Here is a 72,089-nt window from a genome sequence, read left to right on the forward strand (position 1 = left end):
GGTGGAAGACAAATGGGAAGCAGGCACATCTTCACATGGCTAAAGCAGGAGGAAAAGAGAGATGAGATGGCAAACGTGCCTACACACTTTTAAACAACCAGATCTTGTGAGCACCTACTCACTATCACTAGAGCAGCACCAAGGGGGAAATCCAACCCCCATAATCCTATCACCTTCCACCAGGCCCCACTTCCAACACTGGGGATTACAACTGACATGAGATTTGGGTGGGAACACAGATCCAAAAACAAACCATATCACAAGATGTTTTTGATCCTGTTGGTAGGAAACAACCACAAAATATCAGTGCAGATTATTTCTTCACTTCAGAGAGAACACTTCATTTTAGGGTTCTGAAATTACACATGCCATTTTCATATAACAAATGCATAAGTAAAAATGTACCCTGAGCCATCAATGATTCAATCATTAATGATTCAATGATTCAATCATTAATGATTCAATCAATGATTCAATCATTAATGATTCAATCAATGATTCAATCATTTACTGATAATTATGAAAACAAGAGGTAGGATGTTTTAATATATGGAGCATAAGACTAAGTGGTAAAAAATAGGTTCTAGTCATAATTCTGACACTCATTAGGTATGACATTGGGAAAATCACCTAAACTCTTTGATTGCAGTTTCTTCATTCATTAAATTACAGCATTGGGCTGTATAATCCCTAAGTTCCTCTCAGAAATTTTTCTAATCTCAAATGAATAAATCTTTGATTGCAATCCATTATCCTAACTAGGCTCAACTGTTATTAATTGTAATATATTTGTACAGAGATCTGTAATTTATTAGAACTCCTACTGAAAATTAATTCCTAACTTCAAAAATGTTATATTGTGTTTCCCTGACAAATCCATGGGTAGGAGATCAGAGCTTGGAAACGATTTCTCTTTTGAATCAAAAGCTTTAGGTTTCTATAACTCAGATATTTTAGTTAGAAAATTGGTGAAGCTAGATCTCTACTCTGATTTCCTTGGCTTTGCCGAAAGGATAAAGAGATTCACTGGGCAAGTTGGTAGTGTCTTTCCCCCAGGACTGCTATAAACCATCATGGTCTTTGCTATGTAACTTCTCCTGAACCCTTCTTTAAAATACAGAGCCTACTGACTTTAAGGTCAACATTACTCACTGAAGCAACTCCAGATTTGAAGAGAGTTTCCAAAATGCAAAAGTTTATCTGGGAGAAGATAGATATTTTTCAACATAATTTAAACATTACCTCTATGTTGTTCAAGACTGTAATATATTGATTTCCTCATTGTACTTTTTTGTTTATGGGTAATAGAGTCATTGAGAGAAAGTATTCCTAAACAAAGAGAAAATAAATAGCAATGCAAAATAGCATAGGAAACTTACTGGTATTTTATAGTTGAAAGATATCTTTTTTTTCTCCAACGTTCTGGCTTAAATTTTTCTTAGTATTTGCTAATTTCTTCTGGTTTAGAAGTACTTTGAACTATACTTCACTATAGCTTCCTTCTACAAGACTCAGACAATGCATAAGATTAACAAAAATCTGCTTATTACATTTTCACATGTCCAAGGCCAAACCAATTGCAGGTAACGATAAAGAAACATTGGTATTGACTTAAAAGAGTCATGGTTTACTCTCTGAGTCTGGGGATATTCTCATTGTGTGTGAAGACCCTGGCTTTGCAAAAGAGGGAGGATAATGAATTAAATTAGAAGGGAATAAGGTGGGAATAGTTCTTAGGTAACTATCTGATAGATTTGTTTCTCAGTTGTGCAAACCAGAGAAAGAAAACCTGTGGGATAATTGGTATAAGCAAAGAGCATTATCATCATCCATCTCCCGTTCTGAAAACAAGATGTATTTTCAATTGAAAAAACTATCCTCTAGATCCGTGCTTCGTAAATTAGTTATGCAATTACAAAAGAAAGCATGATTCATTGAAGTTTAGATGAAATCTTCTGATTTCATAGGATATTGTGAGCCAATTATGCTATTGCTGTTTATATGTCTATAATAGCATAGGATTTGCTTTCAGGAACACAATGTATATTATATTTATGTAGTCAATATAATTAGAACCCAGAGAACAATTTAACCCATATTCAACAGGTCTTGATGCCTAGAATGTGGTTTATTTTACTCCTGCAGAATAAAACATAAAAAATGTAGAGCCTCAAATTTGTTTAACAAAGGGAGGATGTGGTTAATCTTAAAAAAAATATATGTCACATTATTTTCTGAATTTTATGAAGAGTATTAGGCAGTGATTAAATAAAAGATTGACTGACACTACTTTATACAAATCTAATGCAATTATTCAAACCATTCAATAATATTAGAAGTAGAATGTCCTGTTTAGACAGCTTTATAAACCAAGCTCAGGCCGGGTGCTTTAGCTAGCCACATTCAATTTTCAACCTCTGGTTGTGCACTTATACAATGCATAAGAATTAGTTGAAAGGATTAATATTTTAGATATTCAATATAGTTTTGTAAATTGATTTGGGTAAAGGACTGTATAACTTTACATTGAATTTACTTGTTTTGGTATTGTGAAAACACATAAACATCTCAACATATGTTGGTAAAAGAAAAGATAGAAACAATGGTTTTCTACCTGGCACTTAGAAGCCATCACATATCTGAATAAGATATCTGAACCCCATTTTTAATGAAATTTCAGCATGTGCTTTTGACACCTCGTGTATTATCCTCAGGCCTGCCTCTGATGTGAACTGCAGCTGCGTTAGAAAAATCCCATGTTTGCTGATGGCATCCCACATCACATGCTCAACACATATTTCTCTAATTTTCTGCCTCAGGTACTTCTCAGGATTCTGTTCAGCCCACATGGAAATGCATCCTGAAAGCTTGGAGGGACAATTTTCTGAAATATTCTATGGGGTCTCAGCTGAGAAGATGTAAAAAAGCTCAACCTTGTATTGACTCTTCTCCTGAATCTGTCTTACTAGCCCTGTTGCTTCACTTTTTCTCTTAGGTTGCTTCCATATAAACTACCTGCTTGTTTTAAGCTCCATTTTTTCATGAATGCAAAGGAATATGAAAACTTTTTGAAACTTATTATAAAATATTATTCTTTAAACGTTTATTGAACACCTATAATGTGCTAGACCCTGTGATAATTCCTGGAAATACAAGGAGAAAATGGTCATTTCCTGTGAAATCAGGTAGAATACAGCCCAATAGTAAAACATGACCGTAACTAAGTGAAATCATAGTTTAGGGCTATGATAGACCCTCCATGGTGGCACACATGATGAGAGTGCCTTTTTTATAAAGTAAGGGGGACAATTTAGGTATGGTGGAGACTACATAAAAGGAATTAAGACTTGAATTAATATAATTCTAGGGCATGGAGCAGGAGAAGGCTAGAAAAAGAAGTCAGAGAAAAGTTAGAATATAAAATAGTCTTACATGCTTGTCCCAAAAAATTTAAGAAATTTTCTAAGAGTATGGGAGAACCTAGAATGGTATTTGGAAAGAGATCATCAAATATCTTATTTCTGGGTTTGTTAGATAAATGAGAATAAATAAATTATTCTGTGATCCTAAGTTATTTTAACTAAAGACCGACATGTATGTTGAATGTATGCATCAAAACCTGTATACTAAGGTTTATTACCTAATGGAATAAAATGAAGAGCTCAAACACAACTTATTTTGCATTCTGGATGAGTTAGGTTAGCTGAATAAAGGACTTCAGAGCAGGCACTTCAACGACTTTGGTTTCTATGCACTAATATGTCATGTGGACATAGCTATTAATACAAAAAGAAGACAAACATAGCCTTTATAAAAATGTACAAATGCTCATCTACCTTTTTAGGCAAGAACAATTTCCAAGGCTTGATTGCCTTCTAGAGAAAGACATTTTTACCTTAATTTGACCATAATGCCTTGGAGAAAAGTTTCTTGAAGATGTATACCTACGTGATGGGCATTTTAGTATGTATGTGTATGTGTGTCTGTGTGTGTCCAGGAGAAGAATGTGAAAACTGCAGATCATGGGAAATATGAGGTAACATACCTTTACCACGCAATGGTGGAGGGACCTCGAAGGGGAATACTCTTGGCAGTCCCATCCTCACAAACCTCAATCACCATGTGTTCTCATTTCAGACTCCAATACTCAAAACTGTGGGAGTTGTACTACTGTGTGTTTCTGAGATAATTTTATTTTTCCGGATGAAAAAAGGGTTATCTGGCCTATGCTAACACCATCTCTGTTGGTAACGCATGGAGTATCCTAATGGATTTGGAAGTTTAAATCATGAAAAATTGAGGGAGGAAGATTAGAGCAGAGTTCAAGACCAGGAACGCTAAGGAAGGGTCTCAGCATTGTGGGAAAGGATGTGAGAATCCAGCAGAAGTGCTTACCTCTGTGGAAAGTAAGAAGTGACAGAGGCTGGGCATGGTGGTTCATGCCTATAATCCCAACATTTTGGGAGGCCAAGGCAGGAGGATACCTTGAGGCAACGAGTTGGAGACCAGCCTCAGCAACATACTGAGACTTTGTCTCTACAAAAAATTTAAAAATTGGCCAGATGTGGTGGCATGCATCTGTTGTCCTAGCTACTCAGGAGGCTTATATGGGAGGATTGCTGGACCCCAAGAGTTTGAGGCTGCAGTGAGCCATGATTGCACCATTGCATTCCAAACTGGGAGACAGAGCAAGATCCTGTCTCTAAAAAACAAAATTAAAACAATAAGAAAAAAAAAGTGACAGGCAGGTGCCAAGATAGGTGAAGCTCCTTTGGTTTCTGGTTAGAATTATTGCTGTCATGATTATATATCTTTATTATTTGCCATGCCAGCTCCTTATTGGTCAGTTGATAGCTCTAATAAGACAGAAAAGATTAGAGAATTCTTTACATAAGGCCTCACATATAGTTGCTGCTCATTATATGTTAGTGGCATCAATATCTAGCTTAGTTGTCGATTAAAATAAGTTTGTGATATCTACCTGCAACAGATAACCAAAATACTCTTATCCATTTAGCAGCTGGGCCTCTACATTCCTTGTGTCACTATGTGCCCCTGCAGCCACAGTGTCAAGGCCTATGGCTGCTCATGGAGTGCTGACAGACTCGCATCCAGCAAGTCTTTGTCCTTTCATACTTAACACATAGAAAGATGGTATTAAATGGATAAATCATATGATTTTAAAATAGCACAAGTCCAGTTTAACTGGGACTGTTTTCCTTGAGGAAGCTTTATTCTTGCAAAATTTCAGATAGAGACTATTCTTTATTGGAACTTACACATTTCTTTTTCTTGTAGTTATTTTGGGAACAGATAATTTTCTTTCATCTCTCGAAGTGACTAGGGAATGAAATATTATACCCTATTTAGCATAACTAAATTAAAAGTGGTGGAATTGTTAGAATGACAATAAATAATTTCTATATCTATTGTCCATATGTGATGTTCATTAAATTCTGCAAGCACCACTAAGGTACAGTTAAGTGAGAACACATTTTAATACTTGCTCAACTCCTTACTGTTCTGAAACTGTGACCTTATACCTTCTCTATTACATTCTAACGTTTTTAACACCTAACTCAGAAGGATGATTTGATAATATAAGGAAACCAGCTTGAAATAGTCATGGTTTAATAAATGATGCTGTCTTCTAACTTACATTTTTGTTTAATAATTTATTTAATAAGATATCTATTTTTATTATATATTTGTCAATTTTCTTTTACTATGGTAACTATAATTTGGATATCAAAATATATAAAATTCCTAACATATTTAATAAGATCTATTGTTTTATTAAAATCATTTTCAATTTATATATTTCTTAACTTATCCAACAGACAACACTACAGCATTGAAATTTATACATAGGTAAAGTAAAGCCAGAATAATAAAAGGAAGGTGAATATTATTAAATGAGCAATGTAGAATCCAAATTTATTCAATATGATTCCAGAGGACTTTCTTTTGGAACAAAAGATAGCAAATATGATTTGGTTCATGTTATGTCTTAGACTTGCTAATGTAGAAAATTTGAATATATGATTTGTCAAACATTGATCGTATTCATTGTTTTAGCATCTCTCACTGGAAATTTGATAAATTGAAATGGTAGTTGAAGATGACTTTGATAATTGATTGATAGTTTATATCAAGACCTTATTGACTCTAGCTAATAATTAAACACCTACATGCAAGATACTGCATTAAGCACTGTAGAAGATATTTTTAAAAACCAAACCTAAGACATTAAATAAAATTGAAATCACAAAAATCAAGGTTTAAGGGAAAGATACCAGATTTGCACAACTGTGGATAATTGTAATCATGTATGTATTTAGTATAAATTTTGCTTTCACTGATTTATTTTTTTTTAAATTTTACTTTAAGTTCTGGGATACATGTGCAGAATGTGCTGGTTTGTTACATAGGTAAATGTGTGCCATGGAGGTTTGGTGCACCTGTCAACCTGTCACCTAGGTATTGAGCCCCGCACGCATTAGCTATTTGTCCTGATGCTCTTCCTCCCCTCCCCTTCCCCTGACAGGTCCCAGTGTGTGTGTTGTTCCTGTCCCTGTGACCATTTGTTCTCATTGTTCAGTTCCCACTTATGAGTGAGAACATGTGGTGTTTGGTTTTCTGTTCTCGTGTTTGTTGAGGATGATGGCTTCCAGCTTTATCTATGTCCCTGCAAAGGATATGATCTCATTCCTTTTTATGGATGCATAGTATTCCATGGTATATATGTACCACATTTTCTTTTTCCAGTCTATCATCGATAGGCATTTGGGTTGGTTCCATGTCTTTGCTATTGTGAATAATGCTGCAATAAACATACATGTGCATGTATCTTTGTAATAGAATGATTTATAATCCTTTGGGTATATACCCAGTAAGGGGATTGCTGGGTCAAATGGCATTTCTGGTTCCTTGAGAAATCGCCACACTGTCTTCCACAATAGTTGAACTAATTTATGTTCCTATGGGTAGAATCTGTTAAAGCCAATATATAAACTCATTTCAAATAGGGAAATTCAAGCCTCCAGTTTTCTAAGCAGGAATGCCACACTTTTCAGATAAAAAATCACTTTTTCAGAAATCCCACAGGAGTTGGAGACAGTGATGCTATTTTGGAAGGTATAACAATTACTGTCACAGAGAATGGTTTTAATTCCCAATAGATGTGGCATTAACACCTTCCATGAAACATAGCAACTGTTTACACCAGTGCACAGCAACAAAACACAACAAAAAGCAAGGACTTGCTTCAAGGTCCAGATCTTTTAAACTTCTATTTTAAGCAAGTTGGATTCATGGAAGTCATTTGCTTGGAACAGTTCTGTAAATGGCAAATAAAACACTCAGTACACATTTGAATTGCTTAATCTCAGTGTTTGTAGTCTGAACTATGGATTTTAAAAAGTAGTTTGGTATTCCCCATCCTACCCAGATTCATTATATATTTACAGCCAGATATAAACTATTTTTTTATTTTTGAAGTCATAATTTTTAACTAGTTTCTAAATTTATATTTGAAAAGAAAATAAACATAAAAACTTCAGGAAAAAACATGACTAACTCTCCCCTTTGTTACCAAGTCCCATATCTCATGGTCTGATGGAATTAATGGCTGTTCATGCTACACACTCCAACCCATTTACAGCTTATAGGAGGCCCTATGGCTAAAGGTGTCCTGAGACCTGCTTGACAAGGAAAACACAAGGTATCTAGGCTGAGGCAGAAAGTTGCATGACCTTTGATTGTTTATTCTTGGGCCATCTCTCTCCTTTCCTCTGTGTTCTATGTCTTGAACACACCCAAAATTAGGTCTTCAAATTGGCCCTGTGAAGACATTATTGCCACCATAAGTGGACACAAATCCCGCAGTTTTCACTGTGAACCCACTGTCCTTAGATGGACTGTGGGCATTGCTTCCAGAACCACTTGACAATTATGTCAAAACTAGGACATGACTGTGACTGCTGCCACTGGCTTACCAGACTGAAGTCTGTAAACCATTGGTTTCCTTGCCTCACTTGTTTCTATTTTAAAATCTGTGAAGGGTGAATATCTGGCTGCTGATTTGATGCATTCTTGCCTTCCCTGCATAGAAAGTTACAAAATATCTTGCATTTTCAATTTCAGTTGTGGGAGGTGTTCTTGGTCTCTTAAGGTTGGGGATTTCCTAGGCACAGAAAAATGTAGCCCAGGATAATACCTCTTTTATGATAGAATGGAAAAGAATACTGGACTGGAAGTCAAAAGACAGACTTTACCCCTAGCTTTGGTCACTTCATTAGTGGTTTAACTATGACTAGTTAGTGTTATTATTTGAGATCTTGTTTTTATTATTATAAAATGAGATTGAAGCACATAACTTTCTAGCTCCTGTGTGATATGCTTCTATTAGCAATTCTACCTTACATTAGTCTGATGTGCTTGTGTACTCCTCCTATTGGTTTCTGTGATCTTTAAGAACGACCGTACATTGAGAATTTATCACTAGTGACTTGGTAAGTGAAAGAGTGAAATTAATACTAAAATTAATATACTTACCTCATTTCCATCCATTTTTACTATGGAAATAAATTTTCAGAGTACTCAAGTTGAGAAATATAATAGACTGTTTTTTATTTTACATATTTACCTAAAGTGTTTTGATTCATAGATATGAACAATACCCAAGAAAAACACACCATTGTCTGGAATGAGCCATCAGAATTTAGAAAGAAACAGAATGAATTGTTTTGTACACAAATTTCCATATTTTTTCTGTAATTTATCTATGTAACATGTGTTTGTCAGTGTGGGGGAAGATTGGGGCTTACACTTATATGTCTATCAGTGTGATGGGGAAGATTGGGCTGAATCTAAAAAAAAAAAAATGACCTTACCTCTTCTCTCTATAATCTTGCTAGGGCTCAAGGATGGAAAATGCATAGAATTTAAGGCAATAATAGTACAGATCAGTTTGTGCTGCTCACATGTAGGTTTCAAAACTAATAATTATGACATGATTTTCCTGGACTATCAACTCTGTTTTTCACACATGAATCATTAGGAGATGTGGAGAACCTCCAGGATTTTTATCCTGCCCATCCATCTCTACCTTTGGTTTCCTTTGACAAGATTTGTGAAAGGGACTTCAGAATCTTAAGCCAATATCTTACTTATGCAAAGGTAAAACCCTTGCGTTGGAAATAGATTAAAACCAAAATGTCCAATTAATGAGAATCTAAATTTGGTAGTGATAGGAGATTTTTTTCTTAGGATCAAGATGACTTCCCATTAAAAGAGGCGTATGTTTTTAGGTTTTAGATTTTACATTGGCAGTGAGTGTCAGACAGATCTGAGTGTTACAGGACTGGCTGCCCAGATTCTATTTCTTTTCCCTTTCCTTTCCTTCCTTTCCTCTAATCTTCCTTCCTTTCTTTTTCTCTTCTTCATTTCTATCTTCACCAACTTACAGGAGCAAAAAAGGCAGCTTAGGCAGGATAAACATTAAGAAGGGCTTAATGTGGTACCACCATGAGAACCATTCTATAAATTACCCCAAATAAACTCTTGTGTGTGTTTGTTTTTCAGGAGGTGGGGCTGGGGTGAAGGGCAGTGAAGGGAGGATGGGAAAGGGGATAAATGAAAAAGAATGAAAACTCTAACCATAGTAATCTGTTTGCCTTGTCTCCAGAGCATCCAGAGATGCTCTTCTGTGGTAGTGTGTCCTGGCTAAAGACTCCCAAATAATATTAGGTAAGTCTGAGTTCAGATTTTAGCCACAGGGCATGAATTAACCCACAGGAAGTGGAGTAGAGTTAGTTAACGAACAAAGATAAATGGAAACTCATGCCTGTATCACATAAAGGATTTTCTACCTTAATAATATCAGGTAGAGGAAAAACTCAACCAAGTTAATACAAACCCCAAAACTCATCCTTCATGGAACCACCCAAATTGGAGTCAAGTTTAATAAGAGACAGAGGGAAAACTACCAGAAATAAACATGGCAACTTTGTAAGTGAAACAAAAACTATGGTTGAGATTTTTGGAAAGTGGAAAAAAAAAACTTAGTGAGGCACCGGATCATTTTTTTACACAAAGTCAAACATTTGATATTGCACTCAAATAACAATCCATCTGGAAGGGAAAAAGAGGGAAGATCAATGGCAACATGTTTGTCCTTTAAATAAATGAGAAAGAGGACCAATTTTAAAAGCATGTTGAAGTTTACAAATACTATCAAGATATCCATTTAAAGAGGTTAGCAGTAAAGCTTTCCTAATACAAGGATACTATTTGCACAGAAGAATATTTGCCCTTAAAGTTATAGCAGTTAACTTACTACCCAAAATATTCAAATTAGAGGAAATGAAAGGTTTATAGGAAGAAGCACAGTTAAAGTTTATATCGATCCACAGAACAACTTGGGCAACAAATACAGGTAATACTCGAATTTGGACAGGACAAATTTCTACTTCAAGTATCTGTTGTAGAGGGTTTACCAGCTGAGCAGATGTGCAAAAAGGTGTTTAGTTCAAAGAGAAAAGTTAAAAAACAAAAGGCACCATGGAGATTCCAAGTTATGATATTCTTGCTTGTCAGAACAAAATCACTGGTACCGAGCATTGGTATTTACTGTATTGTTCTGAAATTTACCTTAGAAGCTCAAGTGTTGGTTTTAATGATTCAAGGTTAAATCTCTTACATAACTCGTTTGCCCTATCTTGCTGGTTACCTTCCGTCACGTGCCAAAGAAAGTAACTGAAGATGAATGAAGCACCAGAGGAAATTGAAAGGGTCTCAAAAGCTCAAAGAAGAGCTGATGTAATTCTCCTCCTTTCCAATTGTCATAATGCCAAGTTCAGGTTAAGGGTGAAAAGAAGGGCAGAATAACACAAAAACTTGGTTTTAATTTACCTTGTCAGAAATACAAATAACTATTAATAAGGTAATAGTGGGGCAGAGGTGAGGAGAGAACCATGCCATTTAGGTGTTGGTAAGAAGAAATAAGAAAATACAGTATTTCCTAATAATTCATTATACAGGGGTAAAATTTTAATTAAGCAGAATTATTAGAAACTTTTACTGGATTTACATTTTTATTAACTGTGGCTTAGGTAATGTGTATGAATATTTTGCATATATTGGCATAGGATTTTTTGGTAGAATTTCAATGTTAGTGTATGGGGATTTTCATTAGGTAAAGGCTTTTAGCATTTCAATTTATAGTTGAAAACACAGGTAATATTTAAAGGAATTATTGACTTTTAAAACTGATACTTTGATAAAATGGAATTCTATACTCTAGAAAAATTGTGTGAAATAAAGACAAGGTGAACATATCTAAGACTGAGAGATTTAAACAAGTGAAGTGGAATCTAATGACTTTTGGCATAATGTTGAGAAAATTTGTGATATTACTTTCAAAAGCTCCACCTTATTTCATTCGCATTTTTTTTTAACTTTTACATTCACGGATACAAATCAGGTTTGTTTCATAGATAAACTGATATTATGGGGGTTTGTTGTACATTATTTGACCATCCAGGTATTAAGCCTAGTAAGCATTAGTTATTTTTTCTGATCTTCTCCCTCCCCTCACTCTCCACCGTCTGAAAGGCCCCAGTATGTGCTGTTCCCCTCTACATGTCTATTTGTTCTCATCATTTAGCTCCCACTTGTAAGTGAGAACATGTGGCATTTTATTTTCTGTTCCTGTGTTGGTTTGCTAAAGATAATGGTCTCCAGCTACATCCATGTCCCTGAAAAGACATGGCCTCATTCTTTTTCATGGCAGCATACTATTCTGTGGTGCATATATACTACATTTTGTTTATTCAGTCTATCATTGATAGGCAATTAGGTTGATTCCATGTATTTGCTATTGTGAATAGTGCTTCAATGAACATACACATGCATGTGTTTTTATAATAGAATGATTTATATTACTTTGGGTATATACTCAGCAATAGAATTGCTGGGTTGTATGGTATTTCTGTCTTTAGGTCTTTGAGGAATTGCCACACTGACTTCCACAATGGCTGAACTAATTTACACTCCCACCAACAGTGTATATGTGTTCCTTTTTCTTCACAACCTTGCAGTATTTGTTATTTTTTTACTTTTTATCAATAGCCATTATGACTAGTGTGAGATGGTATCTCATTGTGGTGTTGATTTGTATTTCTCTAATGACCAGTGATATTAAGCTGTTTTTTCGTATGATTGTTGGCAGCATGTATGTCTTCTTTTGAGAAGTGCCTGTTCATGTGCTTTGCCTACTTTTTAATAGGGTTTTTTTTTCTTGTAGATTTGTTTAAGTTCCTTACAGATGTTGGATATTAGACCTTTGTCAGATGCATAGATTGCAAAAATTTTCACCCATTCTGTAGGTTGTCTGCTTATTCTATTGATAGTTTCTTTTGCTGTGCAGCTTTTTAGTTTAATTTGATCCCATTTGTCAATTTTTACTTTTGTTGTGAGTTGCTTTTGGCATCTTGGTCATAAAACCTTTGCCTATACCCATGTCCTGAATGGTATTGCCTAGGTTGGTGTCTAGGGTGTTTTGTAATTTGGGGTTTTACATTTAAGTCTTTATTAAACACTCTCATTTCTTAATCTCATTATCATAAATAATAAACATTCTACCTGCATAAAGTCCAGACTTTGCTCAAATAGACCCTTTACTCTATGTCTTCACAGTTCTTCAAGCCCCTTTCAGTCTTACTCCCCAACAAATCCCCTATCAAGTAGCTTTGTTTTATCCAGCATACCAATATTTGGTGATTTCTTCAGGCCAGGCAATATCCCAGAAACTGAATAATTTACTGGAGAAACTTGTGAAGCACAGAGGTAGATTCCCATGAAATAAAGGCTTGCTTATTGAAACTGGTGAATTATTATTTCATCAACAAAATGAAACTGATAACTTACTGTGAGATGGGTGGTAGGAGTAAACTCTGTTTTAAAAAGTAAATTAGATGCAGACAAGTTTGGAAGTAAAGAATGTCATAGGAATGAATGGGTCCTATTTGAAGACTTGACGGGCTCTTTTTCATTTCTCGTCTTCCTCCCCCTACTCTGCAGGATTCTATTTATGGGCCCAGCCCTTCTGTGACATACTCTTTTCCCTTGGTTTACACGAAGGAACACTCTTCAAGTTCTGCTTTGACAAACCGCATTTAAAAAAAATTTTACCTCTTATTTCCTAACTCCTTAAACACGTGCATTTCCCCAAGTCTTCTCCTTGCTCATAATCTCATTCAATATGAAGAATATAACTAAAACTCTATCAACTCAATTTACTACAATCTTAAATTAAGTACCTAAGTTTCCAAGGCAACCCAACTCTTTATTTCCATCCTCTTACTTATCCAAATTCAACTTGAAAGCCTTATAATGTCTTATTCTGTTTGGCTCTCCAACATGATTTAGTGGAGTTTAGCATCAGAATTAGTCAAGTCTGCAAAAAGCTTCTTAAATATTTCTCCTTATCTTCAAAATCCAATGCTGCACAGAGTCTTGTTTGGCCTATATTATTTAGTAATATTTTAGGGCTTATCACCCAGCATCAATTTCTCTCAATAACCACCCGATCCTTTGCGTTTCATTTTACTTGTGGTTTTAAAACACTTTTCCTAAAGTTTGAGTCAGATATTGTCATTTCACTGCCCCCCAACTAACGCAGAACAGACTGTGTAAAGAGATTGGTAAAGGCCAATCTCTTTGGCCCAGCATGTAAGACCCTCCATTGCTCTGCCAGAGTTCATGGCATGATATTTTATATCACAGTATTTGTGCACATGTCTTTCATATCCCCAAACTGTATTAGTTTCCTGGAAGACAATTCCATATTTAATTCATCCTTGTTTTTTTCGAGTAACATAATGCCAGCTTTGGGTTGTTACCTAAGGTGTTTGTATATGTTTGTTGAATAAACAATTGTGTTTGAAAGTCTGAACCAAAAGACCCACCCCCCCCAATCTTCCCTTTCTTCTCCCCTTGTTCATTTCAGTAAAATAGTACATGTCTTAAAGGAGTGCCTTTTTTTAAAGGGTAAATTTAGTGATTGTCTTTAATTAAATATATTTCTTTTGGGGGGAGGTGAATGGTAGTTTTTTGTGAGATAGAAAGGTCTTTCTAGCCTTCTAAATTAGAATTTGGAATTAATTTTCTAGTTAGGAAAAATGTATATGTTGGTTAGGTGTAGTTAAAGTAAGGCAATTAACAAAATATTTCAGAAGGGGGGAAAAAAACATTGAGGACTATTTTGAGAACCAAACTACAATTACTGCAATCTCTATAGAGAAATGTTTCCCAAACTTCAAAAAAATGATTAATGATAAGCTTTTTAATTCAACATATACATAACTTGGATTACTAATATGCAGCTAAAATAGATATAAGGAGATTTATTTTATTACAGTGGATTTTTGGTTTATAAACAAAAATATTAAAAACCTTCCTTTGGAGAAAAAAGTTGCTTAAAATGCTAAAGATTTTATGAATTCAAAACCATTTCTGTCAAATTTTCCAATATGTATTAAGTCCAATACCCTTACCTCACTTTCAATTTTCTAAAGTTATTATATCTAGCTTAAATATAATATTTTGAATTTCTATGACTTAGCCCACATTTAGAAATAGCTCTTTGCCTACAAAAATAGACTAAAAAGGTAATTGTACCCTTTAAAATTTAAAACAACTTTATCCTGGCTTTTGTTTAAAATTGTGGAAAAAGTCAGAATTAGTTCTTTTTTGGTACAAAGCTCACATCTCTTACCCATTTGCTAGTTTTAATTTTGTTCTGTTTTGTTTTGTTTTCCTTGAGAATATCAGAAATACTTGGCATCAGTTTTGTGAATAACTTTCCAGATGTTGCACCACTGGTTATCGGTATAAATGTGCTTGCAGTATTTAATTGGTGCTGTTAATTCAACTCAGGATCCTGTTTATTTTCCTAATTGCTGCCAGACATTGAACGGGCGGTTAATATATTAGAAACCTCCTGGTTTCCTGAACCTTTGCCTTACCCACTGGCAATTTTGTTAGGGAGAAAAATCTGCTTTTCATTTACTTTTCCTACCTTGAAAGCACTTGCATAAGCTCTGGCAATATCATTTCTGAAGACAGTACTTGAAAAATGTTTTCCACTTGCATCTTTCTGCATGACAGCACCACCTTATTTCATTTATTGTAAATATGTGACAAATTGTTATTATATGCATATTATATAATAGTATTATTCTCATGACCAAAAAAGGCACTTTTAAGTTTAATAATTTAACATTGTCAGATACTGACTATGAGCTATGCTCAACAATAACAAAGATTTGGAAAATAAGGGTCCTGTAAGTGGTAGGGCACGAAATATGTGAAGTGATCAATAAAAACACGATAAGATAGGTACTGTAGTAGGCATGGCCACAGCATGCTATAGAGCACAAAAGAAATGAGACAGAGTGGCTATCAGAACCTTCCATCTTGTAAAATTTAACGAGACTTTTGTTTCATGTTTCACCATGTAAATAACTGAGAAATTATGTAAGCAGGGATCATTTTGATATCTTATTTTGAGCACACTACTTATTTCTGTTTACTTCAATGTTTTCTTATTTTTCTTTTCGTTTTCTTTTTTTTTTTTTTTTTCAAGACAGGATCGTACTCTGTTGTCCAGGCTGGAGTGGTGGCTCCATCATGCATCATTGTGATCTCAAGCTCCTGGGCTTAAGTGATACTTACGTGTCAGCCTCCTGAGTAAGTAGGATTATAAGCATGCATCACCATGTCTGGCTAATTCTATTTATTTTTTAATTTCTGTAGAGACCAGGTCTCGCTATGTTGCAACATAAAATATTTTCTAAAATAAAATGATTACTAAAACAGAGCATTTTCTAATTTTGAAGTAGAACCTCCAAATTTTTTTTTAATTTTCTTTCTTCTCCCTTCCACTCTTTAGCCTCTGCCAGATAAATATTTTCCTCAGATACTAAAAAATAATAGACCAAAAATGCTTTATTTCATATACTGTATTTAATATCTTTTATTTTGGTCCTTTTTCATTCAGGAAAATGGGTAAAACTGTAATTACATACTTGATTGTACACTTTGTGCATGTCCAAGCTGTACCAATGGGTTCAGTGCTTCCTCAAGACTTCAGAAAAACTTGCCTTTTATTAGAAAAATTTTAATAAATTATTAACCAACTTATCATATTTGCTTTTTTTTTTTTTTTTTTTTGAGACGGAATCTTGCTCTGTCACTGGGCTGGAGTGCAGTGGCCATGATCTTGGCTCACTGCAACCTCCACCTCCTGGGTTTAAGTGATTCTCCTGCCTCAGCCTCCTGAGTAGCTGGGACTATAGGTGCGTGCCACCACGCCTGGCTAATTTTTGTATTTTTAGTAGAGACGGGGTTTCACCATGTTGGCCAGGATGGTCTCAATCTCTTGATCTCGTGATCCACCTGCCTCGGCCTTCCAAAGTGCTGGGATTACAGGTGTGAGCCACTGCACCCCGCCCCCATTTGATTTCTTAATAATTTATTGTAATTATTTTCACTGGCTCTTTCTGACTTTCTGTGATCTAATACATTCTCCATTCTTTTATTGTAAGTAAAATGTTTTTGCCACCCCCTGATCTCATGCCTAATTCTTCACCCAGTTCCCCTTCTTTCCAGGACAGTGATACTGTTGCACCCCTCCCACATTACCACTTACCATTTCTTACTGCAACCTCAAAGACAGTCTCCATTTACTATTGCTAGAAATCTCTCAAACCTATCTTTTCCCTGATCATTTAATTCTATGATCTAAGTCCTGTCATCTTTCTGGAATTTTCACTTTTTATTTGTAAGAATGGGGTTGGAATTCTTTGACTCTTGGAGTTCATTCTGTGTCTAAATTAATCTTCAGGAAAAAAAGTTCAGCAAGATGGAAGAAAAGGACTTCTGGTACACATCTGCCCACAGAAACATCAATTTAAACAAGTATCCATGCAAGAAAATACCTTCACAAGAGCCAGGGAGACAAGGTGAGAGATTACAGCACCTGGGTGTAGAATAAAAATCAGAAAAGACACATTGAAGAGTGTACGAAGGACAGTTTTACATTATCCATGTCTCTCCTGTCCCAAACCCTGGCACAACATTGTGGAGAGACATACCTTCCTATTTAGAGAAAGAAGTGAACACTGGGCTACTTATATTTTAATACTGAACTGTTCCAATAAAACCCAGCACTAGGCAGGCCCTCAGAACCCCAGACTCCAGGCTGATATCAGTGAACTGAGCCTTCAGGTCAGCCCTGGCACCAGGCCCAGCCCGTCTCTAGGTCTGCCTAGCAGACATGATGAAAACTTGAAGAGTTTTTCTTGAAGTTCTGGTACAAGACAAAGATGCCCACTCTCACCACTGCTATTTAACATGTACTGAAAGTCCTAGCTGGAGCTGTTAGGCAAGAGGAAGACATTAAATGCATCCAAACTGGAAAGAAAGAAGTTAAGTAGTCCCTGTTGGCAACCAACATGATTTTATATATAGAAAAGCCTAAAGACTCCATGAAAAAACAAACAAACTAGTAGAACAGATAAATGAATTCAGCAAAGTTGCAGGATACAAAATAAACATACAAAAATCAGTAGCATTTCTATAAACAATCATGAACTATCCAGAAAAGAAAACAATCCCATTTCCTATAGCTAAAATAAAATAAAATAAATGCTTAGAAATAAATTTAATTAAGAAAGTGAAAGACTTGTACAATGAAAACTATAAAACATTGATAAAATAAATTGAAGAAGACACAAATAAATGGAAATAAATTCATGTTCATAGATTTGAAGAATTAATATTAAAATGTCCACAGTGGCCAAAACAGTCTACAGATTCAACACAAGTCTAATCAAAATTCAAATGACCTTTTTCATTGAAATAGAAATAGCAATTCTAAAATTTGTAAGGAAGCAAAAAATACCCTTGAATAGCCAAAGCAATCTTTACGAACAATAGCAAAGCTTCACATTGTCTGACTTTAAAATATACTACAAAGCTATAGTAATAAAAACAACATGTTGCTGACATAAACACAGATACATAGACCAATAGAACAGATTAGAGAGCGCAGAAATAAATCCATGCATTTGCAGTGAATTGATTTTTGGCCAAGATGCCAAGAACACACAATAAAGAAAGGACAATCTCTTCAATAAATGTTTTTGAAACAGTTGGATAGCCACATGCAGAAAAATGAAATTAGATCCTCATTTCACACCACACACAAAACTAAACTCAAGATGGATTGAAGACTTAAAACCACAAACTGTAAAACTACTAGAAGAAAACCTAAGGGGCCGGGCGCGGTGGCTCACGCTTGTAATCCCAGCACTTTGGGAGGCTGAGGCGGGCGGATCACGAGGTCAGGAGATCGAGACCACGGTGAAACCCCGTCTCTACTAAAAATACAAAAAATTAGCCGGGCGTGGTGGCGGGCGCCTGTAGTCCCAGCTACTCGGAGAGGCTGAGGCAGGAGAATGGCGTGAACCCGGGAGGCGGAGCTTGCAGTGAGCCGAGATCGCGCCACTGCACTCCAGCCTGGGTGACAGAGCAAGACTCCGTCTCAAAAAAAAAAAAAAAAAAAAAAAAAAAAAAAAAAAAAAAAAAAAAAAAGAAAACCTAAGGAAAAAACTTCATGATATTGATATAGACAATGATTTTTTGGATATGACCTCAGAAGTACAAGCAACAAAAGCAAAAGTAAACAAATGAGATCAAACTAAAAAGCTCTGGGCAACATATATCAAAAGAAATTGAAATTCATATGTCAAAGAGGTATCTGCACTCCCATGTTCACGGCAACATTATTCACAATAACCGAGATATAAAATCAATCTAAATGTCCATCAACAGATGCATAAGTAAAGAAAGTGTATTATATATAAACAGTGGAATACTATTCACCCTTAAAAAGGGAGGAAATCCTGTCCTTTGTGTCAACATGGATACACCTGGAGGACATTATGTTAAGTGAAATAAGCCTGGCATAGAAAGATATATACCATGTGATTTCACTTTTATGTGGAATCTAAAAAAGTTGAACCCATGGAAGTAGAGTAGAATAATGGTTACCAGGGCTGGGGAGTGGGGTGTTTGAAGTGATGTCGGTAAAATGATATGAGCTTTTAGTAACACAAGAGGAGTAAGTTTAAGAGATCTATTGTACACATGGTGACTATAATTAATAACAATGTACTGTATCCTTGAAAATTGCTGAAAGACTATATTTGAAGTGTTCTCAACACAAAATATAATAAGTATGTGATCTAATGTATGTTAAGTAGCTCAATTTAGCCATTCCACAATATTTGAGCTTTGAAAAATGAGAAGATGTCTTAATAGAAATAGAGATGTTTAAAAGAAAGAAAAAGTGGAGGTAAGCAAAAAACAGACTTAAACTTTCTATCACTAGGGAGGGAGCATCCTATGTGTGTGGAAATACACATATTTCAAAACATCATGTTGTACACAAATATATAGTCTTTTGTCAATTTAAATAATAAAGATTATTCTTTATCCTATGTTACCTTTCATTTCCTATTGTCCATAAAGTCATTCTATGGAGCTAATATAATTGATACTTACTTCTATTAGAAATGCTGTCATTTTCAGTAATCTCAATAGCTGAATATTATATTGCCCAATTTAATGAGTGGTTTATTAATATACTAATAATTTATAATTAATGTTTTTATATTTTTTTGATTATTTCTTAGTAAATATCAATCCTTTCACATAAAATATTTCTACTTGATGAAAATAAATAATTTTATCTATTTTTCTTAGGTTATTCTCCCTCCTGTCTTATTTCTAAACTTTTGGTAGAATCCTACCCTTATTTCAGAAAATAATTTGTTACAGGCCTTCTGTTTTTATTCATTGTGCTAATTAGATTTTCAGAGCCCTGTATTTTTGTGTTATGATTTAATAAAAATATACAATCTTTCTCTTAAACACACACATATTATACAAGTCTTACAGAGGCATATTCAGGTTGTGCTTTTATTTTTGCAACAGTAATAATCTTTAATATAAAATAAATCACTTCCTTTCCTCTGCATATGTCAGTGCTTACCACTTGTGTCATTTTCTTCACACCCTTTCACTGTAGAAACAGATGTTATGTGCCAACTGGAAGAAATAGTGCTAGCAGGCATATGTAGACCACCTGGCTACCTGGACAGAGTTTTGCATTCCCATGGCTGGATTTTTTTCCCTTTTGTGATTCACTTAGCCTTGCTTCGTGTTCAGCCCTTTAATAATTCCCAACAGCCAAAATCAATTGACTTCATGCAGAGGAATTACAGAGAGAATCGGATGGATTATGTCACAGCACAATGAGCCATGCTGATCCTTCCCATTGAACATTTAGCCTGAAGGATGTTAAATACTTTTTATGTCAGCAAAGTTCCTTCAGATTGAATATCTATTTATAGATTCAATTGCAAAATTTTCCAGAGGAATAGATATCTCTGATAATGTCTTGTGAAAGTTGTTTTTAATGTATATATGCCCAACCTCCTCAATAATAGAATCTATTTGTGTTTTGTATACACAATATGAGCCTCCTCCAGAGCTCCCTCCCTAGTGATAGAAAGTTTAAGTCTGGTTTTCTCTTTCCTCCACTCTTTCTTTTAAACATCTCTATTTCTATTAAGACATCTCATTTTTCAAAGCTCAAATTCTTAGTGATATTTCAATTATTTCTCCTATGTTCTCCATAACCAATTAGTCACCAAATTTTTAAAAATTGTTTTCATAGCATTTCTTACATGTATTGTTGGTTTTTTTCCTGGCATTGACCTGTAGTTCTCTAATTAGTAGTTCTCTGTCCAGTTTTGTGCTTGTTCAGATATAGACTACACATTGATGCCATGATCTCAAAGTTCAGCTCTGATATTTTATTGTTCGAGATGGAGATGTACATTGTTTGAGATGTACAGTAATGCAGTTAAGAGGCTCCAGGGTGTTTGAATTCTGACTCCATTACGTGTACCTTTAGGGGAGTTACTTAAACTCTCTGTGCTTCTGCATTCCAAGTATAATACAGGAATAATAATAGTGTCTCTCATAGAGTTTTTTAGGGTTAAATAGGTTGATATATTTTGAGTTTTTAGAATAGTGCCTAGCACATACTAAGCCCTAGATAAGTCTTATCTAGTATTATTTAAATGCTATAAATAAAGTCTCATTGGCTCCAGGACATCTTAATGGTATAACCAAGATTCTTTGAAATTTGTGCAGATATTTTACTCCAACACATAGCATTGAGTGTCTGGATTAGAGGAGATGCTGACTAAAAATGAATTGAGTTTTAGGATGCCAAGTGGCCATTTAAACAATTGATAGAAAAACTATAATGCCAATAAATACCTCTTTGGACTCTAGACAAAAATCTTTCTTGCTAGAATGTGGAAACTGCTTATTGTATTTATAGTGGTTTTTCACTATTGATTTTGGTAAAATAAGGCAGCACTGATCACAATTTTATTGAATCATATTTAATATGTTTACATAACAGTGTATTTCAAGTGTGTATGTATTTGCCTCTCCTACTACATTGTGAAATCTTAAAGATCCTGGCCATATAGTGGTCCAGGCCATTTAATAATAGATCCTGGCCATATAATGAAAGAATGTATGGTTAAAAATCATAACAACAAGAGTATGCTTAAGTAAATATGCAATTCAATGGTTATGAAAATGTTAACCAAATTTTCATTCTTTCTTTCTTTTAGTTAGAAGAAAATTTAAAGCATAATGCATAATGTACAGTATAGAGTACCCATATTGATAATGCCTCTATCAAACATTTGAGGAAGTAGTCATTTATGTCTTACCTTGCTAATTAGCTTTTACTTACTCTTTTATAAAGCATCTTGATGTACACTTATTCTCAAGGTGCAATGGAATTGATAGTGAAGGGTACTGACTGAGGCTTTTTTTTTTTCTTAGTGGGGATTAAAGCAAGATTTGGGAGCAGGGATAGCATAATGACTATAATTTAAGCTACTGCATTGGTCCTTATGAAGTGTCTGTACATTTAACACTCCATATGGTAATTACAACTTCCCTAGAATGAGTCAGGGTTGTTTATGCTTTCATAAATCAGGCAGCTGCAGCAGAGCAGACAGATTCCATATTAGCACTTCCTCCTAAGACCACGAATATGCTTAAAAGATTTTAGCAAATTTCTCTTGAATTGAAGTTGTTTGTTAAAAGTGATAGTTTTATGAGACTGCCACATGGAAAATGTCCTCCACTCTCAGATTTTCCATTTGTGATATAAATCTATCTTTAGTACCATTTTTAGAGGCATTAAAACTGATATAATAACCCCCAGCTGAGTTTGATAAAAGGAAAACTCGATTTATAGGTAAGATATGGTTATATGAAATGACAGCTAGATAGGTTATGAGTAAGAGCTGAAAAAAATACACATTAATTGGTCGATAATTTATTTCCTGCACTCAATCTTCTGACTTTACCATGTGGAGAAAATTCTCATTGTAACAAATGCTAGCTTTCCAAATACTTTCTTTAATATAGTGTTTTCAAATTACATAAAAATACGTGGAACATTATCTGTGTTTGAACTATATTTTATTAAAAATAATACATTTTGAGGTGAGTGTTTATAATAATTGAAGCAAAGAGTACATAAATATACATATATGTATTGTCATTGTGTGAGATTTAATCATGTCACCTCTGGGAATTATTTTATATCTCAAGACTCAGTGACATCAGCCATAAGAAGAGAGTTTCCAACTATATTATATTTTTTTAGGTAAAAAATCTTAAAAAGTTGGGAAGAGAGGTAACAGTGTATCAGAAAACAAAGATCCCCATTGAAAGAAAAAAAAGTATGGTTAAAAATTAAAACACTTAGAGTATACTTAAATGAATAAGCAATTAAGTGATTTTGAAAATGTTAACCAAGTTATTTTCTTTCTTTTTTAACCTAGAAAAAGAATCTGAAACACTAACAGTTTGATTTCCCTTCATTTTATATGTGAAAAACTGAAAAGCATAGAGGTTAGGTGAATTTTCTGAGGTCATTTATTGACAAATGGTAAAGCTAGACCTTGAGAGCAGCTCTCCTGACTTCAAGGTGATCGCTGTTTCCATTACTTCATTTCAAGACGTTGGGTCTGTATTATAGTAGATTTGAGATAGGATAAATGACTTCTCTGAGAAATTAGTGAAGCAGTGGTCAAAAAAATAATAATAAATAATGGGTTCAAAATGTCAAACTGAATAATATACATTATTACTTTCTTTCCCAGAAAAATAATATTCTGTTTCTAACATATAATAACTAGCTTTTAATTTGGACCATTCTTATATGCTTTATTTTCAAGTACATTAAAATTATCTAAATGTTTCTACCAAGTGCTGTAGTTAAGTATGATACATTCTGATTGAGTCAGGCATAACGTGTGCCATTCTTAGGATGCATATCCTCCTCTGTATTGTCCTGGTCTTACTGAATGTTGATTAACACTCTAAATGGAATGATTATTTCAGCATTGATATTCTAAATTGACTGTATAGTAAGAAGGTACGTGAAATAAATGCCTTTGAGCGTACAGAGTTGGCCAGGTGCAGTGGCTTATGCCTGTAATCCCAGCACTTTGGGAGACTGAGGCAGGTGGATCACCTGAGGTCAGGCGTTCGAGACGAGCCTGGCCAACATGGCAAAACCCTGTCTGTCCCCAAAATACAAAAATTAGCTGGGCATGGTGGTGCATGCCTGTAATCCCAGCTACTAGCGGGGTTGAGGGAGGAGGATCGCTTGAACTTGGGAGGCGGAGGTTGCAGTGAACTGAGTTCATGCCACTGCACTCTAGCCTGGGCAACAGAATGAGAGTCTGTCTTAAACAAAAAAAAAAAGTACAGAATTTTGGAGGAAGAACTTTAAGGCAAGAGAGAAACTTCTAGAATGCTTTCTAGTTGTTGAAAGAACAGTTTGATCCTGTGCTGGTGTGGCTTGTCATCACTTCTTTTCTCTCTTTCTTTCCCCTCAGTCCTATCCACTTACTGTAGATTATAAATGTTCATGTCAGGCCATCCATGGGGATAAATGCATCCTTACCAGGGAGCATGTAAAAACTCTCTGACTAAAGCAAGGGTTGTTTACCAACAAAGATATTTTTTGTTATTATCACTTTAAATCTATCCTCCTGCTTGCTTTGCCTTTCCTTTTTCAACTTGTTCAAAGCTCTCTTTCCCAATGGACACTGAAACTACCTTCTTACCCTACCTTGTGGTATCTATTGACATCTATCTCTTCACAGCCTCCCTGGCTCTGAAGCTTTCCCTGACCTTCATGCTGTATGTATTTCTCTGTGTCTAGCTTTGACTAGAATTTATTCTGGATAACTCTTCTTGTCTCCCTTGACTAAGCTTCTGCAATACTTGCCCTAAATTCACAACTGGCTGCATTCCATGATTCAGCAAAGCTTTATTGAGTATTTTTTTCTTAAGGGAGTTGAGAAAATAATTGTAATGACCTATATGACATAATAAATATTTATATGTTGTAATCATAATAATATGTTGCAATAGTTTTACAGCTACCCAAGTATTTAGCAGTTTATTTTTTAAAATGACAGTCATTTATTAAGCACTTATGTGCCAAGCACAGTACAATTATTTTATGTGTATTTCTTTTTTTTACATGTGTCATAATAATATTACTTATAGATATCATGATCTTGATATCTCAAATTAGAATAATGAAGCTTGGAAGGGTTAAATCATTTAGCTTAAGTTTATATCTATCAAGTAACAGAGCTAGGATTTGAATCCAGGTATGCTGAACTCAGCTACATTGGGCTATTTTAAAATATTGTGGTACCACTGATGGAAGTTTCAGTCATAGTACCAATTTACATCTAGATATTGTGCCTTGTTTGAGAATAGTGATTATTAGTGAGCTCTGGTAGCTACAGCGGATCCCTGTATCTTTTTGCATCATTTTTAGGTGGCTGTTATGACACTCTGTTAACAATATTTATTAATGACTGGAAGTATTCATTATTCTGTGTTTCAAATATTTACATGGGTCCATGGATATTCAAATATGTAAAAACTGAGAGATATGATTTGGATTCGAGTCCCTGCCCAAATCTCGTGTCAAATTTTAATCTCCAATGTTGGAGGTGGGGCCTGGTTGGGAGGTCATTAGATCAGGGAGTGGATTTCCCCTTTTGGTGATGTTCTCATGCTAATGAGTTATCACAAGATCTGGTTATTTAAAAGTGCGGGGCACCTTCCCACACTCTCTTTTCCTCCTGCTCCAGCCGCGTAGGACATGACAGCTTCTCCTTTGTCTTCTGTCATGATTATAAATTTCCTGAGGGCTCCCCAGCCGTGCTTCCTGTACAGCCTGTCGAACTGTGAGGCAATTAAACCTCTTTCCTTAATACACTACCCATTCTCAGGTAGTTCTTCATAGCAATATGGGAACGGACCAATACACTGGATTCAGACTATTTTCTATATAGCATCTACTATGAAAGGGTAGATTATTCTCATTTTTCAATTGTTCTTTGATCAAGGATATTAGGTGGGGTTTATGAGCCCTGATGAGTTTCAGATGTTATTTGCATCAGCCCCCATCCCCATATGTGTGTGTATGTATTCAGTGTAACTTTCCAGTAGACGTATTTATCTATAGATATGTTCATTTATCTATATGAATATGTGCTCATATTAGTATATTCTTTTTGTTGATGTATTTATCAGAATTTCAAAGTCGTCTGAGTTCTCAAATATGCTTCGATCCAATAGCCCAGTCTCCAAAAATCTACAATTATGTAGGGAGAAATAGATTCCATCATAATGCTTTTTAGGCAAAATCGATAGTCAATTAATTTAGTAAAATATAGTATCATTTAGCCCCATTTGTCTTTTTTATGTGCAATCATAGAGTAAGAAATTGCAATAATTGACTTTTGAGATCTTTCTGTGGACATCCCGTGTTCAAAAATCCAGAAATCTTGCTTAGAGAGGAAATGAGATTGTAAAAGTGGAAGAAAGAAACCGTTTTCTACTTCCTATACTGCTACACCTCTGTTGTGTTCTGTCTGTACATTTAATCAGGCCCTTGCAATTATTTATATTATTCTTAACCTCAGTTAAATCTTAGACTGAGCAACAGAAATTTCAGGATTTGATTTATCAGATGTTGAAGAAAATGAAATTGCTCTACACACAATTTTGTTTCTTTTTGCTCCTTGTAGCACACAGTAGTGAAAGAGGAGAGTAGATTTACAATAGGTACAGAGAAAAAACAGAAAAGATGATCCAATATTGCTGACAGGCCAAAGGACTTCTATGAATAGAGATTAGATTTTGTTTGCTTTCTTAACTACGATGCAATTATTTTGATAAGAAATATTTATTGGGCTCTTTCCTTGTGTCCAGTTATTGTGATAATTCAACATATATTATTAACTCCCTAAAACAGCTATTTGAGATGGTGCTATCATTTTACAAGTAGTGTAAGCAAGATTACACAAGCAGTAAGTGGCACAACCAAAGTCTGATAGGTATTCTTAACCAATTCTCTTCTTCATATTCTTCTGCAGATCTCTTGACCTGATCTGCTTACAGTGTCTGCTCTATACATAAACAACTAATAGTTGTGTGTGTGTGTTTTGCAGGTTTTTTAAAATGCTTGCTACCTTATTTTGGTTAAAATTAAGAAAAAGCTTGAGTTTGCTATTTACCCAGATTCCAGTAAAGATATAAAGAATTGCTTTGTGAAATAAAGAAGTGAAAATCGTCCTAAGCAGGCAGAATTTGGAGTAAAAAATGCAGAACTAGAGGTGACCATGATAGTCCAGCGAGGTTTCAGTGTCAGGGTCAGTTCATCAGTCTCACCTTCAAGTTTTCTTCACAATGATGCTATTCAATTAGACGAAATATATGAACTTGTTACTTTTATTGTAATTTCTCAGGAATATTGCTGTCATATATCTAGGACTGACTATAAGGAAGATGTAAGAAAGTTAGTTTTATATATTTTTTTACTAAAGAAAACAGTATAGCCTAATTAATAAAGTGTGAGTGTTGAAAAGGATGATGCCTGGGTTCAAATCTCTGTTTGACAATCATTAATTGTGAGAATTTCAGAACTTACTTTTAAGCCCCTATTCTTTTAACCCTCTATTACTTTGTCCTTAACATGGAAATGCTCTAGCTAAATAAACTTAATAGAATTGTTGTAAAGGTTAAATTGGGTGCTATATAAGATGACTAAGATTATTCAGGGCACAAAGTAGGAATAGGCTTTGATAAACAGTCATTTTGTTGCTATTATTATTATCTTCTGTCAAGAAATGCCCTTTGATATCAATTAGGTAATTAGTGAGTTACATTTGGTTCCAGCAAAAAAATGAACTTCTGGATTTAAATAAACCAGGCAATCTTATTTACAGTTTTGAGATATAAAGATCATTACTTTCTTAATCTAAAACTATAAGCTCTATCATTGACATAAATAATGAGAAGCAACATATTTGAATATTTGAGACAGAAGCAAACACTTTATATCTATTTAAAAATGAATATTTAGTTTCCCTGTACAGTTTGATATTTGTTTAAAAGCATTTTTTTCTTTTTAAAGCTAATCAGAACTTAATCTGATTATTAAATTTTGAAAGCCTTTCTCTGCTTTGAAAGACATTTTCTAAATTTTGAAATATTATTCTCACTTTGGATATAAAATCTCTTATTTGATTCTCAGATTTTCAGAGAAATTGAGCTTGCTTTCTCTTATTTTTAAATAAGCAATTATACAGAAATTTTTTCTTATTCTAAGGCCACCCTGAATCAGGAGCAGCATTAGAAAGGGAGGATATGACTCCCTTCCACCAAAAACAAACAAATGAAAAACATGGATTGATGTGAGGGCAATTTCACATCTACATTGGATGGCAGAAGAGAGTGTGGAAGTGCTTCTGGACAGGGAGGTCAGGATGACACCACACACTTGGAACTCAAAAGAGACCCACATTCACTTAGTAGCATAAATCTGAAAACCTTCCATGAAAGTGCATGCCTCAGTGGTTCTGGAAGTCTCACTCTTGTCTCACAATGTTTTTCATATAACATACTATGATTTGTGAAATATTAAATTCATCAAGCCTATAAAATATCATTAAATCTCTGTAGCATGCTTTAATTCCACTGCATGCAACTCTGCCCACTTTTTTCTTAAATGTAATTGGGGATAAAATGGAAAAAGAAATACTCTCTCCTTTTGGAAGCAAAAAACTTGAATCCTTTAATCTTTCAGCATCTCAGTTTGTCTCTCCGTCAAAGGGTTGATAATATATCCCACATTTACTTTGTTCTTTTTTCGATGTGTGTGCTCTTCAAATGTGAAGCTTTTGCAACCTGGAATGTTGCTAATTATCATAGTCTCTCAACTGGACAACTGCTAAAAGCTTCCTAACTTGTTCTCTGCCTCTGTTCTTTCTTAATTAAAACTACTCTGTACACACAAACCCAGGGTTTTTTTTTTTTAAACCATGAGTCATAATTAGAACTTTGAAATGCCTTCCCATTGAGAATAAAATCCAAAATTATTTTCCAAGTATTAGGGCCACATATAATCTGAGGTGTACACACATTCCAAACTGACTGTGTTAAGCTTTGCTCATATGTGCCAGCTACACTATCTTTTATATTCCTCAAAAAACATCTTGGTCACCTTTTATTTTCATGTTCACTATTATTCATTGTCTATATCCTTCACTAAAATATAAAATTCCCAAGAACAGAAAATGTGTGTGTCTTATTCCCTGCTCTACTCCAAGCACCTAAGACAGTGCCTGGCACGTAATAGATGCCAAGTATGTGTTAAATGAACTTGCTTTCTACATATATTAGCTCCTTTTAGAAACTAAATAAAAAATGAATGAAGAACAAGCTCAAGTATTCAAAAAATGTATACATACATTTTAATTTATCTATTTTGAAAAGCTTCAAATTTGTTTAATGGGTATAATCTTGGTATTGTACTATGGTTAATGGCCTTCATTTTATTCATTTGTATTACACAATATGATACATCAATTTGGTGTGCTGCTCTTATTTATTCATATATAAATTGTAACCCTAAAATATCAACAGAATACACAGAAGAAAAGTTATAGCAAAGAGCTAGCCCATAAATATAAGTAGAAATATCACTGCCCAAGAGTTCCATGAGGAAGTTCTGAACTTTTGGATGAAGAAAATAAACAGCATGAGCAGAACTAGAGTGGACGTTTTATTTGGGTATGCCTGGAGCTCATTCAAATATGTACAATTATTTTCTATTAATATTTATTTTCTTTTAAGTTTTAATAGTTTTAAGCTTCTTAGCAACTTAGAACTTTAATTATATCATAAGCTTAGACAATTCTCTTTCCTTTTTCCTAAGAACAATCATGACATATCTGCAGTCAGGTATTACTCCTGGTTTACATTCACTTTTCAACAAGCTGGGATAGAGATGATAGAGAGAAAGAAGGCAGTTGCAATGAGAAAATAGGTGCATTTTGTTCTTACGATTATCTTTGATTCTCTCTAAAGACAAGATATTAAATGACCTTTGGTTCATATTCTTTTTTTTTTTTATTATACTTTAGGTTTTAGGGTACATGTGCATATTCTAACAATCAGTAAGCTTATTCAAATTAGCAAATAATTGCTCACTTTAGTAAACAATATAGTCAAAAGTATTCAAAATCATAGCTCAATCAGTAAAAGTAAATAATAATATAACAAAATAATATTATCAAACACTTATTTAATACTATTTTTAGGACATGCTATAAAGTCCTTTAATTCTTCTATTTAATTAATGAATTTAAATTCACAACAACTCTTTGAGAAGTACTATGTTTATTCCCACGATTCAGTTGAAAAATAAATGGAGCCTCAGAGAGGTTAAATAAAGTTTCTATGCTAGTAGATGAAAGATTGGGTTGCAGATCAGGGAAGTCTTTCTTTCCGAGCCTATAAAAATGAATTTCCTCAGGCCTTGATTTTTCCTGCCTTCTCTCTCTCTCCTTATTTTAAGACTAATCAGCATGTGGTTTACACCTACTGTGATGGATTGCCATGGTTACCTAATTTAACAATACAGTGAACTTAAAAAGAACATTTCTGTAGCCATTCATTTCTAGGTGGTTTTGACTGAACATTTTAAAATACAGGTCACAGAATAATACTTATCACTGATATATCATTTTTACAAAATGGATCTTTCAGATTTAACATGCATTTATATAAATAATTGTAGGTACTGACAAAAGGCAAGTTATAAATATTAAGTCACTTAATTCTTATTACAACATTATGAATGGATACTAATTATTATCCTCATTTAACTAATGATTCCAGCTGATGTTACAGATGTGTATGAGAAAGCTAATGCTTTGGCTTGACTCTAGTCTGAGAATTCTCATCATATTCAACTAGAATTATTCCTCTTGAGGATTTTACTGAGGTATTATCTATGCTACAGTTAATTATTAGATTTTATTCTGATTTGTGCAATTTAAGTCCAGTCAATAATATTCATGCATCTTTGGGCAGAATTCACACACTGGAATATAATTCTAGAACATTTCTACAGTGGAAGCCTTTGGATGTTGAGTAACAGAGGCCTCAAAAAAAGCAGTTGAAGTAGTTAACCATTGCCAAGAGTAAAGGTGTGTTCTTATGAAACAAACACAAGTTGGGTGCAGTGTGGCTTACGCCTGTAATCTCAGCATGTTGGGAGGCCGACGCAAGCAGATTGCTTGAGATCAGGAGTTCAGGACCAGCCTGGGGAACATGGCAAAACCCTGCTTCTACAAAAAGTACAAAACTTAGTTGGGTGTTGTGGTGTCTGCCTGGAGTCCCGGCTACTCAGGAGGCTGAGATGGGAGGATCACTTGAGCTTGGGAGGTTGAGGCTGCAGTGAACCATGATTGTACTACTGTACAGCAGCCTGGGTGACAGAGTAAGGCCTTGTCTCAAAAAACAAACAAAAGACAAAATATACAAAAAATATACAAATACAGCTGGTCATACTTGCCTCGGATCCACATTCCAAGTTACCCAAATTGTGTGCCTTTTTTGCCTTATTCATTTTACGCTACACGAGATCACCAAAATCATCTTTATTTCAGTGTATGTATATGTGTGCGTGCATATGTATGCATGCACATACATACAAGAAGGATACATTTCTGAGCATCTCTTCTAATCATCTGGGGCCTTATGACTACTCCTGGCCAATGGGCAGAAGTGGAATTTGACATGTATCATTTCTAGATTAAGCAAAATAGAGCAGATTGGAATTACCCATTCATTCTCTTCCCTTATTGCAGTGATTCAAAAGCCAAATGCTCCAAATACATAGGTAAGAGTGTAAGCCACCTGGATCCCTAAACCACTGCTTGGATGGGGGCTGCCTTGCAACAGCACTGTTTACAAAACATGCATTTATGTGTTGAACTACAGAGATTTGAGAGCGCATTGATTATTACAGCATAATTTTATCTGCCAAGGACTCACCACAAAGCAGTTTAGATTGTTTGAACTGAGTGAATTTAAGGTAGGAAACTGGTTATACAGACTAGATAAAGGAAGGAAATTGGATACACAGACTAGACAAAGCAAACAAGACAGTAAGGCAACCCAGAGATTAGCCACAAGAAGCTTCTACCCTTGAAAGAGAAGGACAATGGGAGAAGACAGTATTAACTCAGAAGCCAAGCCCATACAATGAGAGCTGGAACCACAGCAAGGCCTACCTCATGGAAACTAGAACAATGGAGGAAGGGGCTATCTAGTGGCAACTTGTAACATGTAACAGAAAGCAAAAGTGATGGGACAACCACAGTTCTCCCTTCTTCTCCTTCCCTAATCTTCTGTCAGAGCTTCTCATTGTCTTCTTCTGTCAAGAATCCAGAGGGAAATGGAGCTAGGGAATATTCATGCAATATAGACCAATGCAGGGGAAAGGCTTAAAGCAAAGTTTGGATCTTAAACAAAATGGCTGTTGATTGGCACAACAGCCTAGACTAGTTTGGTTAGTAGACTGGCTTTTTGGGAAAGAGCAAAGAGAAAGTGTGAATTCCTCAGGTCTAAAGGATTAATCTGTCTATTTATCAAAATGAGAGTGCCAGTGATGGTACTGTAGATCAATAAACTTACTTTTCTCTTGATTTTGTCAAATTCCTGGTGGAGAAAGGAAAGGGAAGAAGAATGTTGGAATAAGCAAAAAGTGGAGTAATATTTTAAATGTTTCCTAGGCACCAATAGCTTTCCCAGGTTTTAGTCTTCTCTTTTAAATCAATGGGCTTAATAGTTATGCCTGTAGTGAACTAAGAATGTTGATATTGCTGTTGGAAGAAATTATCAGGGAATCAGGAAACCAGATCTTGAAGGGATGTGGCATTGCTTCCTGTGGCAGAGGCTGTTGGTTTGCACGCAGTTTTATTCGGATTGACATTATATCTAGCTAAAAAACACATGTTCCAACTGCCTAGCAGCAAGTTGAGACTGTGTCATTAAGTAGTTATTAGTGAATTTAGGAAAAATGTTTAAAGAGAACTGACTTAGCTGAATGATAGACGTTTTTATTACTTTATTTATTTTTATTTATTTTTTTAAAGATGGAGTCTCGCTCTGTTGCCCAGGCTGGAGTGCAGGGGCATGATTTCGGTTCACTACAACATCCACCTCCCAGGTTCAAGCCATTCTCATGCCTCAGCCTCCCAGGGATTACAGGTGTGTGCTACCACGCCTGGCTAATTTTATTTTTTTAATTAATTAATTTTTTTTTTTTTTAGTGGATACAAGGTTTCACCATGTTGGCCAGGCTGGTCGTGAACTTATGACCTCAGGCGATCCGACTGCCTCAGCTTCCCAAAGTGCTAGGATTACAGGCATGAGCCACCATGCCCAACAACATTTTTATTCTCATATTCTTCCCCATTCTTGTTATTTGAAATGCTGAATTGACATTTGGAGCTCCAGTGGCCCTGTTAAACTATAAGGTGAATCTCGTGTATAGGCGTTATATAGTAGAATGATATATCAGAAAAGGAGAGGAAACCTGGTTGCTAGATGAATACAGAGCCAGCAAAGCTGCCTAACTGCATTTCTCTGGAGGTCTGTTATGTGAGCAATACATATGAATGTTTCAACTACTATTATTATTTTTGTTGTTGTTGCATGCAGCCTAACTTAATTGTTGCAGTTTTTTTTCTTTTTCCTCCTTCAATAGCTTCTATTCGTCTACCTAAGTCAAAAAAGAAAAAGCATAATTCAAGTAATGAAATATTTTACCCAGTGTGGCTAGACCCACATTTATGGTGTATCATTCCTGCCACCAAGTTGAGGGATTATCAAATGCACTGTATGGATCCTTAGCAAAAAAGAGTGCAACAGGCTTGCCTTTGGATATTCAGCAGTCAAGTCTTGCACACATTTTTTTTTCTTTCCACATTTCTCTTTCTGACTGACCCTATAAGAGTTCGGAGATGAGGGTTAATGGACTGACTGGTGATGGAAAAGATAGCTCAGAGATATTTCAAGCAGGCTGCAAGAATCTCCCAATTTCGTCCATCACAAATCCATCGTTGATCCTGGATGCAGGCTTCAGCTGGCAAAGGAAAGGAAATACAGAGTTCAAAGCAAGGTGAGGAGGCTCATGGCCAAAAAATCCCATATGCAGAAAACTACTTATGGCCTACCCCAGCCCATATGGAAGTTCACTGCTTTTACCATTTAGAGTTCCCAAGAGACCCTGTCTGGAAGGAGAAATAAATCCCGATCCCCACTAACACCAGATCCTGCTTACTGCATGTGGGATATTACTCAGCAGGCACAGCTGCCTTTGCAGTTTTATATAAACATCTGAGGCCTTTTCTAAAGCATGAATCTCACTCTTTCTTTTGGAGCACTTTCCTCCTAATTCCAAATTCCCTGCCCATATATCATCTGCAGAAACTGGGCCAACTGTAAATCATGTTAAAGGGTAAAAAGAGATAGTATTTGGGCCAGGATGCAGGATGTCAAATACTTGAATCTTTCTCTCAATCCACTCTGCCCCAACTGCAATGTGCCTGAGAGATATGTGCACAGAGGGCAAATGAAGTGAAGGCATATTCTTCATCAGTATGTGGCTTTTGCTCTGAATCTCAATGTAATATCACATCCTCAGGCAGTTACCAAATGGAACTGGCCCCAGACTCTCACCTGTCAAACCAGTGGGAGCAGATCCCACCACTGCAGACTTAGGGTTTAACTTTGCATCATAAACCTTCCATCCATTAGGATGGAGGCCAAATAACAATTTCTGTCTTTGACAATGATCCATTCTTGGTGGAAGAAGGATGAGTGAGGAGGAGTCAGAGGCTAGTCTCATTTGGCTAGTAGATGTGCAAAGAATAGAACAAGAGCATTAGCTTTCTATAAGAGGCCAATGTGAAGACATTGTATTAATATTATTTATATCCCCTTCTTGAGGTATGAAATCTATTCAGAGTTCATTAGAAAAGCTCTTTTAGCCTGCTCAATATCCATTCTCTTTTACTAGTTACAGTTCCCTGATTTTCCTTACTCCTTCTAGCTTTATGTGGTTAAATAGAATCTGTCCTACATTCAGAAGGACAAATATGGTCCATGCCCAGGCAACCAAGGTATTTCATCCCTCCAGCTACAGTGACTTAGAGATGGCAATGAGACCCAATGGAAGCCAATGAGTCTCAGTTTTGGAACTTTCATTAGAGCCCTTGAGAAAGCAATCACATTTTCAAGGAGAGTTTCCGCAACTGTTGGCAGACATTTTATCATGGTTAAAGTCTTCCTGAGAATGGTGGCAACACAGTAACAAAATATTATCCCTAAATTTTTCAATTTAATGAGGATATTGTTTCTTTGTTTTCTTCTTTCTCCTTCCTTCCTTCCTTCCTTCCTTCCTTCCTTCCTTCCTTCCTTCCTTCCTTCCTGCTTTCCCTCCTCCCTGTACTTTTGTTGCTAAAGCATATTTAAGTTACATTTTTGTTACATTTGTCTAATAGTTCTTTTTAGAGGTTTGCTACATATCAGGTTTTCCAGATGAACTGCCTATTCTGCTTATATGTTAATTGTACATAGCTGGAAAATGTCTTACATCTTTTATTCATATATGCTGTTTTGGGGGTTGATAGGTTATTGGACTAATGATCCAGAGTCCAGTCTCAGTAAGCAAAGCCACTGTGATGAGCTCTCATAAACATGGAACTGCAGCTCTGTAGCATTAGCAGATTTCAGGAAATTTACTCTGAATCTATTATCCATTTATGGTTTTGTCATTCCATAAAAATAATGTTATTTTTGTTCTTTGAAATTTCTTCTATTTGACAGCGGAACTACCCATGTATCAATGTCATTTATTAATTGACAGTTTTTCAACATAGCCCAGAGGATTGGTTTGTTTCTATTAGTGGTACAGCTTTTGGAAGGTGTTTCAGATATTCTGAGGCTCCCTATTGGGTCATTCAATTCAATTCTCCCGTAAATTACAGTTTATTTTACCCACTCTATAAGAAGGCCGGGACTGCGGACAGAGCATGAGTATTCATACGGCTTTTCTCAGGCTATTGAACTTAGAGTTGGCAGGGCATCTAACCATCACTTAATAGAATGTCTGCTACTGAAATGTTGCAGATCCATGCTTCAAGTGAAAGAGTGAACCTTAAATATGTGCTTGAAGCTTTTCAGTGAATTGAAACCAAGAGCTCCAAGTTGTAGATGTATCAAGTTTTATTATTTGCTAGCCTCAAGCTGGCAAACTGGAGGGTTCCTGGCAGGCACTGTCTTCTGAATAAAATGTTCTCTCCAGGCTAAGCATGAAGCCATCTGTAACAGCTTAAATTGCTTTCTTAGTCACAAGGACAAAGTAATGGTGTGAGTGAAACAATTATTGCAAACCCTGAAGACTTGCTTTTGCCTCCAGAGTATCCTACCTGCTGGGGGGTGTTGCTGCATTCTGTTCTCCTTGTCTGAGTGCTCTCCCCTGCCTTCGTTCTGGCACTTACTGTCCCTACATCACTCTCACAAGGGGTCAGAACTTCCCTTTTATTTTACAGAAAAGCTTCTCCTGCAGACTACCCAAAATTTGTAGTAGAAAACCAACCAAGGCCATATTATTTACTCTATGGCAAACAGTCTGGAAATTTACTAAGCTTTGAGGGTAGGTCTCACACTTCCAAACCCCGACAGATAGGCTAGAGCCATCTCTTAACTCTCCACGAAGCCTGGATTTGCATTAGTAGGCTAAATTATCCATTTCCACTCTTTCTATTCCCACATGCTTCTCAAGGGATCTAAAACTTCATCAGGTTAGAAAAATCACACCAACCACCATATGACTTTTCCATCCTCTCTCATATTTGTTCATATTTCATATATAAGGTGTCAACACAGCCTAATGTAGCCCCTCATCACGTGTAAAAAAACCCTGAGGATTTACTGTGCTGGTGGACATTTGCATTCTCTATATATGACAGTCCCCTAACAATTTACCTTGTTTTTTGATGTATGATGTCCTATTATCACCCATTTGCAGGCATAAGAAAGCTGGAATCACACACTATTTTAGAACTAGTAAGTTATGCTTGTCTCGTATATTATCTTTTGCAAAACAACTCAAATATAAAGAAATTCCAGGACAAGTTTCCTCATCATTGTATAAGTTAGTAATATAATTTTTTCTTTTATTTCTCCAGGTAATTTCTAATAGAAACTATGTAGGCTTTGCATATTTCTTTATTCCAGCAAAATCTGACCTTTGCTACCCATTCTCTTTTCTCACAGTTTTATTGTTAAGATTACATAGCATCCTTCAGTTCTCCAATTTGACTCTGGGAAACTCTGTTCCCAAGCTACCAAGTATCTGAGCCTACACCTACTTGCCCAATAGCTTATCATGACTAATGACTGTGGATGATGTCCCTGAGGACAAGGTGGGCAAATCTTTTGAACAGACTTTCTCCAATTGGCACCTGCCTAAGGCATCTGCTGTGATATCACTTTTGGATATTTATTGTCAGTTTGCTAGAATCCAACTTCTTTAAGTACTTTGCACTATCATTTCTTACTCAGATTCTGGGGTTAACTCACAAATTTCCCTTGGGTGCAAGGGGGATAAATCTCACTAAGATGTATCTCTTTTTTTTTTTTTTCTCACAAGCCTGATTTGCTTTCCTTCTTTATCTCTCTGACAAATTCAGAGGCTTTCTTTCATGCTATCAAAATCAGCACTGGTCCACAATATTTTCATTCATAGTTTCATCTAGAATATTATCTTATTTCTTTCTATAACTAAGGCAGCACCAAAGAGGCTTTGTCATAGTGAAGAAAATTGATGTCGTTGAAATTATTATGCTCAGGTTAGCATGAGTCAAATTCATTTTATGACTTGATCTTCACACTTGAATGAAAAGAAAAGGTACATATAACGCTCTACAGCTTCAAGTAAGTGCATTGAATTATATGTCTAAGAAAATGAAAGATACATGTTTCCTGGAATAAAAGTTACCATTAATTTGGTGCCTATTAAGTGCTGAGAGATTGATGTAAATTGGCTAAAGCAATCTTTATAGGAACCTGGTGAACACTGCTACCATTTTGCTGATGAAGGAGTTGAGATTCAGACAGGCTGATATACCATTGTCACTGCATGACTGCTTGTCATCCTCTATTGGTTCATCAAGTCTGCAGATTTAGAAGTAACGTTTTATCCACAGAGAGAATGGGTCTCAGGCTTTGTTTTTTCTTTAAGTGTGCTTTGATTCACTCATTTTATTCATCCACTCATTCAAATATAGTCACTTAGTGCCTCTTATATAGCAGATTGTACTAGGACAGATATTCAGAAAAATAGTTCTTAAACTTTAAAGAACATCATCGTGTTAAAAATGCAAATGCTCAGGATTTAGACCTACTAAATTAGATATTTTAGGGGGGAGAGGAAGAGGTAAATCCAGGGTATTTATCTCTCTATATATATAGTTAACAAACTCCCCAGATGATTATAGATTACCATTACAGGATGAAAAAAATTATAATTCTTTTGTATTTAGAGGTGAAGCCAGCTGGGCTTCTGGGTCAGGTGGGGACTTGGAGAACTTTTCTGTCTAGCTAAAGGATTGTAAATGCACCAGTCAGCACTCTGTGTCTTCCTAAAGGTTTGTAAATGCAACAGTCAGCACTCTGTGTCTAGCTAATCGGGTGGGGACTTGGAGAACTTTTCCGTCTAGCTCAAGGATTGTAAATGCACCAATCAGTGCTCTGTGTCTAGCTAAAGGTTTGTAAACGCACCAATCAGCACTCTGTAAAAACGGACCAATCAGCACTCTGTAAAATGGACCAATCAGCACTCTGTAAAATGGACCAATCAGCAGGATGTGGGTGGGGCCAAATAAGGGAATAAAAGCAGACCACTTGAGCCAGCAGCGGCAACCCATTCTGGATCCCTTCCACGCTGTGGAGGGTGTGTTCTTTTGCTCTTTGCAGTAAATCTTGCTGCTGTTCACTCTTTGGGTCTGTACTACGTTTATGAGCTGTAACACCGCAAAGGGATGCAGCTTCACTCCTGAAGCCAGTGAGACCATGAACCCACTGGGAGGAATGAAAAAACTCGGGACGCGCCACCTTTAAGAGCTGTAATATTCACTGCAAAGGTCTGCGGCTTCACTCCTGAAGTCAGGGAGACCAAGAACCCACCAGAAGGAACCAATTCCGGACGCAGTATCAGATAATATTATTTTATTAACTAACATTTTCAAATCTCATTAAACCACTTAATTTCACCACAGCTCTGTAAGAGTATATAAGAAATGTAATATTTCATTTAATATGACATATGAATTCATACTAGTTTCTGTCCTTTGTGAAATTCTTTAGCTGATGGCTTTGGTATGTCAACCAAGTCATCTAAAAATATAAAAGCAGAAAGGAGGAAACTCCATGTTAATTACAATTTAATGAGAATCAGACTAACATCCAACAGAAAAATTCTATAATACTTGTGTCTTCAAAAGTTCTTAGGGAAGAAGAAAGTTCTCAGGAAAAAAAAAAATTTGATCCAAAATTTTATGCTTGGCTAAACTAGCTTTTAAATGTAATGGCATATTTTAGACATATTTAGATATGCAAGGTAAGACATACTTCCTATTATCCTTTATGGGAAAAAATTACCTCTGTATGTACTGCATACTAATAGAAATCCCAAAGTAAGAAAATATGTTACAAAAATAGACGACCATACAAAGAAAGCTTCAGGAGCTACCTGAGTAGTACTATACTCATCACTCATTGCATCTCAAGTCTTTCTTCTGGAGGAACCAGACTTCCTCTCAATCAAGGGGCACAGGATTTGTAAACTGACTTACGTTCAAAAAATGAGTCAAAATCATAAATTTCCACTAAGGTAACTCCACTCATCAGACTTATAGTTTTGTTTGTTTTGATCATATTGGTAATGATATGCTTTATTCATTTTTTAAATATATTTTATTGTTAGTAGTTAACCACAACCAGAGATCCTTGAAAATTAGAAACTCTGTTTCTTCTATTACCTGCAGATTTGTTTTCCAGGGTTTTAGGTATCTGAGGTCAACTGTGGTCCAAAAAATACTCAATGGAAAATTCCAGAAATACACAATTTATAAGTTTGAAATTGTGTACCATTCTTAGTAGCATGATGAAATCTCATGCTGTCCCACTCTGTCCTGCCCATAACTGTGTCCAGCGTATCCACCTTGTATATGTTGCATACCCATTAGCAACTTAATAGCCATTTCGGTTATCAGATCAACTGTTAGGGTATTACAGCGATTGTATTCAAGTAAACTTTATTTTACTTCATAATAGCCCCAAAGCACCAAGAGTAGTGATGCTGGCATATTGTTATAATTGTTTTACTTTAGTGTTGGTTACTGTTAAACTCTCACTGTGTTTAATTTACAAATTAAACTTAATCATTACTGTGTATATATAGAAAAAAGGACCATGGAATATGTAAGGATCCATACTATCTGAGGTTTTAGGAATCCATTAAGGGTCTTAGAAAGTATCTCCTAGGGATAAAAAGGATTACTGTATCATAATTGTTCCCAGCAACCTCTGATGATTGGATGCTTATCTTGGTCTTTTCAGGCCATTATAACAAAATACCATAGACCGAGTAGCTTAAATAACAGACATTTACTTCTACAGTTCTGGGGACTGGGAAGTCCAAGTTCAAGGTGCTAGAAGATCCAGTTTTTGGTGAACTTCCTTGCTTGTAGATGGTCACATTATGGCTGTATTCTCACATCGGGGAGAGAGAGAGTGCATGAGAGAGAGGGAGAAAGAGAAAGAGGTAGTGCATTCTGTTTTCTCTTTGTTTTCTCATAAAGACACCAATCCTATCATAGGGGCTCCAGCCTCATGATTTTATCTAAACACAATGACCTCCCAAAGACCTGGCTTTCTAACACCTAATTGAGGGTTCGGACTTCAACATACTAATTTTGGGTGAGGACATACAAACATTCAACCCATGACAGTGTTGCTATCTGGACTCTGCCTCTGTAGGGTTCCTTGTTTCTACTGCAATCAGAGCAATTCTGGATCAGCATTTCCCACTGTCATTTCCAGCTTGCAGGGGATAGCACCACTGACCTTTAAAAGGAGCCTGATGCTCCCCGCATCAATGTATTTCCAAATGTCTTCATGAAGGAAGTCTCCTCTGGTGGGGCAGAAAGCTGTCACTAAGCTATGGATGAAGGGAACATGGTGGGGAAGAGCAGAAAAGAGTGAGTGGAGCTCAATGAAAGCTGGAAATGTCAAGGAAGGGCCAGTCAGCTCCAGTCAGCTAGAGACTCTGGGCCAGTCCAGAAGAATGTGGGATGGAATAAGTCAGCCTCTCATTTCCCCTAGTGGCCAAATTCATCCAGAATCTAGCTGACCATTGTTTTCTTAGAACACTGATCTAGGCAAAGATTTTATGACTAAGACCTCAAAAGCACAGGTAGCAAAAGAAAAATAAATGGAATTATGTTAAACAAAAAAGCTTCTCCACAGGAAAGGAAACAATCAATAGAGTGAAGAGACAACCTGTTGAATGGGAGAAAATATTTGCAAACTATTCATCTGACAAGTGACTTATATTCAGAATATACATAGAACTCAAAAAACTTAATGGTAAAAATACAAATTATTCTATTAAAAGGTGGCTAAGGACATGAATAGACATGTCCCAAAGGAAGACATGCAAATGACCACTAGTATATGAAGAAATGCTCAACATCTCACTAATCATCAGAGAAAAATCAAATCAAAACTACAATTTGATATCATCTTACACCAGTCAGAATGGCAAGTATTAAAAAGACAAAAAATAATGGATGGTGGTGAGGATGCAGAGAAAATAAAACTCATACGTTATTGTTAATGTAATTCTAGAATAGCCACTATAAAAACAGTACAGTGGTTTCTTAAAGAACTAAAAATAGAACTGTCATACAATCCAGAAATTCAACTACTGGGTATTTATCCAAAGGATAAAAAAAACCCTGCACTTGCTTGTTTATTCAGCCCTATTCACAATAGCAAAGATATGGAATCACCCTAAGTTTTCATCAGTGAACAAATGGATAAAGAAAATATATGTATGTGTGAGTGTGAGTGTGTACATACATGTGTATACATATGTGTGTACATTCCCTTGTGTGTGTGTATATGTACACAAATAGTATTATGTTAATAGTGTGTACATATATACATACAAATAGTATTCCCTTGTGTGTGTACAAATACATATATACATTATTGTTAATGTAATACTAGAAAGGCCACTATGAAAATAGTACATATATGTACACACACAAGAGAATACTATTTAGACATAAAAAAGAATGAAATCGTGTCATTCGCAGCAACATGGATGGAACTGGAGGTCATTGTGTTAGGTGAAATAAGCCAGGCACAAAAACACTGTCCTCACTCATATGTGGGGGCTAAGAGTTGATTTCATGTTAGAGTGTAGAATGATCTCTTTCAGTGGACAGGAAGAATGTGTGTGTTGGAGGGAGGGATAATGGGAGGTTGGTTAATGGATATAAATATACAGTTAGAAGATATAAGTTCTAATGTTCAATAGCAGAGTATTATGACTATAGTTAGAAACAATGAATTGTATATTTCAAAGTAGCTAGAAGAGAAAACTTGAAATGTTCCCAGCCTACAGGAATGGTAAATATTTAAGATGATGGATATCACAAATACCTTGACTGGATCATTACACATTCTATGCATGTAACAAATACATGTACCCTATAAATAAGTAAAATATTATACATGAATTAAAATAAAATAAATTTCTAGGCACAGTGCCAGTGAGAAATATGTCACATAGACAAATTACACTTCCCCACCCCCACCTCCTGTTTACCCTAATTTTTTTCCAAATCTTCCTATTTTTTTCCACAGTTATGAGACAAGAAACGAAACTGTGCTGTTTAATATGCAAGACAGTTCACAGTCAGATGGCTGTTTTCCTAGTAAATATGTTTTTCACCCCCTCCAACCGTTTAACTCTTTCTTGCCATCTATGTTGAAGTTAAAAATCACAACATCTTAAAAATACCAACTATGTAATTTCTAAAAGTTATTCATGGCACGGCTTGTCTTTTAGATCATAAAAGAAATCAGTTAGTGGCAATTCTGTTACATTCTAGACCTTGGGTTTCGGCCTTATTTAAGTCACAACTTTTTAGCAATTATTGTAGTTCTTTTTCCTATAATCAAGCATGAGATGAGATGAATTTTAATTTCTGGGGCCTGGACAGTTAATCACTTCTGAGGCAGAAGAATAGGATCTGGAAGTAGGGAACCTAAGGCTGTTTCACACCGACTTCCTAGAACTAAAATGAAAGGAAAATCCTAACTTTTCATGCCTAAATAACAAAAGGACCCGAGGCTACTCCCTTTGACCTTTTCTGCCCTGTGGATGGGAAATTGGCTGTCTACAACAAATCAGACTGATTGCAGCTGGAGTCTTCTTTTGCAACTTTGTAATTTCACTCCAGCCTCTGAATGGCTGCTGCCCACAACCAATCAGACTGATTTCAGGCGAGTCTTCCTTTGCATAGAAGTATAACTTTGTAACTTCACTCTAGCCTCTGATTGGTTCCAAAGTGCAACCAATCAGATGTTTGCACATGAGTGTACCCTTTGTAACTTCACTTCAGCCTCTGGTTGGTTGCTTTCTGCAAACAATCAGACTGATTGCAGGCTACAACTTCATTTACATGAGGTAAGCATGAAGTGGCCAATGGGAAACTTCTAGAGGGTATTTGGACCCAAGAAGATTCTGTATCCGAGTCCTTGAGCCGCTGCTTGCGTCCAGTCCCTTCACTGTGGAGTGTACTTTTCATTTTCAGTAAACCCCTGCTTTCGTTCTTTTTTTGCTTCATTCTTTCTTTGCTTTGCTGGGCGTTTTGTCCAATTCCTTGTTCAAAATACCAAAACCCCGGACAACTTGCAGTCACGACCCTCTACCAGTGACAACTTCCTTACATGTTCTTTAGATTCTGTGATAACAGAAAGCTCAGTTAAGTTGATGTACCAGTCACTCTTAGGACCTTAGGAAGGAAGGAGAGGGAGTTCCCACCCTCAGCTGCTGGGGGCCTCCCCTGGCCGGCGGCACAGTGACCTCTGTTGAAGCAGAGGGACAAAGAACCATTAGACTCTGTAAGGAACTATTGAGGACTTTTATTTGCAAATTCCTTGAGACACATATCCTGCAATAAAATGTATAAATGCCACTGAGGATGTGTCCTATTATGGATAGTTATTTTGAATACACATAAACACTCCTGACCTTATACTTTTCTGACTAATGTGATAGCTGTGTGTGTGTGTGTGTGTGTGTGTGTGTGTGTGTGTATGAAGGAGAGAGAGAGAGAGTTTACATGTCTGCTTTTGAGTCCTGGAAAATATTAATTAATTTTGTTTATTATTTTTATTTTTGGTTTCAAAGAAGAACTAGAAACTGGCTATATGAAAGATATATATTATTATGTGTTTAGATTAATAATGTGACTATGAGTGGTAAAACACCAAATGAGTAATAAATTTACAATTCTCATCACTGTTGAGGCATTTGCCACATACATGCACTTCAGCTGGTTACTATTTTCGTTTTCTCCTCTGTAAAATTGGAATAATAAGGTCCTTGCCTTATAGGATTGCTATAATTATTCAGAGAGATAATGCTATAAAATTTTTAGTTCAGTATCTGGCACATAGTAATCCTCCGTATTATTATTATTTTATTATTTATTATACTTTCACAATCACATTGTGATTAGAGTTGTGTACATGATTGTGTCAATCAGTATATTTTCTCAGTATATTTTCTCATACCAGGTTTTATAATCTTTCTTCAAATTTTCTTCACATTTTTTCAATGTGTTTATCTCACTACTTTTCTAATCATCAAAAACATAATAACAGGTTGTCTTTTTTATATAGAACATTTTCATATTTTCTCTCATTCTCACTACAACTAAATGAACCAGATATTATAAGTTCTTTTCTTTTTTTATTTTCGAAATGGAGTCTCACTCTGTCAGCCAGGCTGGAGGGCAGTGGCATGATCTCGACTCACTGCAACCTCCGCCTGCTGGGTTCAAGTGATTTTCCTGCCTCAGCCTCCCGAGTAGCTGGGATTACAGGCCTGCGCCACCATATCTGGCTAATTTTTTGTATTTTTTAGTAGCGACAGGGTTTTGTTATCTTGGCCAGGCTGGTCTCGAACTCCTGACCACAGGTGATCCACCTGCCTTGGCCTCCCAAAGTTCTGGGATTACAAACATGAGCCACCACCCCTGGCCCTTCTTTTTGGGATTACAAACATGAGCCACCACCCCTGGCCCTTCTTTTTCTTTTTAATAAATAAGTATAAGTGACTTTAAACATTCATTCTTTAGTCTTTCATTTTTAAAGTTTCTATTATTAATATTTTATGAACTATTTTATGGTCTTGCCCAACATTGTAACAAAGATGTGACATTACTAATATTTGAACTCTTTTCTTCTGACTCCAATACCATACACTTCACTGCTTATTAAATAATACTTGGGCCACTACAAAACTTTGCCAACCATCTACTTCATGGCCACATAATCTCAACTTTTTACCAACTTTAGGGTAGATTGCTTATAAACTATTTCAGACTGGTGAGAATCTATGAGTTTTTAATTATCTCCCAACATGATTTCACAACTTTTCTAGGATCTATGTTTTCATATAATGGTTCAGAGCTCCCTCTATGACAAAACGACTACATTCATCTATATCCCTCATGCTTCAGTATAAGGGAATATACTATGCCAGATACAGAGACAAATAAAGCAGGCGAGACTTAAAAAGCCTGGAGTGTCGAAAGAGCATTTCTATTTTAGTATCAAAGAAAATGAGGGAAAAGGCCATACAAAAATTGAGAAAGAGAACTCCAGGTGGATGAAACAGCAAGTGCAGAAGCTCCTAGGATATGTGAAAGGTCATGAGAAGAGTCATCTGTTAGGATGGAATGGGTGAGGGAGAGTTTTAGCACAAATCAGAGAGTGAAGAGGGAACAGCAGATTTTGCGGGGTCTGAGGACCACTGAGAGGATTTTTGTCTTTCGTTTGGAGATGTGGAGCCTTGGCAGTTTTTGGGCTGAGGAGTGGCATGATCTGACTTAAGCTTTAAAATGTGAGGGCAAGGGTAAAAAGAGGGGACCACTGCCTCTCTAGGGGTGACTTTCCCCACACCTTCAACACTTTTGTAAATATCTCATCTTCTAACAATTTTACAAAACGATAGAAACAAAATAGTTGGTGGACTACTCAAAGCTGATATTTGTGGCTTTTTAGAAGAGTATTGGATCAATTAATTTGTATCTTTGTAGACCTTTTAAATCTAGAAAACAGGACTCACACCACTCACTGTTAGTAATTCTTTGATTTTTAAAATACTTTACCCTTATTGCTATTTATTGAGGACATTATTGGCAGATATACACATTACCCATATGTGCAATATTTACCTATCTATGCAATATCTCTATCTATGCAAAGCATATATATACATACATATACATAAATATATACATATGTATATGTAAGTTAGTAAATCTTCATTTTGTAACAGAAATACATGATATTCTCATAATAGACAGCGAGGTAATTGGGGAAATCCTCAAGTACTGCAACTATCCAATTATAAAGCACTTTGAGAATAGGAATCACATCTACTTCATTTTTATATTCTTCCATCTGTAGAAAAACTCTCTGTACAAGAGCTACTTTCAAAACAGCTATGAAAGTCTTTTCATTAATTTGCTAATAAAATCTGGTAATGATAATGAGAAGGACTCAAATTTGTATTGAATGCCTACCAAGTTCACCAGGACTCTCCTTTTTCCAAAAACTATCTCCAATCCATAGGTATACTCTAGCCCACACCACACTGCCAAGACGTGTTTTGGCAAAATATGATTCTGGCCCCTTTTTATGATTAATTGGGCCAGGAGTGAGTACCTGAGGGTCAAATATAGTCTCTCTCTCATATTTAGAGTTAAGACCAAAGGAAGACCTATAACATGGAAGATCATGATCCATCTGCACTCTTGGTGAGAGAAGCAAAGAAGTTATCTTAGAAAGAAAATAATTGAAGCTGCTATCATGTAGTAGATGTGCATGGGTAGTGAGTAGTTTGACTTTACGATTTTCTCTTTCTAGAAACTTAAGAGGCGTTGACTTACTCCAAGAGAATTTTTGTATCCTTATATGGAATTATTACTTTCTACCTAAACTAGCTCTGGCTGATTTCTGCTACTTATCTTAATAAACATAACTTTTCATTCTTCTGATAACACGTTTAAGCATTACTAGACCCAGCAATATTGGTTTAATGACAGATATGGTACACAGGATTAAATCAAACTTTACTAAAAGCCAAATAGATTTGATTTAGTACTCCTTTTTAAGAGGCAATTTCAATGCATGAATAGTCAGTTAATTATACTGCTTGCACTGATTATTTACAAAGACATTTGGTTATTATCCAATACTTTTCCCTTGTCTTTCTGTAGACTGTTTTTTCAAAAATAAATATTATGATCTTATAAGAAGCACTTAAAATATTATGTATTTCTATGCAATTATTATCCTATTACATTTAGGTAAGAAAAAAAAGAAACACCAAATGTTAATTTATAATACTGTGTTATAAGTGGATTTCAAGTGAAGACTGGAATAATATATCAACAGTTTTTTATTAGTTCATGAAATCTTCAGTTTAGTGAGGTTTAAATGAGGACATGAAAATATTTAGAATTGTAACTAAGTTATAAACAAATAAATGGTCTACTCCTAGAAATCAGGAGTCTAACTGGAATTATTGACTCTCCATGGAGAGTCAGGCTGCACACATTTTGTTCTGTAGTTACAGGGTTGTAAGCAGTTTCTGTATAGGTTTTTGTCTAGACTTATAAAAACTTTCAATAAAGCCGTGGAGACACACATCAATTGCTTTCTGTCTCATGGAAAAAGTCGTAGAACCGAAGTCATACTACTTGCTATAAAGTGGTTACTGAGTTTGTAGCCTTTCTTTTGTGCTTAATCTGAATCAAAGAAAGAAAACCAGGAGCTATGACTATTAATGACACAGTGAGAGAGTTGTCTAGAAAACTTGTGTTGAGCAAGGTTTGTATCAACTATGAAAGTAAGTGAAGTAATTCGTTCATAATAAGAAACATCATTATGGAACAGACAATCTAGCATTCATTCATTTTGTGGTACTACTTTCATAACTAGGAGAAGTTAAATTTTAATTGCAGTAAAATATTGAAAACATGACGAAGAGTTTGTCAGTCAACTTAAGAGCTCTAGTCTCTATAATTTTATTACTGTAACTTTTTTCATGATGCATTTTAAACTAACATATTCTTGGAGTTAAGATAAAACCTGTACGATTGAAACATTTAAAGTAAAAGTAAGTTACAGACACAAGAAAGTTATTTCCATATATTAGAAGAGCTTTCACTTTACCTGTTGCCCTTATGCCTTTATTTTGTTGGGATAGTTACAGTAGTTATAAAATGCTTGAGCCTTACTAGTTACCGGGATTGGTTAATTTGCCATTTAAAAAAATCGCTCAGATGAATGGAAATCAGAGTTCAGAAGAGTTGGCTTTGCTTCCTCTTTGATCCCTAATCCCACAATGTTGGCAGTGAAGACATAACAGAGTTTACAGAAGAACTTAAACAGGCCTATGTATGAGGAATGAAAACATAAGGATTTGTTTCAAAGAAGGGAAGATGTCAATCAGAAGGCTGTGAATGTTTATGAAGAATTTTCAGATTAAGAACATAGGCAGGTAAAGAATTAGAAAATACAAATTTAAAATTAGGAAAGTAAAAATAGCACAGCATGCAATATAAAATTACTAAAATGGAATTTGTCTCCAAATTCTGGATCAGGGTAAGAATTTTTAGATGGATAGCAGTAGAGATGAGAATTGAACATCTTAATCCAGATTAGTTTCCTAAACAAGGTCTTACGGACAAATAAGCAGGAGAAATTATTAAAATCACAACAATGTGTGGGCCAATTATAACTGTCTGGTAAGCTGGCTTCAGTTGAATCCTTTCTGTTTATCTGGCTTGGAAGGTGCAAAGAAATTTGCAGGGCAACCCCTGACAACCAACTTTGTATCTTATATAAATTACTTATTTTCTCATTTGCCCTCCTTTGCACAAGGTATGGAAAAAATATAAATGTAAATATATGTATATATTAAACATAGCTAAAATTCATTAAAATTAAAAAAAATATTTGAGTGCCTAACATGTGTAAAGCATTATATTAGATGTTAGATAAGATTCAAGGAAATCTACTGTGTTCAACAATATAGACTCCAGAGGATGAACCAGACATTTAAACAAACACTATCACAGACTTGATCAATATAGACAGCAAGAAAGCCATCAATGAGAAAAATTCAAGAAACTAGTCTTAAGTTTCAAATAAGAAAATGGGAATTCCACGGAGAAGAGCTTTTTCTTAATGTCACTCTAATAGTGTGGTCATGACAGTTCTATTGACAAAGTTTCTGAGTTTGTCACCAGCTGTCAATCTCAGATTATATTTGCGAAGTCAATTAAGTTGTCTTATTAGAAAATTCAATCTATCTTAACCATTTATTAAAATGCCTGAAGTATTAGGTAATCAATCACTTCCAATCAAATGGCTACTACCTTTGTGTTGTATAGACTTAACTACTACTGGCAGTAATTTTATAACAACTGATTATGAAATAAAAAAGGATTTTTTCTCTTTATAAGTTTTTGACATTTTTATTTCTGTGGCTCAGAAAAAATCAATAAAAACTTTTTGCATGATGTAGACTGTTGAAAACTTGATTCAAAATTATAATACTAAAATTATTAAGGTCAAAATTATTGACTTATTTAGCAGAGTTCATATGCTGTAAAGGAGTAATCAATTTTTATATCATTATCCCCTATAGGAATTTACATTCTTATATCATTAAGTAACTAATTCAGATAATAGTTTTTCTGCTTTTTCTACACAATATTTTTCAAATATGAGAAACACAACAGAAAGACTGTTATAAAATACAAACATCACCTTATATAGATAAACATAAAGTTACGTAAATTTTTATTATGCTTATAGTACTGACATAACTAAAAAATGAAAAATAAAACAATTATAAAAACAAAAGAGTGAGGTCAACATTAATTTGTTGACTGATGATGGTATGCTTTGTATAAATTATAGTGTAGAGCTGAATATAATGCTGACTGTTCCTGTGTGGATATTTTGAATCTGACATACCTAAAATAGCATGTAACTGGTAATGAGTAAATTCTCATACAGCTTTTCTCTTTTCAAATTTCTTTTGAATTTGTGAAACATACTATCGCACTATAATGCCATTCAGATATTACTTAGAAAAACATCTAAGTTATCTGTTAAGTCCTTATCTGTTCTTTTATTGTTAGTATAAATACTGCCCAAAGAAAATGTATGCATTAAATTCCCATGAAAGTGAGGTTAAGGGGATAGAAAATGACAGAAAAGGAAGCTTTAAAGGAGAGACCAGCGAGGCAGGTAGACCAGAATCCTGAGAGAACGATGTTTCAGAGGTCAAAGCTGTTTTAAGAAGGGAATTAACAATAACATCAAATGTGACTGAGAAGTTACATAAGAGGAGGAATGAGAACTGACCACTGCATTTGTAATAGTGAGGTCATATGGCAAACTCACAGAAATTCTTATCAGGTGTTTTGACCTAAACAACAGCCACTGTGGTTGGTGTTTTGGGGTTTGCTCATCTGCCTTTTTCAATACATCCTCAGTTTCTCAAAAGTGTGTGGTCTTCAGTCTCTATTCTCAAGAATGTCCTTCCTGGCAACCCTTCTCCTCCTAGGAAGGAAGCTGAACCTCACTCCCTTTTGGACACATTCTCTCCTCTTATTAACTGTGATGCTTCATTCTTTTGGGTTACTCTGCTTCCTCTCTTCAGCCTCAGTTGTTGGTTATTCTGTCCATTCAGCTCCCATTATGGATGCTCTTACTTGCTTTTACTTTATTTGCTGTAATAACAATGTCTTCACATTTTCCTTTTTTTTTTTTTTTTTTTTTTTTTTTGAGACAGAGTCTCGCTTTGTCACCCAGGCTGGAGTGCAATGGTGCGATCTCAGCTAACCATAATCTCCGCCTCCCAGGTTCAAGCAATTCTCCTGCCTCAGCCTCCTGAGTAGCTGGGATTACAGGCAGTGCCACCACGCCTGGCTAATTTTTTTATTTTTAATAGAGATGGGGTTTCACCATGTTGGCCAGGCTACTCTCGAACTCCTGACCTCAGGTGATCTGCCCGCCTCCATCTCCCACAGTGCAGCGATTACAAGCCTGAACCACCATGCCTGGCATATTTTCCTTATTTTTGAGTCACATCACGTGTCTCTTTTCATGTTGCTGCCTTAATTTGTCCATCCTTTGTATGTTTGGTTGTGGTAATGGTCGTTTGATGGATGTTTAAGATGGTTTTGTGTTTTTAAGGTCTAACACGAATTGAAATACTTGTATGCAGAATCACGTTTCAACACTGACTTGGCAGTTCTTACACAGCTGGTTCTAAAAATTAATCAGCTTTTAAAGAATTGAAGTCTTAAACTGGGGGGAAACATCATTTTTGTTTTTCAGTAAGTCTCGCATTGAGCAATTCTGTTCATGATGAATCTTATCTGCCTTCTAAGGAGGGACCCTATCTAGCAGCTAGTTTCCTATTGAACAAGACTCTTTAAAAACCAAATATCAAAAAGTAAACTAAATTGGCTACATTTTAAAAGTCCAAGGTTGCTAAAGCAATGCTTATCACTGCTGCTAACATGTTTATAGTGGGGGGTCTTGGGAATGATAGTTGGTTCAACAGTATTTTGCTTCTAAAACTATATGTTGCTTCTTAGTCAGACGTTTCCTATTAAAAAGAAAAACAGTGATGCTACTATTTTAAAAAAGTTTGGAGGAAGAAGGGAAGGGAAAAACTCTAGCCACACATGTGAAACTGTGTATGTAACACACAAAACACAGTGTAGAATTTTAAAAAGTTTTTACATATATTATCCCATTTTATCTTCATCATAGTCCTTACTATAGATATCTGTGTGTTTTTTTTAATATGGAAAATGAGGCATTTATTAAGTTTGTAGTATCTTCCAGGCCTTCAATGGCAAGCATAGTTTAAAGCAGATGCAGATAAAAGGTCACACTCACACATTAACCAAATTGTGTGGAAGTTCAGTGGCAAAGAGATGCAGATATTTACTACAGACGGATAGCTCTTCAAGACAAGGCAGAGCCTTTGCCCAAGTCCTTTACTGTTTTTACGTATGCTGCACATAATGACAAGCTGTATGGATAAAATGGATCCAAGAAAAAGCTAATCAAATATGCAATTATGTAATTTTTATAATTTGATAGTTAATAATTGAGGGCCTCTTTTATGGTAGTAGGCACAGCACTATGGTCTTCACTACTCATTTAAAAGCATATACAGTGTTGCTTAACCAAGGGAATAAGTTCTGAGAAACGCACCATCAGGCGATTCTGTTGTTGCGTGAACATCACAGAATATATTTACACAAACCTGGTTGGTATGGCCTACCACACATCTAGGCTATAAAGTATATATAGCCTGTTACTCCTAGGCTGGAAACCTGTAGTGCCTGTTACTGTGCTGAATCCTGTAAATGATTGTACTACAGTGGCAAGTATTTGGGTACTAAACATAGACAAGTACAGTAAAAATACGGTATAATAGATTAAAAACTGGTATACCTGTATATGTGCACTGAACTACAAACGGAGCTTGCAGGACTGGCAGTTTATCTGGGTGAGTCCGTGAGTGACTGGTGAGTGGTGAAGGCCTAGGACATTACTGTGCACTACTGTAGACTTTCAAAACACTGTACACTTAGGCTACACTAAATTTATACAAAAATATTTTTCTTCAATAATAAATTGTCTTTAGCTTACAGTAACTTTTTAATTTAGTAAAGTTTTTAATTTTTGGAATCTTTTTGACTCTTGTAATTAAGCTTAAAACACAAACACATTGTATAGCTGTATTTTATAAAAAATAAATTCCAATGTATAGTTTACTTCATAAGATGAAACTATATTGAGTGACTAAACTATGCAGAGTGAGAAATGCTGAAAGAATAACTCAAACATATTACCTAATACAGATTAGAAGAATGTTTTATCGATATGTAATATAAATGTGTCTAAGAATTTGACTCAAAAGAGAACTTCCATCCTTCAAAGATTGGTTTAAACGCCATCTCCACCCAGAAGCCTTTCCTGAGCCCACCTAGATTTAATTTCTTTCTTCCTAGTGATTTATCCTACCTCTGGTATGACAATGATTACTTTTTATCATGCCCCATCTCCCACACCAGACTGTGTCATTTTCTAAAGTACTCTCTATCTAGAACTGTGCGTTATGCAACAGAAGCATTAAGTACTTCTTTATAATTCAAAAAAGTGCATAGAAATTTATTCGGTATGTACTATTATTGCAAATAAGATGGTAAAAAATTATTGCTAAAATGTTTCTTTTAATGCAGAAATACATATTTTTAAGATATTTTGCAAACATTTTTGGTTTTTGTTTCAGCGAGCACAAAATGTGCAATTAAATTCTATTTTGTAATTTTGGCATTAATATTTTAGCCAAATGTATAATAAATGGTATCAATATAAAATATAGACATACACTGACCAATTATAAAATATGTCAAAATAAGGCTGGATATAAGTAATTATTAGAAGCATAGCACTTATTGATGACAAGGTATCCTATGTGGAAAATATATATTAGAATTATCCCCCAGAAGACCTCATAAGTTGACACTTGTCAGCTTAATTAAATTATAACAGTGCAGGGTATGACTATCAGCTCTATAAGTTCTGACACAGGTAATGTATTTTTTTTATAACATACCATAAACTAAGGCCTCAAGAATGATGTATTATATCAGAATCCAAGGAAATTAATTTGTAATGCTAAATTGCAGTTATCTCTATTTTCTTGCATTGGCCCTTCCAACCTGAATTTCTCTGACTTTTCCCTTAAATAGAAAACGTTGTTATTTTTCTAGGATTGGGGTATTTCATTGGCTAATATTAAAATAAAAAATCAGAACCAATCAGAAAGGTGAATCAAATTCATCTGTCCTTTCTATTTATGTAGACTTCCTGGCTTCTCATAAAATATTCCATGACAATAACAATTTTGAGATGAGCTTAGTGTAGGTTGAAAAATATAAAAAAGAAAACAATTTAAAGTGAATGGAGAATAGAGTAAATGGAAATTACTTTTTATTGTACAAACGATTATCTTTTTTCTCTATTAAGCAATGGAATTGGCCAGGCGCGGTGGCTCACGCCCGTAATCCCAGCACTTTGGGAGGCCGAGGCGGGCGGATCACGAAGTCAGGAGATCGAGACCATCCTGGCTAACACGGTGAAACCCTGTCTCTACTAAAAATACAAAAAATTAGCCGGATGCGGTGGTAGGCGCCTGTAGTCCCAGCTACTCAGGAGGCTGAGGCAGGAGAATGGCTTGAACCCAGGAGGTGGAGCTTGCAGTGAGCGGAGATAGCGCTACTGCACTCCAGCATGGGCGAAAGAGCCAGACTCTGTCTCAAAAAAAAAAAAAAGACAAAAAAAAAATGGAATTATTTCTGATGTTTAGTAATGAGTTACATTACTTGCCTTTATGTGGACTAAATATTGTTATTTTTATGTGTATTTAAAAGTGGGAAAAGATTATGTATTTAAAAGTAGGAAAGATTTGCATTGAAAGTTTAGGGTTGATGCTCCTAACAATTTTGTACTAATGTTTTAATGATATATATATTTTTTCCCATTAACAACTGTGGTGTCAATTTATTCATGTCAATATTCATTTTAAATAATAAAATTTCATTTTTGTTTGTAAGTGAAATGAGATAATAAAAATACAAGATTATCACATGAAATTTACCATATCCTTTGTGTTTTTAAATGGTATTTAGTAGTTGCTTCATTTTTTTCTGTCCCTTTCTGTATTTAAGGAATATAATTTGGGCTCTGGAGCCTGATGGCCCAGGTTCATATTCAGATGCCTCCACTAAATGAACTAATGACTTCGATTAAGATACTTAATTTATTAAGATACTTCATCCTATTTTCTTACATGTAGAATAGGGAAATAATAGCACTCAATTCATTGGGTTTACATGTCCCAAAGAAGGGTCATGATGGGATGAGGTAAAACCTATAAGCCATTAGCACAAAACCCACCATAATAAATAATAAATGTTAAAAATTCTCTATTTCTTATTTGTAAGCTAAAAATAATAGAAGCAGAAAAAACTGTCCTATTAAAGTATTCTTTACATAGAGGATAATTTAACAGAGTTTACCTATTTTTCTCTCTCAATGTAAAAATTTTTATATATTCTAAAGCATTTTATAATGCTTTATATTTTATATAAAGCATTTTTATAATTATTGCATTCTTCATTCATTATTTAAATTACATAGAAGCAACTCATAGCAACCTCTTACTGTCCAATCTAATATTTCAGAATTTAAAGATTTCAGTAATCTGTTTTAATTTTTAATCTTTCTTTTCTTATTTTAAGTTGATTCTCAGTCTATCCTTTCTTAGGACATAGCGAGCAGAAATTCTCAGACAGTCACACACTTTCCTATTGTGGTTTCTTATTTTTCTTTTCTTTCTTTTTTTTTTTTTTTTTTTTTTTTTTTTTTTTTTTTTTTTTTTTAGATGGAGTCTTGCTCTGTTACCCAGGCTGTAGTGCAGTGGGTGATCTTGGTTCACTGCAACTTTTGCCTCCTGGGCTCAAGCAATTCTCCTGCCTCAGCCTCCCAAGTAGCTGGGACTGCAGGTGCACACCACCATGCCTAGCTAATTTTTGTATTTTCAGTGTAGATGGGGTTTCACCATGTGGGCCAGGCTGGTCTCAAACTCCTGACCTCCAGCAATCTACCCACCTCAGCCTCCCAAAATGCTGGGATTACAGGCGTGAGCCACTGCATCTGGCCCCCTTATTTTTCTTTGGTTACTTTCCCTGCTGTTGTTGATCCTCTCTGTTGTTTTCTGCCCTTTTGAAAAATGTTATTAGATAAAACTATTAGACAATGTCAATGAAATTTAATAAAAATGTTTATTTTGGCAAGTTAAAAATCTTTATGAGTACATTGGAGGTCACCGTCATTTGCTTCTATCATTTTTAAAGCTAATCCTTAGAGTCTATAAAAAGACTCATTTGTTTCCAGCTTTTATTTATGTCATAACAATATTCTTACCAAAGGCAGTGAGTGATTGCAGTTAAATGGTATGGAGGTATTAACAAGAATAGGTACCATTTATTAAGAATTACAGGGTAAGCACTTTGCATTGATTAATGAAATTTTCACAACAACCCTAGCTACTTTACAGTTGAAGGAACTGAGATTCAAGGAGTTTAATCTGCAATCACACAGCTGGGAAGTGACTGAGCAGGGGACACAGCTTTAACTGACTCAAGATTTCTTTACTAATCAACTAAACCAGTGATTCTCAAATTTGGAAAATTTCATTCCTTAAACAAGGAGTAAAATTATTGTTTCTGTGAAACAGAAACCTTCCCATTTCTGCAGTGTTATTTAGGACACTGGTCTATGTATATATGTGTCACTGGAGATCATTTCCAGTGTCCAAGTTATCAGGACTGTATCATGATGTAAAGGAAATTTTGTTCCAACTTGGTCTAGTTTCTTTCAATTTAAGGTAGTGACACTTGCAGCAATTTGCCCTTCCTCAATCATTAGAAAAGGGGAAGAAGGAAAGAAAAGGTAGGAAAGGTAAGGAGGTGAAAATGTAAAATGAAATAAAGCCCGAATATATCCCGCCCCCTGCCCACCCACCCACCCATTCACTGTCTTCCTTTTTCCATCTATTTTCAGTAAGATATGGTAGTATATTTACATAATTATATTTAGATGCAGAATTTCTCTTGTATAAATTTTCCATGGTGAAGGTTGATGCATGACTTGTTTTCTTAGAGTAAAAAAACTGTGGTTGCAAATTTGTAAGGGTAGGTTGATAGTTTTAAAAATGAGCACAATATGCTGTGTTCTTAGGCAACAAATTCATTCCAGGCTTCACTGAATGTGAGCACAAGAATTGCCACATTTATAGGAATAATCCCCAAACTAAAAACTCTATGTCTGTAAATAAATAAGTCTTTTTTTAAGGTAAGCAGAGACTCAGCAGGTACTCTTGAGGATCTGCAGCATGAGTAAATGCATGGATATTGAGCTGTGTATATGTGTCATTGAAAATCATTACCAATGTGTAAGTTAAGAGATCAGGACTATATCATGATTGTAAATAAAATTTTGTCCCAACTTAGCCTAGGTTCTGCTGATTCAAGTTTAGTGGCACTTGTAGCAATTTCCATCCATCAACCATTACAAAAGAGAAGCAAAAAATGTATGAAGGATGGAGAGGGAGGTGGAGATGTATTGTAACATTCTGTTAACAATTGATTTGACTGGTTATGCTATTTCATAGGCACATGTAAATGATCTGATTATAGAATGTGAGAGCCATTACTTTGAGGGTCCAGGCAAGGTCATCTTTCTCCAGATTGGAAGAGCATCCAATATTTGCACAGTTCCTCAGCTCTTTGGTGCCCTCATCACCTCTTGTTCCATTGTCTTTTGTCAGTCAGTCTGCTAGTATCTGGTCCTCATCAGCTTCATTTTACAATCTGGGACATTCACAAGAGAAGATACAGGCATTGTGGAGAGGGTTAGGGGTTGGAGAAAATTTGAGAAGACAAAATTTGGGAGTCAGATTTGGCAATGTCCAGAACATAGCTAAATATACATAAGTGTTTTGGATTTCATTATTGTATTTATTTACATTTGTTTGTTTCCCAACACCACTAGTCTCCACTGTAACAACTTCCAGATGACATCTTCTGACTGAGAGTTTGTAGCCTATGCACGCACAGGCAAATAGGTACAATCTAAAGTCACATTGTTTATTAATGACTTAATCTTTGAAAAACAAGTGCTATTAACTAAAGAGGATTTTTTTTTTTGGGAGATGCCACAAGTGGAATGCTGAATCCAATACTCTGACAGGCGACACTTCGTCTTCCACAGTGACCCATTTTGAGTTTTATATGCATTTCTTGAATTGTGAAGTTAAAAAAAAGTTATGTACATGTTTCGAACTATTCGTATTTTAGTTGAGATTATGTTGTAATATTCTGTTAATTTTATTTAACTGGTTATATTATTTCATATATATAAGTAAAAGTTATATAAACTATGATTTTACATATTTTTTATGTGTATCTGAGGAGGAATAGGTTTTTAGAAGATTAAAATACTGTTTACAATTCTGCCAAAGTACAAGAGGCTCCTGTCTTATGTAAATTAAGAGACTTAAACCTGAGTACATACTGAAAAGACTCATTTGACTTATGCAACCAAATATTGGAACATGTTATCTATATAGTTAAGGTTTGAACTGAAATATAAAGTTTGACCTATAGCTTGAAATTTTTTCATCCATGATACTGAAATTAAGTAAGGTAAATTAGATCAACTAAGTATTATTCTACTGTATCTATATGCCATAAACATGTGCACACATCTACATTGAAGACCTATTGTATTTTATAGAAACTGCTATTAAAATAAAATCTTAATACACTGTAATGTAAGCCACCCTGGTTTACATTTACATTTTTTTAAAATTATACTTTAAGTTCTAGGGTACATGTGCACAACGTGCAGATTTGTTACCTATGTATACATGTGCCATGTTGGTGTGCTGCACCCATTAACTCATCATTTACATTAGGTATATCTCCTAATGCTATCCCTCCCCCCTCACCCCACCCCACAACAGGCCCCGGTGTGCGATGCTCCCCTTCCTGTGTCCAAGTGTTCTCGTTGTTCAATTCCCACCTATGAGTGAGAACATGCGGTGTTTAGTTTTTTGTCCTTGCGGTAGTTTGCTGAGAATGATGGTTTCCAGCGTCATCCATGTCCCTACAAAGGACATGAACTGATATACATTTACATTTTTATTTTCCTACTTCCAGTCTCCAATTCTCCATTCATTTAAACACTTGGAGAAAAATAGAGGAACGCAAGATTTTGTTCAGCCATTATAGCCCAGATGCATTACGCGTATTAATATTACCTAAATAAATTCTCAAAGCAACTCTGACTTTTTCTGGTGAGGAAATTGAGGCACAAGAAGAATGAGAAACATGCTTCTTCATATCACTAATATGTTTACCATTTGGAAATAGGAATCAGCTTCACGTGACTCCGGTAATGGTGATATCTTCTACTGATACAATCTTATTTTAAAATCTCTGATCAAAATGTATTTCCTTGATTTAAAAATCTGATGATTTTTAACTCCTTATTGTTATAAAGTTAAAAATTCTTAGCATGACATTTAATATCCTCCTTAATCCAGCTCCCTTTATATTTTTCGAGTTGTCTCACTACTTTTGTTCTCTTGTCTTTTATCTATTCAATATGGACTATTTTCCTAAACAAGACTAGTTTTTCCCCCCTTTAACAATCTGTGCTGTTCATTCCCACTGAAATTATTTTCTCTTCCTTTACACGTATTTCTTGATATTTTATATCATTCAAGTCCTAGGATCAATGCCACCTCCTCCATGAAGTCTTTCCTCATCTCTCTTAGCCAAGCCAACTATTGCTTGCATCTCTTGTTTGAAACTTATGCAATCTGACCCTATGCTATAGTTATTTGTGCAACTGTCTTAACTCCTTTATCAAATTCTCGGAAAAAAAGAAACTCGTCTTTATATTTTCCACAGTGCTTGATGTAGCTCTTGATACATAGTAGATGTTCAATAATTATCTCTTGAATGAATGAATGAAAGTGATTGACAAATGAAGAGAAACTTTAGATTTTGTGCTGTGTTAGTGAGGTTCTTTTTTTGTTGGTTCTCATAGAAATTTTCAGAACTGCTAAAATGAGAGTTGCTCACAACAGAATCTCCAAATGTGATTCTCAGGATAGGTCTGGAATAGTAATAGGTAAAACAACCCACTTGTACATGCATGGAAAGCATTCCAAAATGTCACAGATCCTGGATTTAAAAACAATGACGATGACATTAATATGGAAAACACATGCCGTAATTAAGGATGTATATGCATGTGTGCGTGCACTATGTTAGACTTTTTTATTGGATTGATATAGCTACTTACCAAAGAATAGAACCATTTGTGACACAGAATGTTAAGATAATTTGTCAGTAACACATGCATTGCTACAAGTTATAACAGTAAAAAAAATATTATAAATTAAGGCACCCATGGGTCATTCAACTCAGCTGGCAATACACCTGAACAAAAAAGGAGTGCTGGACTTAATCTCCAAGCCTGTCATTTATTTCTTTCGCACAAAAAGTATGGGACACAGGTGGTCAGAAGTCAAAGATCAAACTCTGCTTGAACGCTCCATAAGGCACAGTACAAATGTATGCGACCTGCTGGGTGAAATCAAAAAGTCACTGGAATGGGGTGCAATTTTAGTGACCCAGGTCAAAGGTCATACTGCTTTTGGTGTTATACGAATGCTTGACAGATTAAATACCCACCTCTTAGGGATAACAAATAGGCCATGGAGCTAAAAGTATTCATAAGCATTAAAGCTTCATTCAGAATTCTCCTTATGAAGGATGTAGGTCATATAAGATTAGTAATATAGTTATAATAATTTTTCCCATTGTTGAAAAATTATACCCTGGCTGATATCTCTGAGTGTAATTGCAGATGTAGAAAAAAGAAAAAAAAGTGAAGAAGAAAAGCAACAGTGACTAGAAATATTGAAGATTAGAAAAAGAAAAAAGAGAGAAAAAAAGCAACAGTTATGTCCAGACCCTTCTTTTCTTGAAATATAGCAATACCTGTTAAAGCATTTTTTCATATTTTGTCACTTTTTTTTCTTGCCTGCAGGGTCATTTTATCGCTAATCCATGTAAATTATTTTGCTGATATTCAGCATTTTGTATAGTTCAATACCTCTAGGAAGTTAATATGTTTATAAAGATATGTTTGGCAAGTAATCTGGGGGTGTTACCAGGACAATGAAATAAGTAATGTATGGAAAAGTGCTTTATGTGTATTGTAAAATGCTCTGAAATTAGGGCAGTATTATTATTTAACACAGTTATTCTTTATCCTTATTTGAACTCTCGGAAAAATATGTACACAAAATTAGTTTCTGCTGTAATGTGCTTCTACATTTTGTAGTACTCTTTTACAATTTGAAAATAATAATTTACCTTCCTTTGTAGTTTTATCTAAGTAAATGGTGCAAATTATGGTGATTCAGAATCACCTGGAGGGCTTGTTAAAACATAGATTGCCGGGCCCCACCCTACAGTTTCTGATTCATTAGGTCTGGGTGGGTCTAAGAACTAGTATTTCTAACAAGTGCCTGCAAGATACTGATGAATCTAGGCTAGAGACTGTACTTTGGAAACCACTGATTTAAGCATTGTGCCATCATAGTAGCCTAAAAAGTGAACTAATTCACTTAATAATCTAGATCTGTTCAAATATGATAATATTTTATGTATGTTATGGCTTGTCAATGTAATGGTAGTACTTTATTTAGTTTTCACTTTCATCTGGATACTTTATAAAAATGTAGATTCAGAATTTGTCTTTCTTCCCAAGCTATGTATCAACATCAACATTGTTTTCTTTAATAGTTGCTCTTAGAAGATCCCAAAACCATTTTTTTAAAGAGTATTAATTTACTTGAAACTTGCTAAATTCACTATCAATATCATTGTCATTGTTCTTTGACATTAGAGATAATGATGATCACATTTCTACTAGAAAGAATGTCACTAGAAACTCCAGGCATTTATTTTATGAATTAAATCATGTTTGTCTGCCTATACACTTACATATGAACTGCTGTTTCAGGATTTTACTATGTGTAACTCCTTTTTTTATCATAAGTGGTAAAAGTTACCTCTGTCTCCAATGTTTTCATTTTATATTTGTTATTATCTGCTCTTTTCTCAGAGGGCAATGCCTTTGTCACATGGATTTTATTCTTTTAACAGTAATCCCAAGTTACTCTGGTTTTAACATATAACATGGAAAGGGCTTAGAGAAATGATGCCAAAGTAATTTACCTCTTACATGCACCTGGAGAGGTGAGATGCATTGAATCTATTGTCAGTAGTTGACTTTGTATACCAAAATAACTTATTTATGTTGTTTTATACCAAGAGGTAGACAGAAAGATGGTGGACATGTAGGGATATAGGATGAGAATGAGACACAAAACCCTTAGCAACACATCAAAATGCTACAGGGGTATTAATATTGGTTTAGTTTGCTATTGATTTTTCCCTCATTTTCTCTTCTGATTATGTAGTTTACTTTGAGGCCATTTCTCTGTTGATTTTTGTTTCCTAGGTCATAACATAGAGGAAAGCACATAATTGCCTCGGTGCCCATAATTTTTCAATTTATAGTAATTCTCACCACACCTCATTGTAGATGAAAACTTCTAGTTATTTCAATCATCATTTCAATAATTCTTCATGTTTAAGATATTGATTTGTTAAATTCTTCTAGACTTTTTACTTACACAAACACACACACACACACACCCCAGTGCTTTCAGTCTTAAAAAAAGAAGCAGGAAAGGATGACTAACAGGCAAGTCAAGAAATATGATAAATATAAAAATATGTGCTAAAAGCACATTGTGCTTAACTTTGCTTTTTAATAATCTCTTGGAAACCTAGACATGACATCCATTATTAGATTTTCAAATTTATTTTTATTTTTAGCATAATACACATATTTATGTAAAATATAGAGATAATACAAGTGAATTTTCATATTGAGAATAAAATAAAAATATTGAGAATAGAGACAATATAGAGAAAGCATTATGTAGGACATTGGTATGTGTATGAGAAGTGGTAAAAACAAAACAAAATACAAAGTGCAGACGCAGTGTACATTTTTTCTCTTCTGAAATGTTATCAAACATGATAAATATGACCACAAATATGATAAAAATGTTACTCTCCAAAAATGTTATCAAATTAGACTCTGTATGCCTCAGTTGCCTCAGGCTCACTTTCTTCTGCTGTAAAATTCACATTCAGACCCTTATCCATCCCGTCAAAACTGTAGGTGCAATCTTATTTTATAACCATGTGTTAAAAAATCGGCTGACTTTATTTGAAGATTGCATTTTTTAATAAATCTTTTTATTTCATCTTTACTGCTTCCATGACCACGAATTTATTAAAATCTTCCCCCAAATGATTTAAATTTCAAACTTATCTAGTATATTGAAAAAAGTTTTTTTCCCAATTAAAAATTATGAGAGAGGAGGAGGAAAGTGGTAGTGATGTGCAGAGGTCTATGTCTGTGTTTGTGTGTTTCTCTCCATGTGTATGTTTGAATGTATGTCCTCACACATTCAATACTATTGAAAGTCAGGGGATAATTACTTGTGAGGAAATTCCCATTGTCTCATGGGAAAGTCTATCCTGAAAACAAATGATCCTTCTTCACCAATACTATTTATTGATACTGTGTATTTTTGTTTAACTCTAATATACTTCCATTGTTTATCTTATAGTTTATTTCTTCCTCAGTTGTTTTATTCATTAGTCTATAAGCCCTGATTCATTTTCTTCAGAAAAATAATCAAATTTCATACTATACATATAGGACATACAGGGTCTAGGCAACAAATTTTGACTGACTAAATTGTTATCCCATTTCAGTCTTGCAGTTGTATTCTCTAAAGGGGAAGAGAGTTTGGTATTATATAACTAGATCTCTTTTCTCAGCCAAAGAAATATGTAGATGGGATAAAGTAAATAATAGTAACAAATAACATATAAAAATAAATGCAATATTTGGCAATATTCACACCAAGAAATTTATCTGGATTCACTCATCTTCCTGCTTCCAGTCATTTAAGCAAATGGAGATCTTTTTTTAAAAACTGAAAGTTGATGTTAAAACTGACTCAAAAATAGTGTAATGGTATCCAGATTAAATATTCCTAAGACAAAATAAAGCATTGTTTTATTCAGCACATAACTTGAGTTAGAGCAGCTTCTAATAAGGAAGTTCCCTGTGAATGGCTGAAAGAGATTTTTCAAATGATATCCTTACATAAATCAGCTCTACAGACATTGAATTATACTTTTCAAAATTAGGCTAAGAAAATGAAATTTTCCTAAGTAGTAAGTATATTGATTATTGTTTATCTTATGTAATTTTCTGAAATACTGCCAAATAGGGTTTAAAGATCTGAATCTTTAGTTATCTTTTCCTATTTTTTTGCTTTTATGGGTTGTTGCAAAAGAATGCATGCTTCGCAGAGCTGAGGAAAACAGAATTACAGTCACACCAAGCAACGGCCAAGATGTGGTCAAAACTTAGAGTTGGCACAGCCCGGAGTTGTCTATCTCCAGGTGAATTGTTATCTATGTGATGCATTTTCAAAAGGTAATTCCCTGTTGGTTTTCAGAAAAGCATAGTTCATTTTTTTCAGAAAGATATGTTTGTAATACTTATATTTCTTTAATCTATAAGATAAAGCTGAAGACACAGTCTACTTATAAAATATGAAATTAACCTGGAGTTATATAAACATGCCAAAAGAGGAAAGAAATTTACACTGGAGCTGTAGTGAGACACTGAGGTTTGGAAGCAGAAACAGAATTAATGTAGAGAGAAGATGTCATTGATAGAACAGTCCACATCAGAAAATCTCTGCTCTTGACAGCAAGAAAAGTTCTCTAAGTAGGTAAAGACATTTTAAATCCTATGTAATCCATTTTCTTCATGTTTTCCATGTGTCCTGGTTCTGTAGTTTTGGGTTCCTATGAGACCTGGTCCCATTTTGGCACTTACTGTTTTCCTCCTATTCACACAGATCCTGATGTGAAATTGTACATTACTTGGAGTAATTTAATGAAGATTCTTCCTTGCCACTAAAAGACCATAACTACAGCAAAGTTCATTTACTATGTTATCAGTGGTTGCTTTTTTAAAAAAGGTGTCAATATTCTGCCTAAGTGCACTTGATATACTAATAGATTAGTGAACAAAAACAAATTCAAATCCCTTTTTAGAATTATAGCTTATGAATTTATTTTAAATTGTCTTCAAAGTTAAAATATAATAATTACTGATTACAACATTGGATCAGTTGTGCAAATATTCTGTGTCTCTACATTAACTTTGCATAGTTTGATTGAAATATCTTATTATAAACGGCTGAATTATTTACACTAACCTGATGAGGTGAACTGTTACAAATGAGCAAATAACAAACCACAAATAAAGGAACATTAATGTTGAAAAAGGAAGGGTTAAACTAGGTAGTTATTGCATAAGGTATGTAAACCCAGAGTTAAGTGACTTGCCCAAGGAGCTTAGCTGAACATCTGTAACTAAAAGGTACCACTGTCTTCTATTTCAGTCCCAGCACCAGAGCTTGTTAATAAGGCCATCAAGGCTCTGAACACTGAGGGATGCAATAACATGCCATCTGTAGGTCAGAAGGGGGGAAAACAGGTCCTTTCTATCCCGTTTCAGGAGCTTTTAATGTAATTAGATTTAGATTCATACTTACAATCCCTTCACCATATGAAAGCTGCCTGGAAGAGCAATTAAGTGTATGGGCTTTCCTATCTGCTTTAGTGGGTCAACAAGCTTTGCCATATAGTGATTTTGTAACTTTAAAACTGTACTTCCTTTTCCATATCTAAAAAACATGCAGCCAAGAAATAAGCCAATTTTGAAGAGTTAAATAGGAATCAAGGAGAGGTAAACGTAAATGTAAACTATCTGATGCATGATAAGCACTTACTAAATAACTAATATGAGAAAAATATGCAATATATTCATGTAAAAAAATATATATAAAATCTATCTAGTTATTCAGCCTCCTTCTATTTATCCATCTACCAACCACCTCATTACAAAAGGCATTCAACATGGACAAAACCATTCCACGAAATGAAAGCATGTAAGTCTTTTTGGAAGTTATTAGGGTGTTCAGCAATTTTTAGCAGCTACCTGAATTTGATGCTGTATGTCCTGGACTTTGCTCTAAAAATGATACATACATGACGTCATGTGAAGGCCATGCATAGATAAAAACACATACTTGAAAACTGGAATAAATTAAAATTTCTTCTCCCTGTGTAATGTCTTCTTAGTGGAGTGGAGCATGTTTTTTTGAGCAACAGCACCCAGATTTGTAAGACATCAAACTAACTGCTTCATTAGGTCTATTCTTCTCATGATAATTTTGGCAGGATTAATATGCCATGAGCTACTCAGGAAGGAAAGTAAAATGAGAAAATACAAAAATAGCTACATTAAAGTGTGGCTTAAGGAAGAGGTAAAGCCCAATAAACGTGGAGGCTAATGAGAAGTGGGCAGATGATTCTGCTTGGTGAAAATCATCATTGACTGCAATTCCAAACAGGCATCATGAAATTGTGCCTAGATACATGAGTTTAGATATTGAATGAAGACTTAAAATATTGAAAGAAGCAGCAAAATTCCAAAAGAAATGTTGTGGATGTAATGTACTGTGATATTTTGTGGGGATTTTACATGTTTTGCATGTTATTAGCAACCCCAGATGAATGGATTTGCCTCAGAGCCACACTATAAATCATCGTCAGAGTTCGTTGTGATAGTTACTATTTATTAATGCCTGTGTTCCATACTGAAATGTCTGTCTGTGCTTACTTGCTCGTCTTTCTTTGCATTCCACTGATCATCAATCACAAAAGCAGCTTGGCCATTTCTCTCTGTCTTGCCTCAGTGAACTCCTACTTTCCTTGATTGTTAACCCCTTGCTGGAATGCACATGGCCTGTATGCCTCTCTGGGCTTCTATTCAACTCTCCCAATGGGCCTCTCTTCCTGGCACTGAGCTGCAAGGCAATATTTTCCATCTGTTGAATGAAGAGCATGACACAGGCAGTTTGATATGGTTTCAAAAACCACAGCAAACCAGTGATGCACAACTCACTTTTATTCCACAAGCCTGTGGGAGCCCAAAAGGATAAGAGGCCTTTCTGCTAGGCTGAACACAGAGCTTGGCATTCAGAAACAAATATTCCTCCCTGAAACACTCAATATGCTTCATATTCAAGCCAGAAACATTGTGCGTTAGAATAATCTAAAGATGAATCTAGTCGGAAGTTATCTTGAAATGTGTGAGCAAGCTTCTCTTTCATACACCAGCTGTTTTCTTTCCATCAAATGTTTACTGGGTCGGGGATCAGCCTGTGTTTTTTTTAATGCAGTAGCAAGAATGTTTTGTGTGTTCTGAAAGAACCTATGAGGCCTTTCAATGTAGAAGGGAGGAAGAATGGTTCATCATGAGTTCAGGGAAATTTTGGAGTCCCTAATAATATCACATCCTCAAATTTGGGAATATTTTTTCTTTATAAAGCATGTTGAAAAATTATTTCATGGCTGCTAGTTCCCAATGTCAGACTGTGACAAAATTGTTAAGATAGCATTGCTGTGGGTATAAAAAATTTTCACAAGCATTTTGTAATGTGCCACAGGATGTATAATACGTTTTAACATATATGATTTCCCATTTTATCCACTCAAGGAAAAAATTATGTTGTTGGATATTTTTAATAGATTCATTAGCTTTAAAAATCAAAATAAGGAATATAATGGGAAAATGTTGTTTAATGATATTCACTTACTTAAAACATGTTAATTGCTATAAGCATATCAAGAATCAAAGTATAATTTCTGGTGTGGTTTTCAGGACTCTTATGAAGTCCCAAACTCACTCTTGTCAAACAGTATAATTCATCCATGTTAAAATATCCAAATATTCTAGCATCTCATCTACTGTTCTCTCTGTCTGAAATGCCCTTTCCTATCAATTTTCTATATTACAGTTCTAACCACTACCAAAGATACTTTCTAAAAACTAACTTTAAAGATAGTTAAGTTTTTAAAATCTTCCTTAGCTAATTGGTTCTTTCCAATCCTCCCCTCCAGAAATAATCACATTTTAACTATTTGATGGTTTGAATGGCATTTGCATATCATTTTTGACAATGCAGTTTGAAACTGCAATGATAGCTACCTCTTACTGAACATGCACTGCTTTCAGACTCTGCTAGATGTACTACTATCCCTACAGTTTTTTTGAGACTACTGTAATATTATCATCTCCATTTACAAATAAGGAAACAAAGTTCAAGAAACATTAGTAAATTTGCTCAAGGTTACTTAATACTCATTGGCAAAACTGGGATTTGAATCCAAATGTACATGACTAAAAAAGCCTTTTTTTTTTTTTCTGTTCTAGTTTTGTGGATGTTTTTTGTGGATATGCACTGATAGCAGGGCCTGATCTTAATCCTTCTAGATTTCAACTCACCTACTTCTGCACTGGACTTTACTGCACTAAATTGAATCTGTAAAATTCTAGCCTAGTTTATTAGAAAAATGGAATAAAACTACCATTGGTTCCATTTAGACAGTTGTCTCAGATTCCACCACCTTTACATATGAAATAATAATTCTAATATATATATAGATGAAATACTCAGGCATATGGATTTTATGTATGCATGTGTAGGTGTGTGGTGTTAAAATCCACAGATTATTTAAGACAAAAGATAATTTATGTTAAATACCTGTCACTCACATTTTCTCAAGTTTACTGAATTCTTAATGTTAATTTTGGTGGTTAAAACAAGACAGAATTTTTACCTGTTCAATGTTCTTTATTTTATTTTGGTACTATTACTAACTAACCATTAGTTGCTTTTTCTTAGAATTTATTTAATTTTTAAAATTTGTCATGAATTAATTTATAGAAGGTAGGTGTAATTTATTTGCCATGAGCATTGAACTTTGTTTCTTGAAAACAAATAACACTAAGATCTTTGAGAACCTACATGTATTTATGGAAACTATGAGGGTGGTGGGAGTAGCTTAGAAACAATGACAACTATAGCCTTTGAACCAAAGAAATATTTTAAAATTTTCTCTATTCAACATCTGTACCAGCATGTGTTACCTCTTAGGCAATAAACTTACGGTTACATAGACACCTAACACATTATTTATCCTGTTAAAGTTTGATTTTAAAATCTGTGGCTATACCAATTTCAATGTAATTTAGGTATATATATATATATGTAATTTACAGTATATATATGTGTGTGCATGTGTGTTTGTGTGTACGTCTTTAAGAAAAAAGTTATTAACTTAATTGTGCAAAATCCATACTGTTTTGGTTCCTCTCTTCTTTAAAATGTGATGAAACTTACAAAGGTCATCAACGTTGAGTATTCTTACAAGTATAAATTTATAACAGTGTCATTTGGTAATAAAATTCTTAAGTATAAGATGCAGTCTATGCCATAAAAACATCTACAGTCTATTTGTGTATTTATGTGATTACTGAAAAAGATAAAACAACATTTCCCCTGGCTCCAGTCTTTCTTGTTTCCAAACCATCCTTTATTGTCAATTAGAGGAATTTTTCTAAAACACAAACATTAATATAATCTATTCCTGCTTAAAGTTCTTCATGAACTCCATGACTTCTATGATAAAGTTCAGATTTGTTGGTTTAGCAATCCGTATTATTCTTGACACAGTGCCTGCCCACTCATCCTAAATATACCCTTGATGACAAGACATACTTCCTTTGGTTTCCTGAATTCAACATATTATTTGGGGAAATCTGGAGACATTTAGTGAAGGAAGTGATGTTTAAAAGGGCTCTTAAAGGAGAGCTGGAGATTGACAAGTGGAGCAACGGGCAGTGGGTGCAGGTGTGCCCGGTATGAGGTGTTGAGCATAAGGACTGAGGGCTGGCATGAGCAGAGGGGAAGATGTTGGTAGTAAAGGGAAGAGAGAGAGTTTCTTAGAAGAGTAAATGGATTGTGAGCTAGTACCTGGATGAGGGGGAGGGGCATTGTTTTCTAACTCACAGATTGCCAGAACCCATTTAGAGTTGGAAGCGGCCTCAGAAATCAAGAAGAGGGGATGAACAATAAGAGAAGAAACGAGAAGGAGGAGAATAAAAAGAAGTAAAATAATAAGAAGGAGAGGAAACAAAGTAAGCTTAATCCTTTAATAGAATTCACCTTTACAATTTCATTTCATATTAACATTATTTCAGCAAAAATATGTTTCTGTTAACATGAAATTCACCTAACTTTATTACACTTTTGGATATTAGGTACCTCCCTAAAGGCATATAAATCATTTCACATTGAACATTGTGAAGCAATGATCATTACACATTTAAAACTCAACAGTTAATAAAGTTCCAACTATTTATACCCTTAGTGCTCATGGTTAAATGTGTATCATAGCAACTGAAAATCACAAACCTATTTTCTTATTTTTAATTGCTGAACAGTGGTTCATGTCATGGATTTCTTCTGCTGATAATTATTTAGTACCGTCGGTAGGACATAGTGGAAGTAAACATTTTAAAATATAGTAACATATTTATTTCCCAAAGTTATCCTAGCATTACATAGCTCTATATCTCCCAAAACTTCTCCAACACATTAAAAAGAACTTAGAGAACAGAAGAAAAAGCTGATTCTCATTACTCTTCTGAAGTTCAATCTAAAAACAAAAGATGAGTCAGAAATAATTTATTTCTGAGCCAGCTTCCTATCATCATTAATGAAGTTATATTTGTCTCCATGAGTTAATAGTTCATTATTCTGATTTAATAAAGTTGATGGTTTTAAAGACACTGTTTTCATTTGAGGCTAGTAAAAAGTAGATAATAAATTATCAATAGACCACAAAAATGAATGTATAAATCTACTGTGCTGTTTTTATTGTGCTTTAGACTTCTTAAATTCCTGATGTATTAATTATGAATTGCATAAATTCATTAAAATACTTTTTCTAGGCTTTGAAATTAAATTAACAATGTAAAATAAACTGATTTTGCTGTTTTTAATTTGAAGTGAATTTTTTTTTAATATTAAGTAAGATTTTGTTAAATGTATCAATTTACAAAGAAAATCTAGAAATAGATGTTAGTAAAGTTTTGAAATCATGATTTTTATCAACTTTTTTTTGGATTGTATTTACAAAATACTTCTTGATAAAATATAAAGTAAGTGTTTCTGTACGAAGACTGAAGAGTAGCAATCATTTCCCCTTTTGTACATCTTTGAACTTTTGCAAAATCTCCTTTGATTTTGATTTTGTCTTTTAGAGCCACCATTCAGTCAGTTTAACTGACTTGGTGCTACATTTTTCTATCTAATATAATAGGCTCACTTCTATGACTTGAATTGGGCAGAAACAACTGAGTATACAGATAATAATATATTATTCCTATGAATTCAAAGGATTGGTATCATTTATATAATAATTCAAAAAAAATAGACAGAAGAACCTTCAGTCACTCTTGTTATATATTGTGATTTTTAGGCTTTCTTTTTAATTGTTTATGTTTGCATATTAAAACCTTTCTGAAAAACAGGTGCAGGGAATCAAATTCTTTGTTCCAAATTTTGTATTCCATTTGCCCTTTTATTCTTTATTTAAGATACATGCCTCCTGCAGAATTGTATGGAAAACCCACAGGCCTCTTGATCAACTCCTTAGTAGATATTTTAAGCAGGAAACTTCCATGGTATGAGTGTGCACTCAAAAAGACTATTTCATCCTAAAACTAAGATTTTGTTTCTAAAGTATTTATCACAGTGTCTGTAGGTATAAATACACAGTTGTCCCTTTTGCTTTATAGGCTTATTATAATTTGTTACATGTTATAATTAATTACAGAAAAAGTATAATTCCTTAGTGGAAGTTTTCCTTGGAATTGTAGAAATAAAGCACAGCAAACTTGCTTACATTTTATAAAAATATATTCATTTAATACCATGAATAATCCAAAGAGTTAATATTATTTGTTAAGTAGAACAGTTAGCATATCACATCGAACTCATAGGCCACTCATGCAACTCGGAGGATGAATCCTTCAACTTATGAAAAAGAATTGGTTTTATTTTAGAAAATCTACCCTCATAAATCTAACCAGTAGAGTTATTATTGCATATGGAATTGTCAACTAACTCTAAAATGATAAAACGTAAAGGTAATATAAAAGCAGATTTTTTTAATACTTTTAAGTTCTAGGGTACTTGTGCACAATGTGCAGGTTTGTTACAAATGAATACATGTGCCATGTTGGTGTGCTGCACCCATTAACTCGTCATTTACAATAGGTATATCTCCTAATTAAAAGCAGATTTTTAAAGT

This window comes from Nomascus leucogenys, chromosome 5 (assembly GCF_006542625.1).
Source record: "Nomascus leucogenys isolate Asia chromosome 5, Asia_NLE_v1, whole genome shotgun sequence".
Taxonomy (NCBI): Eukaryota; Metazoa; Chordata; class Mammalia; order Primates; family Hylobatidae; genus Nomascus; species Nomascus leucogenys.